The sequence below is a fragment of the Balaenoptera physalus genome, assembly GCF_965194825.1.
Source record: "Balaenoptera physalus genome assembly, chromosome: 15".
Classification (NCBI taxonomy): Eukaryota; Metazoa; Chordata; class Mammalia; order Artiodactyla; family Balaenopteridae; genus Balaenoptera; species Balaenoptera physalus.
In genome coordinates, this window is record NC_138894.1 from 95,160,870 (window position 1) to 95,232,958 (window position 72,089).

The window sequence follows — 72,089 nt, forward strand, 5'->3', positions numbered from 1 at the left end:
GTGCTCAGCATGGGCATATAAAGTGATACATGTTTATACGATTTTTATTATGATTTGATTTATTATTGCTATTTTTATTTTGCTTCACATGTCAGATGAAAAATTTATTTTTATTCTTTACTCCCTTTGCATTGGAATGCAGACTTAAGGAGCCCACCTCGATCTCACGTAATTTGTTTTTGCCTTGAGGAGTTGACAAAGAAAGAGCTTTGTTGTGAAGGTGACTCCATTTTGGAACAAGGGGCCAGAGAGTTATTAAAGATAATAATAGGATTGTCTTATACTTAATATTTAAGTTATTTATTATTATTAAATGTATTATTCATTCAATATTAAATATTTAGATAAATGTTAACACTTGTCAAATTCTCATGAGACTTCAGTTTGTCCTCATGCCAATTCATGTGAAGTGAAACTCGCAAGAAGGAAGCAGAGAAAGAATTTTGAAGTTCACTCGGTCGTCAGTTCACTAAAGTCAGAGAGAATGAGAATCAGGCTGAAGACAAAGAGATTTCTAACGGTGGGCCTGGGACTCCAGCCCAGATTTCTTGGGTTCTTCCGCACCTGGCACCATCTCGATGAAACGTGTCACATTTCCTGATCCTTTGTACTTCAGACTTGACCTTCTCCAAGATGTATTATTTGGGCACATGAGTCCTAACCACAAAAAACATACACCTAAGGAGATTTCTCTTCCACAATCATCATCTTCGCTGAAGTGGAAGGCTGCTGAGCAAGGGGATAGGATGACCAAATACATAATAGAAAAAACATACACACACAGGCAAATACATTTGAATTTTCTATATGACGGGAAAGGGCTCCAAATGAGAATTTCAGATGATTAGTAAGGTAACATTTTTGTGACTTAGGGAAGGCAATGACATCCCTCACTCTAATGCCAGCATGTGGCAATTTACTCTTTATTCTGGTGAAGTACTTTAACAACTGCACTTATTAAATTTTCCAAAATATTGCAGGCTACATCTTAATCGCCTATAGTTTTACCAGATTTGTCTCATAATCACATGTTGCTACTACAGATATCGTCAAAATATTGAGATAAACTATAATAAAGACTTTTTTTTTTAAATTATGACCAGTTTCTGAAGGGGACTGCATATTAAGAAAAAGAGAAAAGTTGAAGAAATTCCTGTAGCAGTAAATAGCAGAGTGTTAATATGTAGCACAAAGTACATTTATATATGCCCATGATAAAATCATACATTAATATACTTGTTAGTAGTAAAATATTTTGAAAACACATAAGTGAAATGTAGGTAAAAATCACCAGTATTCTCTCCACCTGAAAAATTATTCTAGCTCTTACAATATATATTTATAACTACATTATATAAATGTGTTCATAGTGCATAACATGTTTTATAAGCTATTTTTATTCCACTCAATATCTTCATATGTGACTACATTTATGAATATAATATAATCCTAAATGGCTGCTTCATGTCCTATTTTAAGTATTCACCACCATTTACTTCACCAAATCTCTACTATAAAATGAGTATTTTGTTTTCAATTTCTCATTATTTATAAACAGAGTTGCAGTGAATATCCTTGCAGGTAAATCAATATGTAAATTCTTGTTTATATTTAGGATAAAATCCCAATAACAGAAGACCTTGCCATGCACTGTTATGATTAATGTTTCCAATAAGCATGTCAAATGAGCTTCCATAGAGACATTTACCTTCCTATCAGCAGTGTGTGGGTTGCTTCTGCTCTCCTGCCAACGTTAGATCACTTCAAAAACCCCGCCTCCTTAACCATTTAATGGGTTAAAAAAGTGCTGTCATATTTTGATGACAATCTCTATTGGAACTATACTTATGTGTGTATCTGTGTGTGTATGTGTATATGCATGTGTGTGCATGCAGGTGTAACACATATACTTGTTTGCATATGTGTACATACATAAATGCATGAATATGTGTGTATATGTGTGCACATGTGTACACTGATATATCTCTGTGTGTGTGTATATGCATGTGTATGCATGCAGGTGTAACACATGTACGTAGACTTGTTTGCATATGTGTATGCATAAATGCATGAATATATGTGTATATATGTGCACATGTGTACACTGATATATCTGTGTGTGTGTATATGCATGTGTATGCATGCAGGTGTAACACATGTACGTAGACTTGTTTGCATATGTGTATGCATAAATGCGTGAATATATGTGTATATATGTGCACATGTGTACACTGATATATCTGTGTGTGTGTATATGCATGTGTATGCATGCAGGTGTAACACATGTACATAGACTTGTTTGCATATGTGTACATAAATGCATGAATATATGTGTATATGTGTGCACATGTGTACACTCATATATCTGTGTGTGTGTGTGTACCTTAGCATTCAAGGTCATGTACTTTAAAGTTCAGCTTTATCATGGACCTCCATATCATGAGGATGCTTTGTCAACTTAGAGTAAATATCGTTTTAAGGCACCAGCTGAATGGGAAAGAGGAAAATTTAAGTGTGAAAATAGGAGGGTGGCACAGCACTCCCGTCCAGGGGGTAAAATCCAGATATTTCTACTCGGCGACATTAAGTAGGTGAAAGACAGGGAACTTCAATTACAGCTGCCGAATTTGGTGTTGCTGTCTCCCGAGTTTATGAGAATTTTTCATTTTTCTTTTAAGAGGATACGCTTCTTCACTTTTATTTATTATTATTATTTTAGGAATGTAACTCCATGTGTGCCTCTTCCCCGGGTTCTCACCTTACAGGGGTGCTTTTCCCCAGCACACACGGACGTCCACATCTGGTGCTGCCCTAACACAAACGTGTGATTTGTTTAAGATCTGGGCGAAGAAAGAGAAGAAGAACTTATATTTGAAATAATTGCTGAAATTATAAAATCCTTGGAACCGATCTCTTCTTTTACAAATGACCTTCTCAAGGCTGCAGCCACCTCTTGTCTCTTGCCCCCCAAATCCTCACACAGGACCGGGGCGTCCCTCTCCCTCTCCCATGCCCCCCTATAATCCTTCCCTGATGGAGAGCAAGGCAACTGTGTCGGTTTCCCCTGTGTTCATCCTCCTGCCCTTCCCCATTATTGGCAAAATTAAAGCTTACCTAGGTCATTAGAAAGTTGAAAGGCTGTTATAAAATTCAAACTTCGGCATTCACAAACATATATTTTAAAAGGCATGTTACATTTGTTCAATTAAATCATTACCTCTTTTTATCTGACACCTTTTCCATGAATAAGCATTCTCATTTTTTCCTTCTTGTTTTAAATTTTCTTGCCAGTAGGGCTAGAATGACCAGGAGAAGGGATGGCTGAACTGTTGCTTCCCCAGGACCAGCTTCATAGACGTTCTCCTGTAAATGTTTGCCCTGCTGGCCTTTTATAATGCACGGGCCCAAGGGCAAGTTCCAAGGCTCTGGCTTTTTGTTAGTTAGGATGTCGTTGACCTTAGGGCTTTGGTGCACACATGTGTAGGGTGCGTGTGTGTGCCTGTCTGTGTGTGCATCTGCACGTGTGTGCCAGAACCCACGTCTGTGCCTCAAACACGACCAGAGCAGACTCTGGGAGCCCAGAACAAGCATCTCCCCACCAGGTGGGTGGGCTTCCTGATTTGCTGCTCTTCCTGAAGTGTTTGCTTGGGTTGCATTCATATTCACGGGGGGACAGTAATTTAGCTCCAGGACCTTCCCATCGGAGGCTGGTGGCCTGCAGATTGGATTCTACTGAATTCCTGAAGTTCCTCCTTCCCCAGTCACAGGAAATGTAGGAATGTTTCCATGCCGTTTCAGGGAGTTCATGTACATTCAGGAGAGCCAGGTGATGGACACATTCTGTACTTCACTTTTATAATTATCCAAATGCAGGACAGCAGGTCTTTAGGTATATTATTTTCCCCACAAAGACATTTACAAGCATCTATTTGTATTCACTTCTCACTTTTTTTGATCTTTTCTTCCTTTTGTGAATTCCAAGGGCTTCCTTCCCTACCACTTTGTACAATCACAGAGGTCTGTAGACATGAGTGTTTTGTGTACAGCGAACACTGCTGCGTTTACATGAGACAGGACTCCGTGTGTCTCACGTGGATCCTGACTTCCAGGCATACGGTCGCCGTCCACAAGGACAGGTCACACGGGAGCTGAGTCCAGCCCCGTTAACTGGGTCAGTTGCCACTTCTGATTGTGCTGTAAGCACATCTTTACAGAAAATTCTTATTCCGTTACGAAGGAGCATGGATGAAGTGATTGAGTTTCCTGAAGCATCAATCTGACCACGTCCCTTCCCATCTCAGATACCTCAGCGGCGTTCTAAGGCCAGACGCCTGACTGGAGAGCAAAGTCCAGAGTGAGGAAAACACACGTTTCTGTGCACTTTCTCCCCTTCCAGGCTCTTCACTTCTCTTCATTGTAACGAGACTCGCCCCTCATGTAATCATTTGCCTTTGTGTCTTCACCCAGTTGTGGTGTTTTTCTCCCTGGAAGGCCCTTCTCCTTCTCCACGCTCACGTTTAGATTCTGTGCTTTCTAAGAACATCCCGAGTGCCTGTCCCGTCAGAGAACCTCTGTGAATATCACCAGTAGGACTCGGCCTCCTCACCAGTTAGAACCAGCGTCTTGCTCCCCTTTAATCCACAAATGCTCGGAAGTACTTCATAAGCACATTTTTGCTCAGTTGGTTGACTGTGAGTGAAACGGGGTGGAGAGAGGCTTTGGGGTTATATTTGACTCATAGCCCTGCTACATTGGGGCTTTATAAGGAATTTGCTCTACATAAATCTTCCCTAAATTTGGTCCTTTCTGTGAAAAATGAGATCATAACTGCTGTGGCAGGTACTGCTGGTTGGTTGATCCAAACCTGTGCAGGAGTGTAGAGGCTGGAGAGCTAAAAACTGTGCTTTTCAGACTAATAGAGGCAAAGATACTAGATGTACTGTCACTTCTGTCCATCAGAGTTACTTGGAATGTGGGAATGGATCCTAGGGGGTAGAGGGGGTTTGTGGGACACCCATTCTGTGATGTGCTCTGGGAGCCAATGGCTGCTTCGTGGGTTCATGAATTAAGTGTCATGTCCTGATTCCACAGGCCAACGGCTCCCTTGATGGTGTAAGTCTAGTCTGTGTGTTATCAAGGCAATCAACCCTGAAACCTCAGCCTAGATTAGCTTATCTTCAGTCCTTCTGACAATCGGTAGCCTATAATAAATCCCTTTGTGTTTAAATAAGCTAGAACTGATTTCAGTCTGTGTGATTGAAACCAGAGTCATACAACAACTTTCCAGGATGTTTGTGGCAATTAAATGAAATAATACCTATACCTACCTACAGTAATCATTTACATGTAGAGAATGCATTACCTTTTTTCCAATTAAAAATAACCTTACTTTGTTAATCCCATATTTCTTAGGTGTGGGATAGCCTGAAGCAAGCTCACTGAGGATGAGACCCAGCGTTGATTCATCTGTCCATTGCTCTAAATACCCAGCACAGTGTATTTCTACATGGCTGATACCCACTAATACGTTTTGAATTAAGAGAGGTAAAGACTAACAAGGAATAGTTTTCATGCAACTAATACATTTTTAAACTAATAAACTGTCATGAGCCATTGTAAATTTTGACGTTTTTAAGGAAGAAACAGAGAAAACTTCACTGCTTATTCTTGATTTTCTTTTAATCTCAATGACCAAACAAAAAGCTAAAAATGTGACCTACTGAGCTTGGTTTTAATTTACTCACTGGATGCCGTTTCCACTGATGGTACATTTCAATGACAAAGGGAAATAAATACAACCGTTGTTTAGGTTTGTTTTTAGGAGAAGTGCTCTGAAGTCCTCTTGTAAGATGCTTCATGTGAAATGCCAGAGAATATTTCTATATAGAAAGTGTGTGCTTAATTTAAATATGCTAAAGAGAGGACAGGACATCTATCAGTGGTCCTGCCAGTGATAGGGGCAAACGGTCCTAATGCAATTCTACCAAAGGTACCACAAATCGCATTTGATAATTTTCCTCACCTCCTCAAGGGCATAGTTGACCCGCGTATGTATAGTTTCTGTAAAGGCTGGTGGAAAACAAGCCCAATTCCTATTTGTTTCTGACGCTTTGAAAAGAATTATTTATTGCTTTTATGGGAATGTGCTTCTCTCCCCTCATACTGAACCTTAGCATTGTGCTTCTGGAATGATAATAATCTATTTCTTTCCTCACACTATTGGGCCCACAGTGACCCCGTCTGACCCAATTGAAATTGATTTTGTTGTTGAACTCCTAGCTGGTGCAAATTAATCTTAGATCCATACGAGATCAGGGAAGCAAGACAGAGAGTACAAAGACCTCAAGTACTGAGGGAAAAATTAGTTCTGGAGAAGGTATTTTAAGTTTGGCAAGATAAATGGCCACAATGACTTGCTTTGATAGAACATCTGTAGGAAGGGGGAAGAGAACGACAGAGCCTCTCGGAGAAAGGCTGTAATTTAATAGCCTAATTTCCTGCCCAGCCCTGCAAAAATATCTGCCTGCTCCTGACAGCTGATGAAAATCACCAAGGGTTTGATTTGGTCCCTAGTGTGGAATAAGCTGAGACCCATCTTCCTCTCAGACTCTTGAGGCAACATTACTTAGCAGGCCAGGTTTCTGACACCTCATTATACAGTAAACATTTGAAGGTTTTGCTAAGTTTATCCCCAACCCCCAAGAGGGATTGGCGATGGCCTGTCTGCCATGTGACACCTATGTTCATCTTCCATTTAGTGGAGGAAAGTGATTTTGTTCGGGGAGAGCTTTTATAACTTACTATTTCCCCTAATAAACAAATACAGCTGTGTTTCCTCACAGTTGAAACACGCATCTCTGTCTTTAAAGGGGTCCCCGTGTCCACATCGAAGCTCTGCTTACTTTTTACATCCTCCCCACATCTACTGAAATAGCTCTAGTACACATTTTCTGACTCTTATAAAGGGACCGTTCTAATTAGTTCTCTAACACACTGACCTAATTTCCACTCTTTGCATGGTTCCCCTCTGAACAGTACACACTCTTTGACTGGCCTTGGGGAAATCCGATACTCGGGGTCCTGCTGCCTGTATTGGATTACGGACGCTCCCTGATTCCTGACTCACCGCGCTGAACACAAGGACCAGTGGAACAGACACGTGTGTGCCCGTGGTACCTGCAGGCTTCTTAGCCCTGAAATGTCAAGAGCAGAGTAATGAATTCTGAAGTCACTGTTTTATCAAAACGAAAACCAGGGCTCCACTGCTCCCGTAATCACCCTTAATTTCATCTTCACACAGATGCCATCGTCCTTTTAATTTCTATCTAACAATTTTTACACAAATAAATTTTCAAAAACCTTTGAGTTGGGGCTTCCCTGGTGGCGCAGTGGTTGAGAATCTGCCTGCTAATGCAGGGGACACGGGTTCGCGCCCTGGTCTGGGAAGATCCCACATGCAGCGGAGCAACTAGGCCCTGAGCCACAATTACTGAGCCTGCGCGTCTGGAGCCTGTGCTCCGCAAAAAGACAGGCCGCGATGGTGAGAGGCCTGCGCACCGCGATGAAGAGTGGCCCCCACTCGCCGCAACCAGAGAAAGCCCTCGCACAGAAACGAAGACCCAACACAGCCAAAAATAAATAAATAAATAAAAATTGAAAAAAAAAAAAAACCTTTGAGTGACACTAATGCCATGTTATAATTAAAATGTGATGACACTGGGGTTTTCTTAGGGTTTTTAAACTTATTTGTTTTATAATAATGTTTAGCTGTCAAATACCAGTATTTTAAAACTTATCTCTTTATAATTAACACATTTATTTTAGCTGAAAACAAAATAAGATATTATTTTTTAAAATGTTTAATGTAATCAATTTAACATAATTGAAATCATAGTGGCAAAGCTGCTCTTTTCTTGGAACAATATGTTACAATTTCTATTCTTCTATATGGATTCTATAATAATAATGTTAATGTATTGTAATGCTCCATATTTTGTTATTATTTATAGTATTGGAGGGATATATCCATTGTATATATTTATGTTTTTATTAAATGATTAGTTTTTGAATAAATTCTTGGAGTTCAATTTACGGAATGTAAAAGTATACAAATATAGATGATTCTTGCTATTTTTTGACTTTTTTTTTTTTACAAAAGAGTTACATCTATTCTCAGAGCCACCAGTAAAGGCTACCTGTTTATGCATGCATGTGTGTATGCATGCACACATGACCAGATTGCATCCATTTATATTGATCTTAAAAAATAAGGATTTGCAGTACCTTCCAGACTTCTTATACATAAAGGCTCCACAGAGTATTTCAGAGGATTATTGCTCTATTCAATCTTCCACCAGTGAAAAAATAATTTAAATGGAAAAGCTCATTGTAGTTGGAGAAGATCTGGCATAAAACCTACAATTTGTGGCTGGGCAATTCTATGATGTTCTTATTCAAAGAAATGATGTCTTTGCCTGTAAAACCAAACATGACCTCTGACCCTAATTCACTTGGGTGTATTTATTTATGCTTTTAAATAGGTTGCATATTAAGTTTATCATAAGAGTATTTTAAAAGGATGAAGTGAAAACATGTGAACTTAAAAGACACATTAGAACTCCTAGGAAATGGATCGAGTGTGAAAATGAAGCTATGATAGAACTATTTGAAGAAGAAAAGTATATGGCAGGCTCTTGGATTTCTGCATAAAGTACTCTGAATTATGAAAAGTTCTTTCTGCCTGAGAGGTAGTCCATCACTGGATTAAATGCCAAATGGACCTGCTTGATTTGAGAGGATTCCGTTCACTTGAAACTGAAAGACATTTAAAGACAGCTAAAGAATTAAGGATCCTTCTTTAATTTAAGAACAATACAGTAAGTTCCCTACATACAAACGACTTCTGTTCCGAGAGTGCATATGTCAGTCTAATTTGTTCGTGAGTCCAATTTGTTAGCAAGTTAGCCTAGGTATCCAACTAACACAATCGGCTCTATAGTACTGTACTGTAATAGGTTTATAATACTTTTCACACAAATAATACAGAAAAAATAAGCGCAAAAAATAAAGAAAACTTTTTAATATTACGGTACAGTACCTTGAAAAGTACAGCAGTACAGTACAACGGCTGGCATCCAGGGGCTGGCATCGAGGAACAGCAGGAAGAGTTACTGACTGGAGGAGGGAGAGGAGGTGGGAGATGGTAGAGCTGAAGTAGCGTCAGCAATAGGAGACGGAGGGCAAGCTGCAATTCCACTCGCACCTGACGTTGATGGAACGCATATTCAAGTCTTTGAAAGTTTGCAACTTGAAGGTTCCTATGTAGGGGACTTACTGTAACACAAATTAAACAACCCACCCACCCCAGTGGATGAACATTTATGAGCACTCCATTGGCTGAAGATGTCAAGTCCAGGTGGGTGGCAATGCTTAGCCTTGAGGTTCCTCCACTATTTTTCTAAGAAAAATCTGAAACTCAAGCCTACATTTTCTTCTAGTGAGGGTGTGTATAAACAATGCTTATGACTTGGGTTTTCCTCAAGAAAATTCTAGGGCGAAATACTAAGCAAATTATTGGAATTGCCCCTAAAGGTCTAAGGTCCTTGATGAGATTCGGGGTATAAATGCTGAGACCAGCTCATTTATATGTCTTTGGCTTTTGTTTCTTAGCAGACAAAAATGCCAAAATGTCGATCTCAACAATCTGTTATTCCAAGGAAGCATTTCACGTGCATCGGGAAAGATGAGTTCCACATGTGCATGAAGCAATTCTCACAAATCCCAAATATCTAATGATAAGCTCATGATACATGAGCAGTTACTCTCTGGTTACTAATTGGTACAAAATGTTAGGAATCAGTGACATGAGGTGTTTACTGATTTAACCAGGCAAAGCAGGTTATGTTCACTTAGTCATGGACTAATCCTTCAGATAATCAATACTGTAATTACAGTATATAAAGAAACAACAAGGAAAAGGAAATTGTAATAACTTATTGTAAACGATGTCTTTCTGGTGTCTCTGGAACATTTCCCAAAACTATTACAGCTCGTTTTTTTACATTGTGATTCACTCTGCAGATATAACGTATAAATCAGATGATTATCTAATTGGATTTGGATTCTTTCAAAAATTGTTAAATTTGTAATTTCTTCTTCTCACAGTGTGTTTGGGAGTCATAATACATGAAAAAAATGGTTGGGAGCATAATTAGGGCTCAAGAATAGAGCATATGTTACGTTTAACCTTGGGAATATAGAGGTTGAAATGCAGAGTTTGTTTAACCTTGATTTTAAGATCAAATGAATAAAGTGCCTGCTAACAAGGAAAAAAAAAAAGTCATCGTAATCATATAAAAGACCCACAGAATTAAATTCACATACAGTTAAAAATTATCTCTATTATTTTACAATATTGTCAACTAATATAATATATTGTCAAATATACTCTTTAAAAGCTTTTACATTAGAGTTGACTAGAAAATAAAGAGTTTTATTTGATCAATAGTATACTCTGGGAAGGTCTGTTTCTCTGCCACTGATTTTCTGGTTTACTTTGAAGAAATCTCACTCTGGCTATCTCTTTATTTGTTAATTCAGTTCTACAGTGAATCAATGAATCACATAACATAAGTAGACAAAGCACTTTCGGGACTGTTTGGGGCATTAAAGCATTTCTGTCCAGTAATCTGTATAGGACACACAGCCATTTAGAACACGTTCTCATACAAGTTTAGTTCAATATTGCTCATCTGGGAATAGGGGAAAAATACTATCACGGACCTTTTCCCAGGCTGTGATTCCATTATTTAAGAAAGACAAGTAAATGCAAGGGAAGACAGTCAAATAATTAATTTCGAAAGGCATCACTTACCCTGACACAGAGGGCACAGAGGGGGCTGGGGGGGCTGGGAGCAGCGGCCACTCGTCTTCCGCTCCTTTCGCGCAATCCGCGCGATCCGCTCCTGATGCTATTAAGTTCCCTGGCGATCCACCACGGGACACAGCCCTTCATCTCTTTCCACTCAGACCTTTCCCGTGAAAGCGCAAGCCTTGTCTCAGCATCCTTACCCCTAACGAGTGGTCAATAATGTGATCTCAAAGGATGACTGAAAATGCAGTGAAAGTCTTCACGTAAAGTGTTGAGTTTGGTACTCAGCACAGCGCGAGAACTCAGTGCGCGCCAACTACTATTATTATCACTATTATTATCACTATTATCAATATTATCACTATTATTGGCTGTCATCAACATAAAATTAAGTTATAGAGAATTCCAAGCATAAACCGCGCATTCAAACTTCCAGAGTTCCAAAATGAGGACATATGGATCATTAAATCCTGTCTCCTGAAAACATTCATATCACACAGTATTCTCCTGCCTTACTCCTGGATCTGATTTATTGATTGATTGAGCGATTGATTGACTGATTTGAAGTATAGCTGGTGTACAGTAATATTATGTAAATTACAGGTGTACAATATGGTGATTCACAATTTTTAAAGATTATACTCCATTTCTAGTTATTATAAAATATTGGCTATATTCCCTATTTGTACAATATATCCTTGCACCTTATTATTTTTTTTTAGTACATTAAATTTAATGCATCATATACTTATTGCTTGCACCTTATTTTATACCAAAGAGTTTTTACCTTTTAATCCCCTACCCCTTTATTGCCCCTCCCCCTTCCCTCTTCCCACTCGTCACCACTCGTTTGTTCTCTATATCTGTGAGTCTGTCTCTTTTTTGTTCTATTCACTTGTTTGTTGTGTTTGTTTAGATTCCACATATAAGTGATATCATGCAGTATTTGTCTTTTTCTGTCTGACTTATTTTACTTAGCATAATGCCCTCCAAGTCCATCCATGTTGCCTCAAATAGAAAATTTCATTCTTTTTTATGGCTGAGTAGTCTTCCATTGTATATACATAAATGAAGAGGCTATAGACATTGTTGGTGTCCCCCAAATCCATTTGTTGAAACCCTAATCCACAAGGTAATGGTATTAGGAGGCAGGGACTATGGGAGGTCCTCAGTTTATGAGAGCAGAGCCCTCATGATGGGATTAGTGCCCTTATAAGAAGAGATGTGAGAGAGAAAGAGAGAGAGAGAGAGGCAGACAGACAGGCAGAGACAGGGAGAGGAACAGAGACAGAGAGAGACAGAGAGAAAATCTCTCTCTGCCATGAGAGGACATAGCGAGAAGGTAGCCATTTGCAAAACTAAATAAGAGTGCCACCCTCTGACCGTGCTGGTATCCGGATCCAGACTTCCAGTCTCCAAAACCATGAGAAATAAACTTGTGCAGTTTATAAGCTGCTCAGACTATGATACCCAGATATGAGGAGCATGTCAGGCCCGAAGGGGAGAGGTCGAGGGAGATGGCAGAAGAAGTGAGCTCCAGGAGGTGGAAGGGTGAACACCTGATGGAGAAAGTGAGATGCAGGCGGAGGTTGGTTCCCACGTTTTCTCTCCTTCTTTCTGAGTCCTCAGCCTCCTGGTCATGTTGGTTTTTCTTTTTTTTTTTTTTTTCAGTTGAGCTCATTCTTTAGTCACTTCACAGTACTTTTTGAACACCTGCCATGTACCAGATGGTATCCTGGGTGTTCTAGTTGAACAAGACAGAGAAGTCTCCCAACCTCAAGGAGCTTATGGGAGCTCCATGCCCCAGGTATCCACAGGGGAGAGGGAAAGTGAGGGGGCAGAAAAGGAAAATCACAGAAAGAAGAGAGATGGGGGCTTGGGGTGGGAGACAGAAGACATAAGCAGAGGCGATATTTCTCTTCTTCAAATCAGGAACATATAGGTCTGGGTGAATTCAGTGTCACATCTCTGGGTCTGTGGGTGATCTCTCTTTCTCTCTCTCTCTATTTCTATGGACATAGAGAAAGGGACAAATTCTACTTTGTTGCCACCCAAATTCCACCTCCACTCCTGGGGAGTGATAGATGGGTCCACACTGGCCTTCCCTCCTCACAGTGGAATAGAGGATCACTCCCTTTGCAGGGCTGCCATATAGCTTCTCATACTGGAATTTGCCTTCTACTCTCTTACCATTTCTTCTCTCGATCTGAGATCCTCAGGACACACTTCCCCCTATGGGAACTTTTCTTCCAAATGAAGTCCTCCTTGGAATCACAATATGTAAGACACGTAGTTGATCTGCTGAGTGCTGAGGGCAAAGTGTCTCTCTGAACAGCTTCCCTGTGGTCGAAACATTAGTGGCATCCATTGACATAATAGGTGACCACGTGTTGCGTCCTGCCCGGGACTTTTCTGGTTTATGCTTACCGTCCTTCCGTTACTGTGAGTACTGCCCTCTCTCATTCTGATAGCATCTGGTACAGACAATCAATAAAGTTCATGGTCAGTCTAGTGCTAATCAATTGGCATCCAGAGACCTGTTTAAAGTCATACAACTAGCTAACAACAGTCAATAATGAACCCAGATTTCTTGGGTGTCCCCTCTTAATATTCAGGATTTTCCCTCTATGAATAGAAAAATTTCTAACCAATGTCTCAGGTGATAGCAGTTAGGCTGGTCAGCTTCTGGAGGCTGAGGAAGAGCAGTGGGTCTGCTTCCATATTAAAACATAATAAAAATAAACCATCTTGCTGTATGTTAAGAGTTGGCTAGAAATGTGAGGTATACATCGTGCTGAGCTCAGAGGGCACACAGTTTCAAAACTAATCCCCATACCTAAATAGGAATACATCTCAAAACAATTGAACCAGTCAAGTTGTATGAGGCCCTAGGTGTTTGAAACAAAAAAATGATTCAACTCTTTCTGTCAAATTACTCACTGGCAGTTGCAGTTTCCAAAGGCTGCTATCTGGGAACCCAGCCAGGTCAGCTCAACCAGGAAAGAGGTTTTCCAGATACAACCATCACATTGAACGCTATGCAATTTGTTAAAAGCTCACGGCCACCTGATCTTGAACCACGCTGCTGTCCCTTTATTTCACCCCCGTCCACTACCCCCTGGACAGTGCAGGCACGCCGGACTGCATGTGAGCTGGGGGGACAGGCCCTGGATTTGCCCATCAGTCACAGGGGAGCTCCTGCAATCCTACCCAGAGGGCTTGAAACGAATACTGAGGCCACCTCATTCATACACAGGATTAAACCTGGGGAAATGAAGCTCTTGACTACCATTAACATTTTTGGTTGCTTGTTTCACATTTAATTCTAAATTGGCACCTTTACAAGCCTGGGGACAAGGGGAGATGGATGCCTGGGGGAACACAGTCAGATAGGGTTATGTAGGAACTCACTTCTCACACATGCAGAGCAGTCCCTCAGATGCCTTCCTGCTCGTGGCCAGACAGCTCTTCACATGGGCAGGAAATCTCTGTCCTTGTAGAACAATAACACACGGCCGCCTCCTGCCCTACCGTCCTGACCCCTGGTCCTCACCTGACCTCCGCTCTCCCTTTACAGCAGAGATGAAGCTTGCCTCGGACTAAGGCTCTCAGAATGAGTTCATTGCCATTTCTCCACCCAGGCCTCATCGACTCTCACGAACAGCCAGACCAAGGACCGCTGCTGCCTCGGATTCCACAACCCTAGAATTTCTCCACCGGTAATTCTGATGTCCGGGTTGTACAGTGGGTTAAATACATAATTTTTTAATGGTGGGGCATCTTTAAGGTTCTGTGAAACTACTGAATTGTCCGTGGTGTGGTCACCTCCCTTTAGTGATGTGCCAGAACCTTTACTTTCCTGTATGTGCCCTGGGTTTTCAAGGTAAAAAGGAGGGAACCTGCATCAGCAGTCGGCTTTCCCAGTGACCCTGGGAGCAAACAGATCTCCTGTTTGTTTTCTTGTTGTGCTGTGCCCTGAGGATCTACACAGGTTTGCAGGGACACGTGGAGGAATGTGAGTGTGTCTGGGGTACAGAAGAGCAGCATAACACCCCCCCCCCTCCGCCACGCTTTCCTTATCCTCATTCCTCACTCTAATGAGATCCTCGGGGGCAAAGGCAGTTGAAAATGAAAATAAATAAATAAGCCAACCTCTGGTGGCCACACAGGAGGCAAACCTGAGGCCCGTCCTCACTATAAATCGGGTCTATTAAGTACATCTCTGTACAAATATAGGGCAAAGCACTAGAAACCCTGTTTTTCAAGGAGATATAAAAAATCTTGTTTACTACATCTGTGAACACTTCTAAAAAACCACTGAGTTTTCTAAGTATGTAAGGAAGCTGGGCTTGTGCCTGCTTCCCCATCCATTTCTACAATAAAAAGAAAGCCAAGTGTCATGCAGGGAAACACGCCTGTCACTAGTCACTCTGCCACTGAAAGAGTGGTCATATATTGCTGGGTGCCCAGCAAACTGACGGTTGTGTTTGTGGTTTCTAGCTTTGTCATTCATTGTTTATAGTTAATTTCTTGGTTTTCTCTCTTCTTTTCTTTTTCCTTTTGGAGGAGTGCACTTCAGAACACAATTTGCAATGGAACCACTTACACCTAAACTTTCATCTCTAGAGTATTTGACAACCTGTAATGCACAGAAAGGCTGCCACCCACAGGTTTTGGTTTTGTAACCTGAGGAACTTTGGCTGGCCTAAAGCAAATTAAAATCTGTAGAGATCAGTGAGTCTTGCTTTTTCAAGCAAAATTATACTTTGATTTTTTTTCTAGTTTTATTGAGATAGGACATTGTATAAGTTTAAGGTGTACAGCATGATGATTTGATGCGTGTACATCCTGGGGAATGATTTGATGCATGTATATCCTGGGGAATGATTTGATGTGTGTATATCCTGGGGAATGATTTGATGCGTGTATATCCTGGGGAATGTTACCGTGATAAGGTCACTTAATATCCGTCACCTCACATAGTTACAAATTTTATACTTTAATTTAAAAAATTAGTGAGAAAGGGAAATTAGAGCACATTAGGATGAAGATGATTGATGTACTTTCCCACTCCCTTTTCCAGGATAAATGCAATGCCAAGGGACACAAAATGTCACTCACACAACTTTTGGGCTGAGCCTGAGGGCGGGAGTGGGGTTGGTGAGCTTTCTGAAAGGCCCTGGAGCTGGGATTTCCATGGCTCTCTGGAAAAGAGTGATGACCGCACAGCACCTGTCAGGTACCCAAACTGGTCAGGTGCACCAGAGAGCCATGCCAGCAGCACGGTGGGAAAGATCATTTCCCTTTCTTTCCTTTGCCCACTTCACCCAGAGAAGTGATTGTGGGCTATGCTGGCATCCAGGTGCATTCTTCTCAACCTTATTTGGAGCAGGAAGTGGCAAGCTACTGCCAACTTTTTATCGACAAAATAATTTTTATGCAAAGGACTTTGGATTGGAGACTTGTATCATGTTCTCTTTTGCTGCATTCCTGCACCTGTCTTTGGGAAATACTCACACATTTCTGCCTTAATATCTTGCATCAAAACAATAGAATACAGTCTTAATATTAGTGGCATTTGATCCCCAGAAAAGGTATTTTTTAAATGTCTCCCACTTTGGGTATTTGGTTAAGGAGAGGGCATATGAGAACTCGGAAACCCTTGTGGGGTTGCATGCCTAGACCCATGTGAGGAGTACTAGAGTTATAACTCACACGCACCACTACATTTTTCTTAGAACATTGCGAGACAATGTAAATAATGCCCTTTGAATATGGGCAATTGGCTCTTTCTTATACTTATAGCAGTGAAAATTAAATTTTCCATTAGCCAGTTTGGATTGTTTCTTATTTTCCAAATACATCTCTCTAGGAGATAAGCAACTCCCTTACTGAAGAGACATTTTTGTCTTAATCAGATGGAAATTAGGTATCAATTTGTTGATGAGGGGCATGAAGGGAAAATTTTGAGCTTCACATCCATTGATCATTAAAAAGATGTCTGGTGCTGGCACATAGGTCCAGAGCAATTAAAATGGCAATGATGTTTCCACGAGGGATAGTGAGTATGGGGGAGAGAACTGGTCTTCAGGGCATCCAGCCTTGCTCTGTCACAGTAGAGATGTCCTTGGCCCCAGTGAAGTTTCTCCACTTTCCACTCAAAGTAACATTTTAAGAGCAAAACATGGTATAGGATTTGTTTTCCCTAAAAGAGAAACTACCATTTAAGAGTTTTCATTCTAGGAAGTTAGATGTGACAAAAAATTTCCACACAGTGTAAGGATTTCTTTTTGAAAATAACTCTTAAAAAGATCACAATTTCCTCTACATCTGAAGATAATCCATTGTGATGTTGTTTGGTTTACCTGAGCATGAAAACCTAAAGGCAACTAAAATATTAGATAAATCATCAAAAAATGCAGCTCACGCAATGTCACCAAGCCTTTCAAATTAGATACAGCGGTTGAATTTCATTCTTACGGCGGCTGTAACAAATATCTTGTGGGTGTCAGCCATTTATTGAAAGTCATTATTGTTCTAAAATCAGCAAGTTTTCAGTGTCTTTCACATTACTGCCAAGTTTTCATTAATTTGAGCACAGAAACAACAAGAATTGTTTTCGACTGGCATTTTGCTTTTTAGGGGAAAGCAAATCCACGGCTTTACCTGGTCTTCCATCACAAGGAAGTACATTTTAAGATGCTCACACTCAAATTCTGCTTCATGTGTCAGCATGCAGTTAGCTTTCAAAGCCTTAGACACTTACCTCTACAAAACTGTGTGGTCCTAATTGAGCATTTTGCAGACCCAAAGGATCTGTAATAGTACCATTTTTCACGGAAAGACTCCATTACCTTCTCAGACTTTAATTACCACTCAGGGGGTTCAGGTTTACACTCTGGGCTCAATTCTGGCCCTTTGAGAAACAGAGACCTGAACTGTTGAATCATTCTGGATGTCACTGCAGTTATCAGAAGCTGGGATATTAATCACGGCCATCATCCTGTGTACCGCGTGGTATTGTTGCCTGATTTCTCTCAGTAGAAAATCAGAGCTGAAGACCAGTGGGCACTGTGCTGTGTGTGTTTCCTGCATCCCATTATTCCGTCCTCCCAACTATTCCAAGACGTAAGCATCGTTCTCACCCACACTGTATAAGCGAGGCAACGGAGGCTTCAGGAAGTGATGTCTAGCTACCACGCTCAAAACCACAAGGATTAGAAATGACGGATCAAGAGGTACCTTGTGTCCCGTGTGACCCCAAAGTCTGAGCTATGCTGCTCTGAAAGTGCATTCATACCTGGCCAACTCCATGGCCTGGGGTCTGTATCCCCAGGGCAAGTTTAAGAACGGAATACTAGTCAGACGAACAGCTGCAAGGACCAAAGTGGAAGACGTGTTTTGAGCGACCTTCCTGGAGAATATTCTGCTCTATCCATTTGTGTTTACTGTTTCCCAAATGTCACCCACCAGATGGAACCTAGTAACTTGTTTTTCTTCTTGTGGTTACTGCTGAAGGTGGGAAGAGTAGAGACCTTGATCTAATTTTTGTTTTTTGCAGTCATAAATACTTAACAAACTGTTTTCCGGTGTCCTCTTTAAGCACTTCTGAAAGGCATTCTTTTTATAAGGAAATGACCTTAAATTCCTGGCCACACTTAAATGATCCAGTAATGAACATTTGATCTAAACTGGGTCAAGGAAAGCCCCAACTCCCAGAAATGCGGGGACAATAGAATGGAGAGGAGCAGGTGTGGAACGAAAAAGAAATGACATTAGACCATGGAGGTATCTGAACGCTGCGCTGAATGCTGGACTAAGCAGTTTAGACTTTATAAAGCTCCCAGAGAATGGCGAAAACACAAAGGTTCCCTTAGCTCTGTCTTTTAAGAGATCTGGCCTTCCACACATACACACATTCAGTAATTCCCAGGTTGACATTTTCTTTTCTCTGATTCTCCTAGAGTTTTCTGACCTTTGCATAACTGCTGGAAAGGAGGCTGCTTGTCTGCAATAGTGTGTGTCTCTTAGAGTGAGGGGGGACGGGCAGGGTGTCAGGAAGTGGGATTTGAGGAGCTTCGTCTGCATTAAATGCTTCTAATTTTGGAGCAGAGCATGAGTGGAGAGAGAGCCATGGGGGCCAATTAAGAGGAGACAGTGGACTCCAGGGACATTTGGTTGAAGCCCTGTGGCACCACAGCCATGTCATTTCCAGGCTGGCCTGTGATTGTGCATCTCGCTTCCCAGGGAGAGGTGCAACGAGAGAAGATGAAGGAGGGAAGGAAATATCCCACAGGGAGAAAAGAAAGAGAGCAGCCTCAAAGTGACACTGCTTCAGACAGGCTGTGTGCTCAGGCTGCTAGGCAAAGATGAGGTCTGCTCTTCAATACCTAAGGGTTTTGCTGTCAAAACAATGGTGAGAGCCTACGTCTTCATAATGCATGGTGTGTGCAGGGACTTTTCTGTGTCATCTGAGAGTACAGCACAGCCCCCTCACATCCAGTCAGCTATTCGATGGAACCTTCTCTCAGGTGAAGCTTAAAATTATGCAAAAACAGAAGAACAATATGGACACGCTCAGTTTCTACCATCTTCCAAAGGAGTCAACTTCCTAGGATGTTATAAGAAATTCCCCTAGCCATGTTTTCTAAATTATACTGTTCTCAATGGTCCCAGGACAGTTTATGTATCCATTATGTTTTTGTTTTTGTTTTTTTGTTTGTTTGTTTTTTGCATGCCCACCTCTCTGTTAAGAGGCAAGTTAGGCAAAGAGGGGCTTACAAATTCATAGGGGCAATAAAGCATGCTGGGCTGATGATGATTTTGGAGATGGGTAATTCAATGCCTTGCACAGGTCCTTTTGTGGTGGAGGTACATTTGCTCCTTTCCAGAAGCAGTTCCTTGATAACAGGAAGGTGTGTCTTGTAGCTCTGGTCAGGTGCCCCTTGCTGGATGAGTTTCACAGCATGAACTGTTTATTTTGGTTGAACCTGCTACTGCTGGAGCAAGCTCATTTGTTTTGCTTAGAATTATTTTTTTGTGAATTGCAAATAAGCTCAAAAGGGCTCCTGGTGAACAAGGAAGAAAGATTGTTTTATGAGTTGATGGGCTCCTCCTTTGGGACATGTAGAGATCAAAGCCAATGAGTAGTACACAAAATACATCACAAAACAGGGTTCTAATCACTGTACACTTATCACCAGATGCTGTCATTAATGGGATTGAACTAACTTATTCTCCACCTAATAAAATGGTTGAGAGATATACATTCAGGACATTAGTCACACATACACACACACACACACACACACACACAGTGTGTGTGTGTGCATGCAGCCTCTTAGACAGTGTTTTCCCATTACACATGTTTGTGTGAACCAGGAAGGAACTTACGCTAATTAATTTCAAGTTTAAAACCTTTAGGAATGAAGTGATTGTGTCAAAATGAGGCGCTCTGGTCCATGTTTACCGGGTCTTGGTCACTGGTGTGTCCCAGTGAAACTGGGATGGGACACTGTAACCATATACCATAGTTAACTTCTCAGTCTTCAGAAAGAAAAAATAATGCCACCACTGTCACCACCATCACCTCCAAAACCAAAAACCTAGCATATCCTAGAAATCTAATTGATTCTCATAATCATCACCAACACCACTATCATGCATGTATTAATAGCTGTGAGACATTCATTTTGCTGATGGTTTGCATATATAATTTGCTGTTAACAACTTTATAAAGCTAATTATTAGTAGTATTTCAATTGTTACTAATATCCCAGTTTTTAAAGTGAGAAAATCAACATTCAGACAGGATTACCTGTCTGAGGTTATACAGCTATTTAATGACACAGCCAGAATTTGAACCAAAAATGTAAACTTATTCCTGCTTTTCTCCTTAATTTTTAACACACTTATTGAGCATCTCTTACATGACCATCACCATCTTAGAAACAAGGGATTCGTTAACAAACAAAACAGGACAAAGCCAATGCCCTTGTGGAAATTACATTACAGTTGATAAAAGAGATAAATGAGCAAATATGATCTGTGGCGTGGTGAGGGGCTCTAAGGAGAAAAGAGGGGCAGAGGAAAGCGCTGGGGTTACAGAAGGCCACAGCACTTTGTGTGTAGAGCATGTATTCCATCAGACATCACGGTAGTTGTTTCTATCACAAGGATAGATGTTACACTCCTTGAAGACATTATTTATATCTTCTACCTCTTTCCTGTGACAAGCTTCTGCACACACACTCATAGGAGCAAACCAAATATATCATATAATTGGGTTAAATATATTTAGTTTGATGACTTGTCCCAAAATAGCTTTCAGACCATCTCATACGTTCACAGGCAGTAAAGACTATTAAAGATGGCCTGGGCTATAGGGCAGGGCTAATGGGCACCTGGGCCGTTGTCGGTATAGCTTGTATGGTCTTGGACGTGGAGGTTACCTCTTTGAGCCTCAGCTTTTAATTAGTAATAGAGGTATTATTATTCAGATTATTAGCTTGATACTTGCTCTGCTACTTATTGTCTCCGTAAAACTCTCCTGGCTCTGTTTCCTTGGATGTAATATTTGGTTAACAGGAAAGCCTCACTATTTGAGAAGGGGCTCACTTTATATAATATATGAGAAAGCTTGTATTAAACAGCAGATGCTGTCTAAACATCAGTGGGTTTTTCCTTTTTAAACTTCCTCAAGTGCTAGAGAATGCTTTTATCTTCTGGAAGCGTGTTATTATTTCTGGTGAATATTGCATCTGTATGCAGCCCTTTCCAATGGTAAATAAAAGTATTAACATAGGAGCAGGCAAGATGGGAAATCACACAGGAATTGTGAGAAACAGCTGATCGTGTTTAGAATTAAATGAAACTTGCCTGCTACATTATTATTTCTTTTAGAACAGTTTTTTGTAATTAATTTTCCCCATTGTAATGACTGGTAGATTATCAATATAGTTGATTATCAGATGAAGACAGCATGATTTCTTTGAAAACTGTGAAGAGGAGGGAAGTGAGAAGGAAGATGGGAATTACGAAATTCAAAATCAGGACATCTGTGACATTGTGAAGCAATCGTCTGAGAATATTATGCATTCGAAAATTGGACCATTTGTTGGTTAATGGTAGTTGTAAACTCTGTGATGAGAAGTGTTTCCTAGTAAATAGCAAATTACAGAAATAGGCCAAGAGTCACAAAACCAGTTTCAACAGCAATCTTTTATATTACTGTGAATAGTTCCTATGCAACCTCCTGGGCAAATGTGTATCACTTTTAATACAGCACTCTGCTTGTTTAACAAAATATTTTTTATGTAATAAGTTGCACATTTTGAAAAATAAACTTCTTTAAAATTTTTCAGGAAAAGCTTGATAATTCCATAAAGCGAAAGGAAATATACAGATATCAGCAATAAACTTAAGGTATTTTAAATACTGTCATTTATAAAGCACAGATGTACTCTGTATGATTTTTTGAAACTGGGATTTCCTTTTTCACTCCGCCATGTATTGTGGCTGTTTTCCATGCCAATTATAAATATTTATTATGCTGTTTGCTGCCCAGTGTTGAATTCAGCTCATCCTCTGCCCAGGTCCAACTACAGAGCATTTGAGAGGTCTTATCTGAGTTTTGCTATTCATATTCCCCGAATAAATTGTCTACATATTCTTACATTTCCCTTTCATGAATTTTTAACGTAGAATGGATATAGAACGGATGTACCGAAGAATGTGCATGTCTTTAATGGATTAGGATTCAAATCTCAGTGAATCGGCCCTTCTTTGCTGGTTCCCTAATGAGGCTCTCAACAGTTTGTGACACTCTTGGAACAGATATAAGCCTCCCAGAGTTGAGATGTCCTAGTCTTGTAATCGCCAGCATTGACAGCCCCATTCCAATAGCACTGGCACTGATAAGAATCTAATCATGATGATCCAGGGTTCATTTTGCTTTTAACATTCCAGGATTATTATACATTGTTTTAATATAATCTTTTCTTGTTATAAGCTTTTTATAGCAACACAGCTTTTACTGCATAAGAATACCTGCTAAAGACCATTTTGAAATGATGCACTGTCAGTTAATATTACTTAAAAATAAACTCACAGTTGACATCAAAGTAAATTTTGTATTTTCTATTCATTTTAATATCCAAAACAACCTATTTCATACTAGATGCCAGAGATGAAAGATTTTCCACAATTTTGTTTTTTATATGTTCCTGAAACCATAACTAAAATATATAGACATCATGTTTCTATGATTTCAGATAGTATATTGAAGCAGGTAACTTTCCAAACATATTTCAAGCCTACCATCTTCATATTAAGAATTATGAAATGAAAAGATCTCAACGATTAAGTAGTCTATTCTGAGTTACATACTTCTCATGTATAACATGAAATAAATACCAATCCCTGAATTTATATACAAGTTCAAACAGAATGGCTCTTTGTGTAGCATAATCCTTGATTTTAACTTTGAAGTTAAGTTCATATAGAAAAATTACACATACTAAGTTAATGAAATATTATGAATATAACATTCTGATTTTAAAATTAGAAAAAAGAGGGAAAAGTTTCAGAATGTCTCATCCTGAGATAACTCTTATTTGCTGGTGCTTTTCCATGAGGAATGTTAAGTGCCTGGGTGCAGCTGTTGCTTATAATTCAGTGGGACACACATGGTGCCCCCTGATGAAATCTTTCTCCCTTTGGGAACTAGAACCTACAACCCTGCAAAGACTAGAGTTTCAGGAACGGAAACCACAAGTTCCCCAAAGTAGGTCTCTGGAAGTGACTTTAAGCAGAGCCATTCCTATTTCCACCCGTTGTTTCCCAGACCCACGTACCCTAATTCCTGGGGACTCAGCACCATACAATGGTCATGATTTTAGGTGGAACTCCTAAAGATGGCACACCGTAAGTGTCAACTGGTGCAATCTTTCCAGCAGTACCACTATGCTCCACCGTACCAAAGGAGACGTCTTCCATCACCATGGTGTCGTCTCAGATACAGAGTCTCTGTTGTGCCTTTGAGAGGCTGGCAACAAGCTTCAGTGTGGAGGGGCAAGGGAAAGAAACCAGGGATGTTATTGCCAGGTGCCTCTTGCCTTGCTGTAAAGTGGACCCCTTGGTCTTCTCTTAGCAGGCTCTGCCTTTCCCCAGTTATTGGTCTGCTGCTCAGAAGCAGACATTGGGCTAGATCCTGATGGGGACACATTTTGTCTGGTAGACCAATGTCTCCACTTTCACTTCAAGAAAAGGAGACCACTAGCCTCTATCAGGAGGAGTAGGGTTCTGCTGGGGTCCTGTGGGTTCAGGGGAGTCTGGAATGCAACTTTTCAAGTGTATCAGTGCATGTGTCCCCACCTCATCTGCCTGGGACCTACTTTTTCCCAGTCTGACCTGGAAGGTCTGCCTGGGTGAAGAGTTTGACCTGTTTTGGAGCTGTGCCTCTCCTAGGACTTAGCTCTTTGCCAGGTGACACATGCTTGTGCCATCTGGGTTCAGGAGGTGACAGTCATGTCTACGAAATGCACCTCTGACTTTTACACCTAGCCTTCAATTGCTGATTACAGGTTCTCATCTTTCATTATGTTTTTCCAAGTAATAATTTTCCCTACAATCCAATTAATTCCATTGTCCTTATAAGAGCTATTTGTCCCATGTTTCTCAAACATCTGATGTATTCAATCTTTTAGTCCATTTCCTTCTACTGGTATGTTAACCCAGTTCATCCTCGTGAAAATTCTAACCATTGTGCTTCAACTTGTGCTTAGGACTATATGTGTTCTGCATACTGCCTGTGGTGGGTTCCTCATTGCTGACCCTCCAAGCGGTAGTTCAACTCCAGAATCCAATTTTAATGTCTGCTTTCTTGGACCACGGTTGGTGAAACAGTTGAATGATGGTGTATTAGCTTCCTATGGCTGCCATAACGAAGTGCACCAAACTGGGTGGCTTAAAATAACAAAAAAATTAGTCTTTCACAGTTCTGAAGGCTATGAGTCAAAAATCAGGGTACCATTAAGGCCATGTTCCCTCTGAGAATCTGGCAAGGATCCTTTCTTGTCTCTTTCAGATTCTGGTGGCAGCTGTAGATCTTGGCATTCCTTGACCTGCAGCTACTTCAGCCCAAACTCTGCGTCTGTCATCATAAGGTGTCTTCCTCTGTGTCTCTGTCTTCACATGACATTTCCCTTCTTATAAGGTCACCAGTTATATTGCAGTAGGGCTCAACATAATGATCTCACCTTAACTGAATTACATCTGCTAAGACCCTATTTGCAAATAAGGTCACATTTACAGCTACCTGGGGTTAAGACTTCAACATATCCTTTGGGAAAATACAATATTACCCATAAGATGGGTCCTCCAGGAGTTAGATTCTAAGATAAGACTTTTTTAGGAGGGTCAGTGGGATTAACACATATTCTAGGAAGGGGAGAATTCAGGGTTGCAGAGGAAGATTTTAAGTGGTGAGAAAGTCACAATAAAAACCTCAGCCAACTTGAGAGAAAACTCTAAATCTGGTATGAGCCCATAGAATTTTTCCGTATTAGGACAAAAGGGCTGGAAAATTGTATCACCTACATGGACCAGTCACTGGTTTCAAGCTACCCCAGAAAGTGGCCTTAACCTTTGAATAAGCGGACCACTTAGCTGAGGGCTGTCAGCTGGCTGAATCTCCCATCCTCAGTCTTGAAGTGTCGAGGTGGGGAGAAGGGGTGTTGGCTTTCAGTGACACCTGCAGCCTTTCACAAGGTGTCCATATTCTTCACATTTATCTCCCTTTTGAGTTGCTGAATTACCTCTAAATACACTATAGACAAGTTAGAATAGTGATTGCCAAGCAATGCCCAGAAGTCATGAGAGTGCATACTTCAGTTGTTAACAAAATTTTATTTCACGCAGATTGCTGATTCATTGGTCTTTGAAAAAAAAAAACAAACAGATACACCAATTAACTAAGTAAATATTGCACATGAACTATTTCAAAGACAAAATGTGTGAAGGGAAAGTAAAAGGTTTTTTGTGGTAGTAAGAATTTTGCAGACCACTGCTCTAGGTGTCTTTAAACATACCCACTCACGTTTCTTCCTTCCCTTGATGGAAGACCAGCCTCTGCACAAGGGCCGAGGATACCACGCCCCTCTTTCTTTGTCAGCCCCTCCAGTTTCTGCATTTTTGCCTCTCCCTCTCACCTGGCTCATCCTCATGGGCACACATGTCTATGCACGAGCATCCCCCCAGCAAATGTCACTTGACCTGCCACCACCACCCACTACAACTCAAGTTCTCTGTTCCCCTTCTTCCAGATTTTGCCCTTCCTATTTTTGATTCTTAGCCTCTTTGTTGCTACACTTCTCAGAGAGGTTTTCTACTCAATTCTTTCTATTTTCTTATTCCCTCTGTCTGTCAGTTCCACCCAGACAGTTAACTGAAATGGCTTTTGCTAAAGCCAATAGATATTCACATGTTGTCAAATTCAATAAATGGCAGTCTGCACCATTACATTTCTTCTTATTTACCCAGTCTCAGGAATGTTGGACACAGTTTACCATCCTTCCTTCTTTAATCACTCTTCAAGGATTTCATGATTTCACTTACTCCTGCTTTTGCTTCCTATTGCTTCTCTCTGCCCTGGTTTATTTTTTTTTTCTTACTATTTTCCTGGTGACTTTTGAAACCAGTAGACTTTAGGAACCTCTTCCTCCTCACCCTCAGTCCTGACTTTCTTTCTCTTTCTGCATTGTATCTGATGGCTCTAACCACCACCCCAGGCACTGACAATTCCAAAATGTACATCTCATACCCAGACAAAATCCAACTCTGTTTTTCATATCTAGCTGCCCAGTAAATGTCTAAGACACAGCTTTGATTTTTAAAATTGACGTGTCTAAATTGAATGCTAATATTTACTCTCCTAAACACATCCATGTCGTTAGCTCCTAAAAAATCCTTTTCCCTCGGCATCCCTTGTCTCTGCCAATAGCACCAATCTCGAATCATTTGCTATAAACTTACTTCAATATTTGGAGTAATTTCTGAACAACTGCTCTTCTTCCCTTCAAAGAGTCCTGTGAATCATATATTCACAAGCCTCAGATCCATCAATTTCTCTCCAGTTTCACAGCCACCAACCTACCTCGGAAATTTTTCAAAACATTGTTTCCAGTGCATTTCCACACAGAAACTTCTTACATGCCCAAGGACGCACCGTGTGAGCTGGACCTAGAATCACTTACTTACCATTCTGTTTCCTCAGAAATGAGACTCCCTTTCTGCCTCAGGACCCTCACACGGGCTGCACCTTCAGTCTGGATGACCCCCTCTTTGTTCTTCTCCTGGTGGCTTCTTTTATACCTTCACGTCTCATTGTAAACATCTCCATAACAGTGATGTCTTTTCACCACTCACCACCTGAATCCTACCCTGCTTTCTTCCCCAGAGTCCTGATTACGCATATTTGTTGTTTTCCTTTTTATTATAGATTTCCACAGCTAAACTCTTCTCAGAAAGCAGGAATTATATCTCCTCTGAATTCTTATACATTGAACAAGGGACTGGTAAATGGCAATTACTTGATATGTATTTGTTCAGTGAATACATAAAAGGATTCCTCTATTTCCACTTTCCGGAGTCACTTGGGATATTCTGGGTCACATCTCGACCCTTTTGTCATTTCACTTGACATGGAAGAAGCTGGAAAGCCCAGTCACAAGGTCTACTCGCTGTCTACCATCCATAATCTCACCTCCATGTGTCGCTGCATCTCATGAGGGACCAGGTTTGAGCAGGCAGATGAAGAGTTACGAGTCACAAAGAGAACAAAAGATTTCAGCTGTCCAATGCAGTTCAGGTGCTGGGGTCCTCAAGGAACAGGTGGCCTGGCCCAGGCTTTTGGGGGAGCCTCCAAGAAGGCCATGATTAGTGAATGGCTCACATAATGTGTTAATCATTTACATCTGAATGCCTCCAGTTTTTGTACATATATTATTGCTCTTAATCAGCCTTAGCTTGAAGTATAAGTAAGGTTGGTATTATATATATTTTATAAATAAAAGAAATACCTAAGAGTCAAAAAGATTCTTGCTTACGGTACCTCTATGCCCTCGGTTTCTCATTTAATCCTCTTATGCATCAAACACATTGGAGAAGGTTGATGTCTACCGAGAGTTCTGCAAACACTCCATTCACACTGACCCTTGGAGAACTTGTGCTGTTTAATATCAAGAATTGGACTGAGATTAAGGATACTTCCTTTGTCCTTAGTTCTTCCTTTAATATATTGTGAGGCCAGAGATTGGGCCTCTAAAATATCCTCCATAAAAATAACGTAATGCACTGAGACCTGCCCTCTGAAGAGACTGCGTCTGCTCCACTCCACAACATCCTTGACAAACTGCTCAAGGTGATGAGAGGCACGTGGTCTCAAAGGCAGGCTGCTGCGAGCTCTCGGTCAGCCATAGATTCGGTGCCCAAGTGTTCAAAACATCACGGAGACAGCCAGTCTTTGCTGCAAATCTGAAAAAAAAAAAAAATAGTTGCATGAACAGTATCATTCATGCACTCCTAAACCGAGGTAGGCATATAGAAAATCAGAAAAAAAGAAGAAATGAGAAAATGTTGCAATGGTATATCATTGTAAGAAAAAAAAAAAGCATGCATTTATCCCAATTGTCTTAATTATTGCAAATTATGCAACTAAAGGAAAGGAGCTTGTCAGATCCTTTCTAATTAAATTCATACATTTGTTCCTCTTCAAAAATGGCCACACGCTCCATCTGCTAGTGCAGAATGCTTGGGTTTTGCAGCCAAGATTCTCATGTTAAGCTGTTCTACTGAGTCAAGGGGCACAGGTCCCTGGACTCTTAAAGCAGCTCCCTGAAAAGTATTAAAAGAATTTCTGTGTGCACTTGAGTTATTTACCTACACTTTCATGGTAAGAAAAGGGAACACTGCAGGAAAGGTAAATCATCAGAGGGTTCAAGTTGCAGACACAGCAGTGACAGGCTGATGAGCATTTTTAGTGGTATGATAATTTGTTTGAAATGCAGTGATTCTTTTCAACAGCTCATATTAAATCAGAGGGGTCGTTAACTAGAGCCACCCCGAAAGTCTCAGACATTTCCAGTGCATTTTCGCTGGCACGCAGGTGTAATCCACACTCTGGATTCCTGTGTTCCACGCTGCTGCACAAACCCGCAACGATCGCTTCTACTCCCTGAAGGATGGGAAGCTCAGCTTCTGTTATGTCACCTTCATTATGACCCACTCCAATGGCCCGTGTAAACCCTCATGCAGCCTTATTCCAGCTTCAGCTCAAGTGAAACCTCCTCTGTGAATCGCACAACAAACCCCCCCTACAAGAATCATGTCATTCACTTCCCCTTTTGTGCTCACCACTCTCGGACTCCTTCAGTTTGCAAATATTGGGTTGACTTTTGTTCTCTCAAGGCAATCCTTTTGCAAGAGCTTAACTCTCCTATTCCTCTGGATTCCAGGTACTTACTGCATCCATCATCCTTGCTTCCTTCAACAATGTACCTTTAACGTGATTTTATTATTTGTTGCCATATAAAATTTGTATTGAGGTCTGATTTTTAAAATAAATATATAGTATACGATATTCCATTAGGTAAACTTTAACCATTTATTTATTATTATTATATTGTAAATAATAAAGTCCATAGTAAGTGCTCAATAATTTGGCTGGAAGATTATTTTTGTTCTTAGAAGATACCATTGGTCAGTTTCAGGCAATTTTCTCCGTGAGTTATGTGTCATACTAATCAATTCCACCTACTAACAGGCAATACAGCATCTCCTTGGTGTGCCTAAGTGGCACAGCCCACTTGAGTGAATTACACTGTCCTTCCCCACCCCCCTTAAAAGTTCAGTATCACATACATATTTAGAAAAGAAAAGCTTCTTCCCTTGCATAAGTGCATTGCAATTTTATTTCATAATATTTGGAGGAAGTGAAAAGTTGTCTCTGATTTACACCAGAAAGGTAATGGATAACTATATGATAGCAGCTGAACCTTCATCTGAAGCGTGAGAGACACCTGAGCCTCTGGTCCTCCCCACATTCCATTCTCTGTCTGAGCTCCGAGCAGACTCACATGGGCAGGCATTTCTGGGCTCTTTTTCTTATTATTTGACAACAACCGTGTCTGTAACTCAGTGTCAAAGAAAGAAGACTTCTCCGGAAGCCGTCTCTCTGGGTTCCACTTGCTGTCCCCTCTTCTGCCACCAAACGGTGTATTTCTTAGGGTGGCCCCTCAGCTCTGCCCAGACCCCGTTAGAGACGCTCCTCACACCTGGGGAGTAGCGGGTAAAGGGGTGAACCGGGTTTACCCGACTTAGAAGTACAGGCTCTCCTCACAAACAGGTTCTGAGCTGCCTCTTTGAGGTCACATGTTCTCTTTCTCAACCAGAAGTCCTCTCAATGTGCATTCTGTTCAATGAGGATGAAAAACACGACTTCAGATCTAAGTGGAAAATGTTGTCTCTGGGAGGGTTCTCAGGCCGACTACGTATTGTACATTGATTCACACTCATTTACACCATTGCTCTGCAGATCAGAATTATCATCGCACTTCCCAGAAGAAGGCACTCTTGAGGCACGGTTGCCTCCTGTAGACATCTGACATCCCACCCACTCTGGGGAATTTCAAAGGACCTTACTCTCTTCTCTCCATTCAGCCCACTGCGTGGCAGAACCCACAAACCTGAAGATTAGTGATACACGCAGACGCGAGGCTCCTGGGGCCCCATTGCCCTAATCCAGGTGGGGACTGTTTCCTTCTGATCGGCCATTACCTGTTGGGACCAACCAAAAGCTAGGAGCTTGTTTTCCTCTGGTCTTGGGAGCCTGGAATAGGCAGTGAGCTGTTTACCCAAACTACGTAAAGAAACAAAGGGACAAAGCTTTGTGGTATCTGAGTCCATGTTTTATTTTTCAAAAGAAGGGAGATGTAAAAACAGCAACACGTTTTACTCTGAGGGGAAATAGAGCCAAAAATGTCAAGGCCACCTGTCGTATACAAACTCACTGCCAATCAAGCAGCTGTGAGAGTGGCTTAGGATGGAATTTGCTAGAAAGACTTAGATTTTTGGTCAAAATCCTTTACAGGTTGAAGCAAGCCTTTAGTTCTCAATGGCAAAATCATTGCGACTATGTTGGTACCTAACCAAACATCCTCTTGAAGTCACACTTTCTGTTAAAAATTTTAATACATAATTACTATGAGAGAACTCTCGATAGGGTTTCTGGTCATTCGTTTGGAGGAACAGGATAGAGAGAGAAACTAATAACTGTTGAATGTCTATCATAATCTAAGTAATCTGCTGGGTATTTATTTTATTGAATAAATTTAACATGTAACATTGTGTAAGTTTAAGGCGTATGGCATGATACCTTTGTGTATTGTAATATGATTGATGCAGCAATGTTTATAATATTATGTATTTATAGTGCAATATTACTGTCTCTATTCATATAGACATATATTCACTGTGTGTTTGATCTCTATGGGTTATTTACTACCCATTACAATATGTAATCTTGGAAGAATATCCTCCTTTCTCATGGCTGGATAATATTCATTGTGTACTATGTACCACATCTTTTTTATCCATTCACCCAGTGATGAGAATTTGGGGTGTTCCCATATTTTTGCTATTGCGAATAATGCTAGGTATTTATATACATCTATTATTGTAATGTTCAAAGTGACCCCAATGTTTCAGTATTATTCTTATTTGAAGCTGAGAAATTTTAGTAACTTGCCGTGTTCACAGAGTTGAACACGCACCAGGATTCAACCTCAGGTCTGTCTGACTATAATATCGTTTCTCCCAAACCACAGATCATTCCAGAAGAAACCTGCATGCCATTTCTTTAAGCAGCAGACCTTCTCTTCTAAAAATTCAACTCGTTGCTTTGTAAATTTTTGAGATGTATTTTCCTATTATCACTGAGCCCTTTTTTATAGTTTGTCTTACATAAAACACTAACTATTCTGTTTCAAACAATGTAGCATGTTTATTTATCCCCCTTAGTTGCCACTCAGTCTCCTGTCCCAATTGCCTGAAACGTATCAGTTGGGCTAGTTTAGATGGCCCTGCACTAACAAATGACCCCGCCACCTCAGCCGCCCAAATTGCAACAGTTTAGCATAGAAATTTACTAGCACAGAAATTTACTTCTCCTCCACATGCCTGGCTCATATTATCTGGCAGGATGTCTGCCCCTCCCAGGCACCCAGGAACCCAGTCTGAGAAAGGAACCACTAGCTTGTAGCTGTGGGTGAGACTGTGGTCTCCTTCCTTGCTTCTGTGGCAAAGAAGTGCTGCGGCCCTAACTGCACACATTTCCCCTCCCAGCCTAGCGGTCGGAACCAGTCAAGGACTCCGGCTCAGTGCAAGCAGGCAGTGCTGTGTGCTCCTCGCATGTGCCTGGAGAGAGTAGAGAACAGACGCTCGGGAATCCTAGGAATCCCCACCACAGTGCCCCTTCCTAGCCTTCCCAGCACTGGCCCTCTCCCGGCATGCTTTAATCCCAGTCGTGGGCTATTCTTAGAGTGTCAGGATCTCTGCGCTGACAGTATGAACAGCCTGTTCTCCATCTGATGTCCCCAGTACTCTGTAAAGCATTCCCCCCTCAACAGTGCACGTTCTCAGACCATACGAAACATATATCGTCCCTACCTCCTAAAGATGACATTTTTTTTTTTTTTTTACCCAATATACCTGATACAGTGAAACGGAATTCAAATCTTTTAAATACAACTTTTAATATTAGGATGAACACGGAGAAATTTAAGAAAGAGCGAGGGCAGCAATTTTCCAGGTCCTGCGTGTAGTAATACCTACCACCTAAGGGGAGGTTACCATGTTGCATGAGGGATGCCATTTTTGCTAATCCTTACAAAATCCTTGCAGGGTAGATGGTATTATTTCCTGTTTTTTTTTTTGTTGTTGTTGTTGTTTTGCTTTTTTAATTAATTTTATTTTTGGCTGTGTTGGGTCTTCGTTTCTGTGCGAGGGCTTTCTCTAGTTGCGGCGAGCAGGGGCCACTCTTCATCGCGGTGCACGGGCCTCTCACTATCGCGGCCTCTCTTGTTGCGGAGCACAGGCTCCAGACGCGCAGGCTCAGTAGTTGTGGCTCACGGGCCCAGTTGCTCCGCGGCATGAGGGATCTTCCCAGACCAGGGCTCGAACCCGTGTCCCCTGCATTGGCAGGCAGATTCTCAACCACTGCGCCACCAGGGAAGCCCCTTTCCTGTTTTTAATTGGGGAAACTAAGACCCAAGGAGGTAAGTTATGTGTCCAGTTAGTAATAAGAGTCAGTATTAGGGCTCAGTTCTACCTGATTCCAAAATGCATGATCCTATCGTTATACCATTTGGCCTGTCTGGGGAAAAAAGCAGGGATTTCACTCACAAAAATTTGGGTCATTTTATTAACAAATGGAGTTCAGACAAGGATACTAAGCAGTTATTAACCTTGCCTTTGCCATATAGGCATCCGGATGTCAATGGTTTAAACATAGTGACATCTTAGGTCATGTACTGTCACTGAAATAGTGTCCAGTGATCTAAAGACTCACCTTTCCTGAGAGATCTGGACGGTGGTTGAAAAGGCCTCCTCAGACCCTGGGCTTGGCATCAGAAATGGCATCAGCACACTCAGCGTATTGTCAAGATAGAAAGTTTTCTAAAAATTTATATCAGAATATAGTTGCTTTACAATGTTGTGTTAGTTTCAGGTGTACAGCAAAGTGAGTCAGTTATACATATACATGCACCCACTCTTATTTAGATTCTTTCCCCACATAGGCCATTACAGAGTATTGAGAAGCGTTCCCTGTGCTACACAGCAGGTCCTTATGAGTTATCTGTTTTATAAAAATATAAACGTTTGCGGACATTTCTTTACCTGAAAAGTCAACCTTTCAGGCTACACTAAATTTACAAGAGAGCTCCCTTGACGACATATTCCACATGAGAAATGAGATGAAGGCAGGAGAGCACCAAGTCAAGCCCTAGCTGAGTCTATTGTATTTGAGCCCAAAGTGGTTTGGGCATCACCTGGCAAAGCCCCTGGTTTTTGACCAGTTTGCTGCCTTTATGGTTTTTGTGACGGGAGATGCATCAGTGTAGAATTCCCTAAGGAAGCAGAGATATCACCAAGAGGGATCTTCTACTGCAAGCAAGGCTCAGGTTTGCTTGGTTTTCTCAAGAGGTGTGAAAAAATTCTAAAGCAATACTAAAAAAACAACAAAACATTATTTCTTGTAGGTAAAATAAAATACATGTTTCCTTTCTGTCTGTCTGACCCACATTATGTCCTGTGTCCTTGTGTATCTCTCTTCTGTTCTGGTTAAAGTAGATAAACTTAGTTTATTATGAGATGCCATGGAGATTAAGAGAAATAGATATTTGTGTCACTTTAAGGAGAGGACATGTGTTTTGCAAAATCATTACCAGCTTCACACATATGTGTATTATTATTTTTTGCATTAATTTCTGGATTAAATGAAGGCAGGTGGATTAACTGAAGGCAGGTGGATTCTCCTATCTGCTTCCCCATTAAATGTGTTTTTATATGTTGTTTTGTTTTAAACATATATAGAAAATCTAGCCCCACACAAATATGGAGAGGAAAAAAGAAGAGTATTTTAATAGTCTTTTCAGATAATTGAGGATAATCTTCTTTAATATTATTCCAAAACTCAACAAGTGATACTTTAATAAGGTTGATTACAAGGCAGAATCTGAAATAATACCAATGAGCCTTTTTGCACAATCCGTTGGCCTCTCTTGCATTTTGAATGTGTCTTTACATTATTTTGGATTATTCTGGCTACAAATTATCCAAATGTCTAATGTTTTAATGGAAGTTCCAAGTTCATCATAGGCAACACATACTCTCAGTTCTTTTCCTTGAAGTGGCAGCCTTACTTTATTCATTTTCAAGACCCCTTTGTCCAACATTCACTCTCAATAATTACCGTTTGTCTCTCAGTCATTCTTTCCAATTAAAATTGTGTTCCATGAAAAAAAAAAAAAAATGACCAGATCAACTTGAAACTCAGTCACAAGAATGATTTTCCTAAGACAGCCATTGTATTTCAGCATGTAACAGAAAAGCTTAATGCATATTTCCTGTTTCATCAGATAGACTATTAAAAAGACATACCCTCAATGTTGAGATTTAATAAAGTAATAATAATGCTGCATCAAGGGGATTCATAAGTGAAACTGGCTTTATTTTTTTTCTGTCCAGTGTGTGGAGGTGAAGAATATAATGACTAGGGGTACAGTTTGGTGTCACTGCCTTGATTCTAGTTAAGGCACCTGCAGTTTTACCCATTACTGTCTTTACAACATTAGGGGAAATGCCAACACAGTTAAAAAGGCAAACTACATCTTAGTATTTTTGTGAAACTATCAATAGTTTCTGCCTCACAGGGCCCCTGAAAGTTTCTCAGGGACCTGCCCTCCCCTGGGGGTTCGGGTACAGACACCACTTTCGGAATCACTGCTATAATCACAATTTTTACTTTAGGTATAGACAAGGAAATTAGATTATTCTTTAAATGACGTCGTCTTTCTTCCCCCTAGGTTAAATTAGTAAGGTTTATTGCCATGGTAAGAGACAAAGTTGGCGAATTCTGAAAAATTAATTCCCCCAACATTTCTTTCTCAGCCTCAACTGGGTCTGCTGTTGATAATTATAAAATCACTTAAAATAGTTTGGGATCAGAGAAGAGTGATATAAAATCATAGGGCCTATTTTTTTTTTTTCCTCGTGGAGGTGCTATTGTAAAAAGATGAACTTTTTAACTAAAAAAACCCTGTGAATTAAACCATTATACAGTGTTCTAATTCCTTTGACATAGCTCATTAAAACTGATTGATAAAGAGGAACACTGACTAAAAGAGAACACTTTCAAAAGCTGTAAAAATGGAAAAGTAGGAGTAAAAATGGAAAAGTAGGAGAAAAAAATGACTTTTATCAGTATATATTTGTTCTGGTAAATTATTATTTTTCAAATAAACAAGGGCAGCAATGCGTCCTTTAAACACAAACACACACAAATTTCTTGTAGGTTTCTATCATGTACAAGTTGTGTGATGATAGACAACTGAGTCTCAAATACTTTTATGTCAAGTGCCAAAAAGTACAGATGCAAATAAAGAAGTTGGGAAGATCAAATTCAATAATATATGCAAAAACCATTTTGATACTGTTATACTGACTTCACGTATTACTGCAGTCACCATAGATATGCCTGTGACTCAAGGCCTATTAAGTTAATAATTGCACAACCTGTGTCTTAAGTGGTTTTCCCAATCTCATTGGTAGTTCCCCCGATCCCGCCATGCCCTTGTCAAATTTTATTATAAGTAATGACTCACGTTGTGAAGATCACTCGTAGGGACCATGGAGCAGATCAAAACCAAGGCCTTGGCAATCTTTGCACCAAAATGACCTAACAAGACAGCAAGGGAGTAATATTCCTCCAAATTCAAACAGCAACAGTGCATTAATTAGGGGATGGTGGCAATTAAAATGTTGATATGAATTATTGAATATTTAAAAGAGCATTTAATAATGGATTAATGTTCTACCAAATTCTAAGCATCCATCTCCTTACATCTGTAGCATGTTAGAAATATTAGAGCATCAGAAAAAACTTCAGTTGACTGATCCTGCTTGAAGAAATTGCATTAACTTCAGCAGTTTCTAAAATCATCTTGTTTTCCATAAACTGCGTCTTGTGTCTATGGGAGACAGGCAGAACTACTATTATCTAACTTAGCACAAACACAGGCAGAGGTAAGTATTGGGATATCACCAGTCTTTCTAGGAACAATGCAAATAAAGGACATTCTAGAGAGAGAAGAGTTTGTATCTGTCAAATTGGTCACTGAGCCAAAGTAGCTTGGAAAGGAATATGCAATGTATTTTATTATAGAATTATAAAACATTCACATATTTGCTGGATCTCCATCAGCAAGACTGGTGTGACATTTCAAGAATTTTTCCTAGTTTTTTAAGGAACCTCCATACTGTTCTCCATAGTGGCTGTATCAATTTATATTCCCACCAACAGTGCAGGAGTGTTCCCTTTCTCCTTAAAAAACTAAAAATAGAACTACCATACGACACAGCAATCCCACTACTGGGCATATACCCTGAGAAAACCATAATTCAAAAAGAGTTATGTACCAAAATGTTCATTGCAGCTCTATTTACAATAGCCAGGACATGGAAGCAACCTAAGTGTCCATTATCGGATGAATGGATAAAGAAGATGTGGCACATATATACAATGGAATATTACTCAACCATAAAAAGAAACAAAATGGAGTTATTTGTAGTGAGGTGGATGGAGTTAGAGTCTGTCATACAGAGTGAAGTAAGTCAGAAAGAGAAAAACAAATACAGCATGCTAACACATATATATGGAATCTAAGGGAAAAAAAAAAAAAGGTCATGAAGAACCTAGTGGTAAGACGGGAATAAAGACACAGACCTACTACAGAATGGACTTGAGGATATGGGGAGGGGGAATGGTAAGCTGTGACAAAGTGAGAGAGTGGCATGGACATATATACACTACCAAACGTAAAATAGATAGCTAGTGGGAAGCAGCCGCATAGCACAGGGAGATCAGCTCGGTGCTTTGTGTCCACCTAGAGGGGTGGGATAGGGAGGGTGGGAGGGAGGGAGATGCAAGAGGGAAGAGATATGGGAACATATGTATATGTATAACTGATTCACTTTGTTATAAAGCAGAAACTAACACACCATTGTAAAGCAATTATACTCCAATAAAGATGTTAAAAAAAAATTTTTTCCTTGCCCGATGTTTTAACAAGTGTGGTCAGAATCACCTGGGTCTCACCTGCAGCACCTCTAACTCAGTAGGGTTGGGCTGTAACTCAGAAAGAAAAAAGCATGTCTGCTGATCCTGATGCCAAATATACACACACTCAATACACAGCGTCTCTGTGCTTCTTTGGAGGATGATTCTTTGAGAGTTCCTTGGTGACCAGAGCTAAATGATTTGCCTTTAAGTGGAGAGAGGATACATTAAATCCCAATTCATTATGACTGTCATATCACAAATTCTTTGTGCACTGCCCATTAAATGTTTGTTGTGAAGCACATACCTTTGTGTTACCTCTAGGATGCTGGTAAATATAGTGAAGTTCTAACTCGAAGGTTAACCTCATCCACTAGGGACGGAGTATTGCATAGCAGTTAGAGTCACAGGTTCCAGAATCAAAATCTTGGATTAAAATCTTACCTTCCCTCCTTTCTAGGTGGGCAAATTACTAAACTTGGTTGAGTTTTGGTTTTCTACTTCTGTCAATTGGGGATAGTAATATCACCTTCCTCGGTGGGTTTTGACTGGCATTCAATGAGATATTTACATACTGTGCCTGGCACATAGGAAGTGGTCCACACATTTAAACCATTATTATTACTGTTTATAGCTATAAAATTTTGTGAATCTTCACCCTAGAATTCATTCAAAACATTTTTTACATTGCCTTTAGCAAATGCCAGACACTCTCTAGTTTCTGGGGATACGGCAGCTAATAGGAAATAAATGTACTTTCAGTGAGTTACACATGTGCAAGTGGGGAAAACAGATAACAGAAAATAAGCAAATACATATATACTAAAATGTTAGAAGTAATAAATGCAATGAAGTGAAACAAAGCATAGTGAGGCAGGTAAAGAGAGGCCAGGGGTTCTATTCAAGAAAGTTGTTCATGGCAATCGTCCCTGGGGAAGAAATACTTGAGCAGCAGATGAACTGACTATATTGGAATTCTTGAACTTTAGATAACTCCTTGGAAATGCCATGTGCCCAAGTGCTAGATTGCACCTCAGTCTCATTCACCAAATCAGCACATTCTAGGCAGCAAGATATCTCTTACACATGTGAGTAAATGGTAATGAGCACCTATGCACACGATTTGTCTCAGCAAGTTAAAAATATCTATACGCCCCACATTGTTAAAATTCACATTAAATGGAAAGTTTTCTTGATGTGGAAGAATGCGTATGGGAATGCGTAAGATGCGTAAGAATGCATATAGTATGGGAGAGTACACATACACAGACCTAACCCTGTAGAAAACTTCATATCAAAAGGCACTGTGTGTGGATTTATTTAAATGCTCATAAGGCTTGTTAGCAAAAAATTGAAAATGAGAGTTTTGAAAATTCAGTTGGACAATAGTAAATGCAACATTTTAATTATTTTATTTATTTTCCTGAGACAATATGCACATCTTATTCTTTGAATCTTTCCAAATCTTTGGCAGCAAATACCCTGCAACATCGAAAGCAGATGGCCCACTAAAGTCCCATGTTAACCAAAAATATTGGAATATGGTAAAAGTTGAATTAATAAAATGATATGCAAACCTCCAACAAAAACTAGTACTTATGCCAAGTTCAATAAATACTCAGTTGGAACTCTCCACTTGTAGATCCTGCCCAAGCCACAGTAAATCTAGTCTTTAAGACTTCCGCAGGCCTCAGCAGGGAAGCCAGATGGAAGTTTTTATTTCATCTGTCCCTATGAAGTGTAGCATATTTCTATCCCTGTTATCATGTGACCACACTCTAGGCTTGAACTCTAGTGGGGCAGGTCTACAGTATTAACGCTATGTACTAATTTACCTGTGATGTGGTACGTAGAGCACTGTTTTGAACTGGCTCATTCTTTATTGCGGGGAGCTGTCCTGTGCATTATGGGAGTTTAGTAGCATCCTTGGGTTCTACCCACGAGATACAAGTATCACCCCCTTTACCTCTAGTGGAGGCAATCAAAAATGTCTCCAGATATGGCCTGATATCTCTTAGGAGGCAAATGCTTCTGACGGAGAACTGCTTTAATAGAGCTTGTTTGCAGGAGCCTGAAGATTACGACATCCGTGGGGACTGGACCCATCCGACACTGTATTTACCATATGCCAATACCTTTAAAGGGCATTTAACTCAAATTAGGAAGGAACATTTAAGAAAACATCTATGTGGCCTCCATTAACTACTTTATATATGGAAATTGAAATCAGAATTCCTATAAATGTTTGAAAGAAAAACTGATGAATCCCAATATTTCCCCCATTTATTTCTACATTAAGGTTGATATATATATATACGCATATATATGTATATATTTATATATGTGGAATAAATAAATAATTAAAGGACTGAACCAAAAGAATACATTTTCTGCTTTTTCTCTGCCTAGTACTTCTTGAGCCGAGCTTGTGTTCAACATCTTGCAAGTTGTATCTGGTCTCGTTGGCCCTAGAAGAAATGGACACGTTCCAGTTAGGTGAATAGTGAGGTGAATTTGCTGTTCACACAGCAAACTGACCCCTAAACCCATGAATGTACAAGAAAGAAGATACAATCCTGTCCCTGACACTGGTGATGGAACTCTTTAATCAGTCATACCACACAAATCTTCTAGAAATAACAACTTTTTAATATATACCCAACTAGAAGACTCAACTCTATTAGTAGAAATAAATTATTGCTGCAGGTTCTATATTTTCTTTTTTTTTAAACATCTTTATTGGAGTATAATTGCTTTACAATGGTGTGTTAGTTTCTGCTTTATAACAAAGTGAATCAGTTATACATATACATACGTTCCCATATCTCTTCCCTCTTGCATCTCCTTCCCTCCCACCCTCCCTATCCCACCCCTCTAGGTGGACACAAAGCACCGAGTGGATCTCCCTGTACTATGTGGCTGCTTCCCACTAGCTATCTATTTTACATTTGGTAGTGTATATATGTCCATGACACTCTCTCACCCTGTCACATCTCACCCCTCCCCCTCCCCATATCCTCAAGTCCGTTCTGTAGTAGGTCTGTGTCTTTATTCCCGTCTTCCCACTAGGTTCTTCATGGCCTTTTTTTTTTTTCCCTTAGATTCCATATATATGTGTTAGCATACAGTATTTGTTTTTCTCTTTCTGACTTACTTCACTCTGTATGACAGACTCTAACTCCATCCACCTCACTACAAATACCTCCATTTCATTTCTTTTTATGGCTGAGTAATATTCCATTGTATGTATGTGCCACATCTTCTTTATCCATTCATCTGATGATGGACACATAGATTGCTTCCATGTCCTGGCTATTGTAAATAGAGCTGCAATGAACATTTTGGTACATGACTCTTTTTGAATTATGGTTTTCTCAGGGTATATACCCAGTAGTGGGATTGCTGGGTCATATGGTAGTTCTATTTTTAGTTTTTTAAGGAACCTCCATACTGTTCTCCATAGTGGCTGTATCAACTTACATTCCCACCAACAGTGCAAGAGTGTTCCCTTTTCTCCACACCCTCTCCAGCATTTATTGTTTCTAGATTTTTTGATGATGGCCATTCTGACCAGTGTGAGGTGATACCTCATTGTAGTTTTGATTTGCATTTCTCTAATGATTAATGATGTTGAGCATTCTTTCATGTGTCTGTTGGCCATCTGTATATCTTCTTTGGAGAAATGTCTATTTAGGTCTTCGGCCCATTTTTGGATTGGGTTGTTTGTTTTTTTGTTATTGAGCTGCATGAGCTGCTTGTAAATTTTGGAGATTAATCCTTTGTCAGTTGCTTCATTTGCAAATATTTTCTCCCATTCTGAGGGTTGTCCTTTGGTCTTGTTTATGGTTTCCTTTGCTGTGCAAAAGCTTTTAAGTTTCATTAGGTCCCATTTGTTTATTTGTGTTTTTATTTCCATTTCTCTAGGGGCTGGGTCAAAAAGGATCTTGCTGTGATTTATGTCATAGAGTGTTCTGCCTATGTTTTCCTCTAAGAGTTTGATAGTGTCTGGCCTTACATTTAGATCTTTAATCCATTTTGAGTTTATTTTTGTGTATGGTGTCAGGGAGTGTTCTAATTTCATACTTTTACATGTACCTGTCCAATTTTCCCAGCACCATTTATTGAAGAGTCTGTCTTTTCTCCACTGTATATGCTTGCCTCCTTTATCGAAGATAAGGTGACAATATGTGCTTGGGTTTATCTCTGGGCTTTCTATCATGTTCCATTGATCTATATTTCTGTTTTTGTGCCAGTACCAAACTGTCTTGATTACTGTAGCTTTGTAATACAGTCTGAAGTCAGGGAGCCTGATTCCTCCAGCTCCATTTTTCGTTCTCAAGATGGCTTTGGCTATTCGGGGTCTTTTGTGTCTCCATACAAATTGTGAAATTTTTTGTTCTAGTTCTGTGAAAAATGCCAGTGGTAGTTTGATAGGGATTGCATTGAATCTGTAGATTGCTTTGGGTAGTAGAGTCATTTTCACAATGTTGATTCTTCCAATCCAGGAACATGGTATATCTCTCCATCTATTTGTATCATCTTTAATTTCTTTCATCAGTGTCTTATAATTTTCTGCATACAGGTCTTTTGTCTCCTTAGGTAGGTTTATTCCTAGATATTTTATTCTTTTTGTTGCAGTGGTAATCGGGAGTGTTTTCTTAATTTCTCTTTCAGATTTTTCATCATTAGTATATAGGAATGCAAGAGATTTCTGTGCATTAATTTTGTATCCTGCTACTTTGCCAAATTCATTGATTAGCTCTAGGAGTTTTCTGGTAGCATCTTTAGGATTCTCTATGTATAGTATCATGTCATCTGCAAACAGTGACAGCTTTACTTCTTCTTTTCTGATTTGGATTCCTTTTATTTCTTTTTCTTCTCTGATTGCTGTGGCTAACACTTCCAAAACTATGTTGAATAATAGTGGTGAGAGTGGACAAGCTTGTCTTTTTCCTGATCTTAGTGGAAATGGTTTCAGTTTTTCACCATTGAGGACAATGTTGGCTGTGGGTTTGTCATATATGGCCTTTATTATGTTGAGGAAAGTTCCCTCTATGCCTACTTTCTGCAGGGCTTTTATCATAAATGGGTGTTGAATTTTGTCGAAAGCTTTCTCTGCATCTATTGAGATGATCATATGGTTTTTCTCCTTCAATTTGTTAATATGATGTATCACGTTGATTGATTTCCGTATATTGAAGAATCCTTGCATTCCTGGAATAAACCGCACTTGATCATGGTGTATAATCCTTTTAATGTGCTGTTGGATTCTGTTTGCTAGTATTTTGTTGAGGAGTTTTGCATCTATGTTCATCAGTGATATTGGCCTGTAGTTTTCTTTCTTTGTGACATCTTTGTCTGGTTTTGGTATCAGGGTGATGGTGGCCTCGTAGAATGAGTTGGGGAGTGTTCCTCCGTCTGCAATATTTTGGAAGAGTTTGAGAAGGATAGATGTTAGCTCTTCTCTAAATGTTTGATAGAATTCACCTGTGAAGCCATCTGGTCCTGGGCTTTTGTTTGTTGGAAGATTTTTAATCACAGTTTCAATTTCAGTGCTTGTGATTGGTCTGTTCATATTTTCTATTTCTTCCTGGATCAGTCCCGGCAGGTTGTGCATTTCTAAGAATCTGTCCATTTCTTCCAGGTTGTCCATTTTATTGGCATAGTGTTGCTTGTAGTAGTCTCTCATGATCATTTGTATTTCTGCAGTGTCAGTGGTTATTTCTCCTTTTTCATTTCTAATTCTATTGATTTGAGTCTTCTCCCTTTTTCTCTTGATGAGTCTGGCTAATGGTTTATCAATTTTGTTTATCTTCTCGAAGAACCAGCTTTTAGTTTCATTGATATTTGCTATTGTTTCCTTCATTTCTTTTTCATTTATTTCTGATCTGATCATTATGATTTCTTTCCTTCTGCTAGCGTTGGGGTTTTTTTGCTCTTCTTTCTCTAATTGCTTTAGGTGCAAGGTTAGGTTGTTTATTCGAGATGTTTCCTGTTTCTTGAGGTAGGCTTGTATTGCTATAAACTTCCCGCTTAGAACTGCTTTTGCTGCATCCCATAGGTTTTGGGTCGTTGTGTCTCCATTGTCATTTGTTTCTAGGTATTTTTTGATTTCCCCTTTGATTTCTTCAGTGATCACTTCGTTATTAAGTAGTGTATTGTGTAGCCTCCATGTGTTTGTATTTTTTACAGATCTTTTCCTGTAATTGATATCTAGTCTCATAGCGTTGTGGTCGGAAAAGATACTTGATACGATTTCAATTTTCTTAAATTTACCAACGCTTGATTTGTGACCCAAGATATGATCTATCCTGGAGAATATTCCATGAGCACTTGAGAAAAATGTGTATTCTGTTGTTTTTGGGTGGAATGTCCTATAAATATCAATTAAGTCCATCTTGTTTAATGTATCATTTAAAGCTTGTGTTTCCTTATTTATTTTCATTTTGGATGATCTGTCCATTGGTGAAAGTGGGGTGTTAAAGTCCCCTACTATGATTGTGTTACTGTCGATTTCCCCTTTTATGGCTGTTAGTATTTACCTTATGTATTGAGGTGCTCCTATGTTGGGTGCATAAATATTTACAATTGTTATACCTTCCTCTTGGATCAATCCCTTGATCATTATATAGTGTCCTTCTTTGTCTCTTGTAATAGTCTTTATTTTAAAGTCTATTTTGTCTGATATGAGAATTGCTACTCCAGCTTTCTTTTGATTTCCATTTGCATGGAATATCTTTTTCCATCCCCCTCACTTTCAGTCTGTATGTGTCTCTAGGTCTGAAGTGGGTCTCTTGTAGACAGCATATATATGGGTCTTGTTTTTGTATCCATTCAGCCAGTCTGTGTCTTTTGGTGGGAGCATTTAATCCATTTACATTTAAGGTAATTATCGATATGTATGTTCCTATTCCCATTTTCTTAAATATTTTGGGTTTGTTATTGTAGGCATTTTCCTTCTCTTGTGTTTCTTGCCTAGAGAAGTTCCTTTAGCATTTGTTGTAAAGCTGGTTTGGTGGTGCTGAACTCTCTCAGGTTTTGCTTGTCTGTAAAGGTTTTAATTTCTCCATCAAATCTGAATGAGATCCTTGCTGGGTAGAGTAACCTTGGTTGTAGGTTTTTCTCCTTCATGACTTTAAGTATATCCTGCCACTCCCTTCTGGCTTGCAGAGTTTCTGCTGAAAGATCAGCTGTTAACCTTATGGGGATCCCCTTGTGTGTTATTTGTTGTTTTTCCCTTGCTGCTTTTAATATGTTTTCTTTATATTTAATTTTTGATAGTTTGATTAATATGTGTCTTGGCATGTTTCTCCTTGGATTTATCCTGTATGGGACTCTCTGTGCTTCCAGGACTTGATTAACTATTTCCTTTCCCATATTAGGGAAGTTTTCAACTATAATCTCTTCAAATATTTTCTCAGTCCCTTTCTTTTTCTCTTCTTCTTCTGGGACCCCTATAATTCGAATGTTGGTGCGTTTAATGTTGTCCCAGAGGTCTCTGAGACTGTCCTCAGTTCTTTTCATTCTTTTTTCTTTATTCTGCTCTGCAGTAGTTATTTCCACTATTTTATCTTCCAGGTCACTTATCCATTCTTCTGCCTCAGTTATTCTGCTATTGATCCCGTCTAGAGTATTTTTAATTTCATTTATTGTGTTTTTCATTGTTGCTTGGTTCCTCTTTAGTTCTTCTATGTCCTTGTTAAATGTTTCTTGCATTTTGTCTATTCTATGTCCAAGATTTTGGATCATCTTTACTATCATTATTCTGAATTCTTTTTCAGGTAGACTGCCTATTTCCTCTTCATTTGTTAGGTCTTGTGTGTTTTGACCCTGCTCCTTCACCTGCTGTGTGTTTTTTTGTCTTCTCATTTTGCTTATCTTACTGTGTTTGGAGTCTCCTTTTCACAGGCTGCAGGTTCGTAGTCCCTGTCGTTTTTGGTATCTATCCCCAGTGGCTAAGGTTGGTTCTGTGGGTTGTGTAGGCTTCCTGGTGGAGGGGACTAGTGCCTGTGTTCTGGTGGATGAGGTTGGATCTTGTCTTTCTGGTGGGCCCGTCCACGTCTGGTGGTGTGTTTTGGGGTGTCTGTGGCCTTATTATGATTTTAGGCAGCCTGTCTGCTAACGGATGGGGCTGTGTTCCTGTCTTGCTAGTTGTTTGGCATAGGGTGTCCAGCACTGTAGCTTGCTGGTCGTTGAGTGAAGCTGGGTCTTGATGTTGAGATGGAGATCTCTGAGAGATTTTCGCCATTTGGTATTACGTGGAGCTGGGAGGTCTCTTGTGGACCAGTGTCCTGAAGTTGGGTCTCCCACCTCAGAGGCACAGCCCTGATGCCTGGCTGGAGCACCAAGAGCCTTTCATACACACCACTCAGAATAAAAGGGAGAAAAAAATAGTAAGAAAGAAAGAAAGAGGATAAAATAAAATAAAATAAAGCTATTATAATAAAAAATAAGAAAAAAAAATTTAAGAATCAATTTATTAAGAAAAAAATTATTTTTAAAATAGATTTATTAATTTTTTATAATAATAAAAAATAAGAAAAAAATTTATTAGAAAAAATTTATTAAGAAAAAAATTTTTAATTTTTTAAAATAAAAAATATGAAAAAACTTATTTAAAAAATTGTTTTAATTCCTAGAAAAATAGAAAATAAGGAAATAATTATTAAGAAAACGTTTATTAGGAAAAAAAAAAATTTTTTAAGTAAAAAAAAAAAAAAAAACGGACGGACCTAACCCTAGGACTAATGGTGAAAGCAAAGCTATAGAGACAAAATCTCACCCAGAAGCATACACATATACACTCACAAAAAATGGAAAAGGGGAAAAGTTAATATATCCTGCTCCCAAAGTCCACCTCCTGAATTTGGGATGATTCGTTGTCTATTCAGGTATTCAACAGATGCAGGTACATCAAGTTGATGGTGGAGATTTAATCCACTGCTTCTGAGGTTGCTGCGAGGGATTTCCCTTTCTCTTTGTTCGCACAGCTCCCGGGGTTCAGCTTTGGATGTGGCCCCGCCTCTGCATTTAGGTCGCCTGAGGGCGTCTGTTCCCGCCCAGACAGGAGGGGGTTAATGGAGCCGATGCTTCGGGGGCTCTGGCTCACTCAGGTGGGGGGAGGGAGCGGTACGGAGGAGGCGGGGCGAGCCTGCGGCGTCAGAGGCGTCGTGACGTTGCAGCAGCCGGAGGCGCACGGTGCATTGTGCATTCTCCCGGGGAAGTTGTCCCTGGATAACGGGAACCTGGCAGTGGTGGGCTGCACAGGCTACCAGGAGGGGCGGTGTGGAGAGTGACCTGTGCTCACACACAGGCTTCTTGGTGGCGGCAGCAGCAGCCCCAGCGTCTCACGCCCGTCTCTGGGGTCTGCGCTGATAGCCGCGGCTCGCGTCCGTCTCTGGAGTTCGTTTAGGCGGCGCTCTGAATTCCCTCTCCTCACGCACCAGGAAACAAAGAGGTAAGAAAAAGTCTCTAGCCTCTTCAGCAGCTGCAGACTTTTCCCGGACTCACTCCCGGCTAGTCGTGGCACACTAACCCCTTCAGGCTGTGTTCACGCCGCCACCCCCAGTCCTCTCCCTGCGATCCGACCGCAGCCCGAGCCTCAGCTCCCAGCCCCCACCCACCCCGGCGGGGGAGCAGACAAGCCTCCCGGGCTGGTGAGCGCTGCTCGGCGCCGAGCCTCCGTGCGGGAATCTCTCCGTTTTTTCCTCTGCGCCCCTGTTGCTGTGGGATCCGTGCTGATAGCCGCGGCTCGCGCCCGTCTCTGGAGCTCGTTTAGGCGGCGCTCTGAATCCCCTCTCCTTGCGTGCTGCGAAACAAAGAGGCAAGAAAAAGTCTCTTGCCTCTTCGGCAGGGGCAGACTTTTTCCCGGACTCCCTCCTGGCTAGCACCGAAGCCTGAGCCTCAGCTCCCAGCCCCGCCCGCCCCGGCGGGGGAGCAGACAAGCCTCTCTGGCTGGTGAGTGCTGCTTGGCGCCGATCCTCTGTGCAGGAAACTCTCCGGTTTGCCCTCCGCACTCCTGTGGCTGCGCTCTCCTCCGTGGCTCCGAAGCTCCCCCCTCCGCCACCCGCAGTCTCCGCCCACGAAGGGGCTCCTAGTGTGTGGACACCTTTCCTCCTTCACGGCTCCCTCCCACTGGTGCAGGTCCCGTCCCGATTCTTTTGTCTCTGTTGTTTCTTTTTTCTTTTGCCCACCCAGGTACGTGGGGAGTTTCTTGCCTTTTGGGAGGCCTGACGTCTTCTGCCAGCATTCAGTGGGTGTTCTGTAGGAGCAGTTCCACGTGTAGATGTATTTCTACTGTATCTGTGGGAAGGAAGGTGATCTCCGTGTCTTACTCTTCCGCCATCTTGCCCAGACCCCCTCTATATTTTCAAATGAGAAATATGCTCACATAGTTAAATGTTTTTTAAAGGATTATGTTAATTAATATCAAAACCAGATTGAAAACACAATGCTCAGCAGTTAGAAAAAATTAAACTCTTAGGAGAGAGAGAGCTTCATCTATCTGGTAAACACAATTGCGCTAAAAAGAAAAGACCTCGTGCACGTATGTGGCTTTTCTGAACAATCCTTTAGCTACACTGTCATTTCCAGCAACTCGCAAATGCCGGGAGCTCTTTACATAATTAGTATATTAATAATGGGTGGTGATTCAACCCCTATGTCGGTTTATCTCTAGTGCTCTCAAAAATAAAGTTAGTGCGCTAGGGAATATTAAAACGTGCAATGGTGTGTTCTAAAGCTGGAAGCCTTGAGCATCGCGATGCTAAGCTTTAGAATCGCTGGGTGAGCATCATTAAAGATTTATCCATGTTTCTCCTCTTTCACCAAACTCTGACTTCAATTCAAATGTCCCAGGAATTTTTGTGTCGCATATGAATTGTTTTCTAAGTTATTTCACACCAAAAAGTCAAATTCATGACCCAGACTAAGACCCAAGTCTATACATAGTAGCAGAAAGGAACTATGGATTCTCCTTTCCAAGCCCTGCTCTATAAAACTTACATGAAGGCACCTGACAAGTGTAACGGGAATGGGATTTAGCGTGAGACAAACTAGACTTGAGTTCTGTCTGTCAGGAGATTTGGGTATGAATTATTTGACTTTTATGACTTGGAAAGGAATGTTTGCAATATTAAATATGACTTTATTAATAGCAACATTAATAACAGTAATATATTTAATATCACTAATGAGAAGTGACCTACCAGAACAAAAAATAATAATTCAGCATCTCTATGTCCTTCATAAGCAAGTGGTGTAGGCTTTAAAAGAATAGGGGTAGGTATGAAATGTTCTGAAGCTTCCTTTGGATCCTGTCTGGTAAAAACCACTGGTAATCCTGAGTTGGTTTTGTGTGTGCAAACTGATGACTGTTGTGATATGCCCTTGAAATGTGAATTTTATTTGAATTCAACTGTGGTAGCATCAAAGATTATGTCATATGAACAGACACACGCATCGCCCATGCCCCAAATCTCATTGCCAGGGACACTGACCACGCCTAGGTCTCTATTCATAAGCAGACCTCTCTCACACGCTGCTGATTCATATGTGCTGTTACCTGAACACCCAACAGGAAACTCTGACTCCACGTGTGCAAAAGTGGATTAATCTTCCCTCCCTCACCATCTTTCTTTTCCATCTCAGATGTAGGCACCAGCAATGGGCCAAGTTGGAAACCTGAGAGTCCCACAGATGTCTTTCTCTACCACCCTCCACATTCCACCTGGCAATACTCCCCATGACATATCTCTAATTTATTCTACATACTATGACCTAGATGGTTTCTTCACCGTCTCCCATGACTGCCTAATTGTTTTCCCAGACACAGTTTCACCAACCCTAGTCATTCTATACACCGAATGCCCAGGTCCTTTCTCAAACACAAATCTGATCACACCAGTCTCTTTTGCAAACCCCTCTATTGGTTTCTTACTGTCTCCACAAGAATTTTCATCCTCCTCGGTGTGGCAAACACGACCCTCACCGTCTGCTCCCTCCTAATGTTTCAGCTCCCCTTCTGCCACCCCACCATACGTGGAGGGCAGAGACCTGTACAATCTTGCCCTTCCATGGCGATGCCATTCTCTCTCCTCATCCCAGGGCTTTGCAGTCTGTAACCTCTGTTTAAATGCTCTTCCCTTCTGCCATGCTCTCTACATGTTATGATTATAACTAGTATTAACTCTGCTACACATTATCGTGCCATGCGTCTGCCATCGTCATTACCACACATTCAAATCATTTACTGCATGTACCCACTGGATAGGTGTATCATCATCTGTACTGAGCAGCTATGAATGGAAGGTTGAGAGAGATTTTCTTCCCAAGTGTCCAATGATTTAAACACAAGTTTCTGACTACAAAATCCTGGCTATTTCCGTTACACCAAGCTGCTTCTCTCAAAATCCAAATAAATATAATTTCATCCAGGAAGTCTATCATGATGACTGTTATGGACTGAATGTCTGTGTTCCCCCTGATTCATTTATTGAAATCCTAGCCCCCAAGGTGATGGTATCAGGAGGCAGGGCCTTTGGGGGGTGATTAGATCCATGAAGGCAAAGCCTTCATGAATGGAGTTAGTGTCCTTATAAAAGACCCCAGAGAGCTCCCTCGCCCTTTCCCCCACGTGAGGATCCAGCAGAAGTTGCCGTCTTTGAACCAGGGGCTAGACACTGAATGTGCTAAAGCCCTGATCTTAGACTTCCAGCCTTAGAACTGTGAGAAATGAATGTTTGCTGTTTAAGCCCCTCAGTGTATGAAACTCTGCTGTAGCTGCCCAAACCAATTAAGACAACAACCTCCCTCTTCTATGGTCACAGAGGATTCCAGCACACGTTGTGCGACAACTTGCTTTGATCATTTGCCTATGTGTCCACTTATCCTACTATGAGCTCCATGAGGGAAGGGTCTGTGCTGTAGTCATACGCCAACCCTCATTACGAGGAAGGAATGTTAATACTAGGAATTTGAAAACACTGAATGGTTTTGAATGAGTAAACACAGAGATAAAACAGAAAATAAAGCTGGAACAGAGAATGAGTGATGGCTTACAATTTGAACATTTTGATGGCAAAATAGTGCCCTTTCCTGACCTAAAGACATGCATATGCCTACATACTCACACCATAATCAGAACATGTTTTTTTGGTAAGGCAATGAACTCTTGGTGTTACAAAAAGAAGATGTACTGATTATGTAATTTAATGATATATTAGGGAGACATTTGGGAGGATACAGTTGTTGAAAAGTCAGACAGGGTCTGTATTAGCTCTCTGATTTCTAAAGTAGCTTTAATTAAACCCTGTACATGCTGCTCCTGTTCTTAATAAAAGCTGCTCTGATTCTCCTCTTTCTGTGTTTAGAATTTTGTCCCAGACTGTGGAAATATACCCCTAAATGAAACATCTAGCCTAGGTAGATTAATCAGTGAGTCAGACCAGGGCTTATTTTGTTGTTCATATGATTCCTCTTGCCAAACTTGCATCCTTTCAATGTGATTTCTGTCTTCATCATAACCATGCTCACACACTTACCCACAGACGGACATCTTTCTCCCAGTGCCTCACTGAATTATACAATCCATCACACCGCTTTAAACATCCCACCTGTACACATCTCTTAAAACTTTTCTTCTTGGTGACCAGAAACGTCAATTAAAGAGCTTCAGGAGTGCTTGGCTCAGGATTTATCTCCAGTAATTGTCCTTCTAAAATCAGAATTTGAAACGTTGAGTGTCAGATTTGCAAATGTCTCTGCCACCATGAGTTAGCTTATTACAATTAATACTTCAAATCAGAAATGTTAACACGCCACGTATCATACAAGGGCATCATTTACTCTGTAAGCCATCGCCTGATTTAATAAAATGTCAGTGTGAAGTAAGGAATGCTGCATCTGGGAGCTTTAGGTTCACATTTAAATGCCATTTCTGTCCACCTGTTATAACACTGATTTATATACTGAAGAAAACAAGGATGAATCTCTTTTGAAATGTTTTGAAGTCATATAACCTTTATATAAGTTTTAAAGACCTTTAATAATGTGGATTTTTCCACTCTTGACGCCATAATGCTTTTTTACAAGTATTTTGTTATTTGTGGAATTTCAAAATTATCCTTTGGAAGAGGAGGAGCTTCCTGTGCTTCTCCCTGTGACCTGTAGGTAATGATGTTTCAATGAGGCATCATGTTATAGCCAGAGTCAAAACTACTTTTCTTAAGGGAACCGTCTTACACTGTTGGTGGGAATGTAAGTTGGTGCAGCCACTGTGGAAAACAGTATGGAGGTTTCTCAGAAAACCAAAAATAGAGTTGCCATATGATCCCGCAATCCCACTCCTGGGCATGTATCTGGACAAAAAGATAGATGCACCCCTATGTTCATAGCAGCACTATTCACAATAGCCAAGACATGGAAACAACCTAAATGTCCATCGACAGATGAATGGATAAAGAAGATGTGGTACATATATACAATGGAATGTACTCAGCCATAAAAAAGAATGCAACCATGCCACTTACAGCAACATGGATGGACCTAAAGGTTGTCATACTGAGTGAAGTAAGTCAGAAAGAGAAAGACAAACACCATATGATATCACTTATGTGTGGAATCTAAAATATGACACAAATTAACCTGTCTATGAAACAGAAACAGAATCACAGACATAGAGAACAGAGTGGTGGTTGCCAAGGGGGAGGGGTTTGGGGGAGGAATGGATTTGGAGTTTGGGATTAGCAGATGTAAACTTTTATATATAGAATGGATAAACAACAAGGTCCTACTGTATAGCACAGAGAACTATATTCAATATCCTATGATAAAACCATAATGGAAAAGAATACAAAAAAAGAATGTGTACATACACATATAACTTTGCTGTACATCAGTAATTAACACAACATTGTAAATCAAATATACTTCTATAAAAAAATTTTTTTTAAAAACTACTTTTCTTTAAGTGGCCTACATCCCTCCCAAGGACTATCTTCCAGCTCCTTAATATATTACTATTAAAGGTAATCCAAATACCACTCCCATCTCCATTTCTTTAGAAAGTCTAGGCACTCCCAGCCAGGAATCTTTGTTGCTAATGCTAATTTTAGCCACCGGGCCTTTCTGAATGTAAAGGTACCCCTCAGAGGGCAAGGTTGGCAGCTCAACATAGACAGGGCTAGAAGAACAGAAGACCAGCAAATTTACATACGTGTGGGAATTATAAGGACCTCAGAAGTCCAATGAAAATGGGTGGAGGGACCAGGCAGGCCTGTGAATCCTGCTTGAATCCTCACACTGTGATGAGCAATTTCTCCTAAGCATTAGCTGGAATGACTCTGGCTGACCCATGGGTCCTGTGATTCACCTGGGTGACTTCAGATCCACTGGTCCAGGTGTTGGTGGAGGGCACATAGCACAGGTACACAGGAAGGAGGGGCAGGTTGCCATTTGTGTTTAACTACATGAGGAACCCAGACATGGGCATGTCTTTGGATCTTCTCTTTTTCTTCCTGGTTGTTTTTAAGGGTTTGTCTATATTGAATAATATTCCCCTAACTTATCCATGCTCTTTTGAAAAAGAGCCTTGGAAGAGAGGGAGTTCTTCCCTGACAGTAACGATATCTTAACAGTATCTTTGAAGTTAAGATAATGTCAGACTAGCCAGGGCCTTGGGCAAATCTCTGTTCCTCTCTGGGCTTTCATTTTCTCATCTGGAAGATAGTAGTTGAAATTGAACTGTGTGATACCTAAGGTTCTTTACAATTTTAATTTGCTTTGGGGTAAATTTTCATGATCTGGTTTCATAGTCCTAGGTTTATAGCACCTGTTTTGGGAATACATGAGTGAGTGAAGGTGGAGACAGATAGTTTAATATATGTAAACATTTACATGTAAAGGTTATTCTAATTACTTGTATGAACACTTTTATGTAAAAAAATGTTCTGACTGGTCGCCATCGGCAAAGCGCTTGTGAGGATAACGTAGGAGTACCGCCCTCAAAGAGCATGGAATCCAGTGGAGAATGAAATACAGTCACGTCAGTCACTGTGTTGCGAAGCAGCACCTGATATAAGGCATTTGAGTAGCGCATAGAATCAGGCAGGAGTAGCTGGGAAGGAAGGTTTTCTGTTTGAAAGTGCCAGTGAATTTTTCAGGCTGGAAGAAGCATGTGCGCTGGACCTTGAGAATGAGCAGGGGATACTTGTGGGAAATAGAATTACAACTTCACATGCTGAGTCATTTGTCTACGCCAAGTCAGGGAGGTAAAACAGACGGGAAATGTGTGGGAGAAGACAAAGATTTGTGTAGGAGCTGAGCATAGGTGTGGGAACAGAGGCAGTGGGAAAGCAGGGAGGATCCAACTGAGAAAGTCTCAGCTCCAGGATCTGATGGGAGGAGGGTAGTTAGAGGGTTGTTATTGAAAATATTACTGGTTTTTACAAATAGACAATCAGTTATTAGTATAATTTGATTAAATCAGAAGTAAAACGGGGGGCAAAAAAGTAGTTGAAAAAAGGCCTCCATGTTTCAGTCGGAAGGTATTGTTCTTGTTTAAGTTTTTCTGGCAATTATTTAGCAACCACGAGTTCACCCCCTTGATTAAAACACCTCAACCACTAATGACCCCTCCTTTTTCTCTAATAGTAAATATCTAAAGTTTATCTGGCTTTTAATCTGATTACGCAAAATCTCAGGATTCTGATATTTAAAAATGTGATATTTAAAAGTACATGTCTATTTTACTCAGGAAAAAATAAAAGCATAGAAGAATGAATATTCACCAGATCATCAAAGACCCTGCTGTTTGGGCCCTGATGTTCCTATGTCAGTTCTGCCCTTCATCCAGCAAGAAGCCAAGAAGCATCATTCTTTAGTATCTGTACACCCAACCATGAGCAATTTGATTTTTATGAGTGTGCAAGAGCTGAATTATGTGAATTATTCTAATTGCATTAATCTCGCTTCTTCAACATTGTTATTGATTAATAAACCACTCAGTTGCGCTTCTAACTAATCTCTCTGTGCAGTCAAAAAATCACCATCATGTTTTTTTTCTTTTAGGACTTAGAGACTAGTGATTGGTACTATAAAGACTTTGATCGAGTATTAGTTTTATAAATTTAAATCAAACGTAAAACTATCCTCATTTTTAAAATCCTGCAAGCCATTTTAAGGTCATCAATCTATCAAATTTAAGATCATCAGTAATACCATTTGCAGCAACATGGATGGACCTGGAGATGATCATACTAAGTGAAGTAAGTCAGACAGAGAAAGACAAATACCATATTGATATCACTTATATGTGGAATCTTACCAAAAGATACAAATGAACTTATTTACAAAACAGAAACAGTATCACAGACTTTGAAAACAAGCTTATGGTTACCAAAGGGGAAATGTGGTGGGGAGAGATAAATTGGGAGTTTGGGATTAACAAATACACACTACTATATATAAAATAGATAACTAATAAGGACCTACTGTATAGCACAGGGAACTCTACTCAATACTCTGTAATAACCTATATGGGAAAAGAATCTGAAAAAGAATGTATATATGTATATATATAGCTGAATCACTTTGCCGTACACCTGAAACAAACACAACACTGTAAGTCCACTACACTCCAATATAAAATAAAAATTAAATTAAAAAAAATTAATCGGAAAAAATATATCAAATCCTAATTAAACATTAGGTACACAAATATATTGGCAAAGCATTACACAAGTAAAACTAATATGTTGGATTTTATGTTTACACCCCTGGATACAAATACAGGTCTCAAAATGTGTTGGTAAAACCACAAAGTGCCTGTTTCCATGAATGCAGAATTCTTCACGCCATCGTAAGAGGAAGTTGCTTCGCCTCGTGTCCCCTTACATTCGTGAGGACTCTGGACAGGAAGTAATGAGGGGCCTTTGCGTCTAAAAACTCCCATGGTTTTCACCCCACGTCCCCTCAGATTGTGCTGGTGACAGTGGTCACTGAGAATTGCTAAGTCGGGCCAGAGAAATAAAGGACGTGTGTGATTATTAAGAGAGAAATTGGGCTTCCATGGTGGTGCAGTGGTTAAGAATCCGCCTGCCAATGCAGGGGACACGGGTTCGAGCCCTGGTCTGGGAGTATCCCACATGCCGCAGAGCAACTAAGCCCGCGTGCCACAACTACTAAGCCTGCGCTCTAGAACCCGCGAGCCACAACTACTGAGCCCTCGCGCCTGGAGCCCATGCTCTGCAACAAGAGAAGCCACTGCAATGAGAGGCCTGTGCACCACAACGAAGAGTGGCCCCTGCTCGCCACAACTAGGGAAAGCCCACGTGCAGCAACGAAGACCCAACGCAGCCAAAAAAAAAACAAAAGTCAGGAAAAATTAAAAAAGAGAAAGAAAGGAGGATGAGAGGATCAAAGTATGCTCTTGGAGGCCATAAGTGACCCATTCATAGGGAGTTTCTCTGAACTGATTCAAGCCATGAGCTCCTATCACTCTCCTTTCTCAAATCATTCCTCAGTAACCACTGTGACAGTTTGCATAGGAATCTAATTATAAAAGAAGCTCACTAGTTTAATGATAACTGTACGTTAAAGACTGAATGTTGAAAATAAAAATATCGAAAGTCCTGCCAAAATCCTGCTTTTGGTTTAGCAAAATACTGACTATATTCGATCATTGTAAACAGATCCAACCATCAATGCCCTATGTTGCTAAATCTTTCCCAAGCTTTCAAACTGGATTTTATCAGGATTTTGGTGTAATAATCAATAGAGTGATAGTCGCTGCACAACTCTCACCTTCTCTTTTATTATTAAATTCCAGCTGCTTTTAAAATGACATGTATTTTCATGCAATCACCAAAAACATACATATATTAGTAATAATTATCTTAACCATTTTAATCACTTGATGCCATGAACAGTTTTAATATGTAAACACAATAATATAGATGTCACTTGACAACTCAACACAATAGGCAATATGCTTTTTATTGCAAACAACTCCTTTGGGATAGTGAGAAACCATATTTTTTTCAGACAATAGTAACATTTAAACATAGCTTGCTTCAAATGAAAAAAAAATTCCTAAAAATGTTCTAAAAGGTTAAGAAACAAAAGGAGCTGGTCTTAAGTTGATATTGTATGGCAGATTTTCTGGCTGGGAGATTACTTAAGGCAATGAAAACAGTCAGAATATTAGAAAATAATTTTGTTTTATATTCTCGATAGAGATATTTTTTTCTGGTGTCCCTAAATCAGACAGCCTTTTTCTGCTTAAAAAATGGGGTTTCCAGAAGTAAAGGCATCAACCCTTCTCTTCAGATTTGGACAGGGATAGAACAGCATGGTTTCAGGAGACATGTCCCTGGGAAGTGGCAGAGCCCAGTAGGAGGTGGTGAGCTAGGCAGTGGACCTGTGGCACCACGACAAAGAGATCTACTCCTAGGCTTGGAGCAGATGTTGACTGAATAGACAAAGTAAATGCCTTGTACAATTTGGTGTGAGAAATGGAGTGCTTAGAACCTCTGAGAGAAAAAAGAAAAAGTGTACAAGGGTGGAAACACAGACAAGTAAAGAAGTGAAGGAGACCATTCCGAAAGCAACTTTACAGATTTGCAGCAAGAGAAGCAGAACTCTAGTACTAACCAGAGATTGTCAATACAAAGACAATCTGTGAGTTTCTGGCAAATGCCTTTTGTGTTTATTCTCCAGTAATATTCAAACCTTCATGGTTTCCTAACTAATAAGTCTATTTCACGTGTCCTGGCCATTGCACATTTTCTTCCTGTTGTGTGTGCATTCCTCCAGCCTCTGTGCACGGCCAGAGCATCCACTGGAAATTCTAGGTGGGAATTCCCAAATCCCAGGGGCTTATCTAAATGACCGGATCCTGAAAATCTGTGCTGGATTCAAAATTTGAAACGAAAAACAGTAAAATTATAATCAACCAATGTTATGTCTGCAACACATACATTATGCCAACTTTATTGTTTACTATAATTCCTAATTTCTAGAAAAAAATATTATGTTTATACGAGTTCAGATGTTATATTTTCTTATTTCCATACTTGCTTGGCTAAATTATCTATAATTGCCAAGAAAGCAGAGCCAACAATAATGAATATCTTCAAAGCAAAATTATAAAATACCTCTAAAAATTAAAACAAATCATTCTTTTCACGGATGTGAATTCGTGGAGTATATTTTATGAAATCAGTGTGCTGGGTGTGGGAAAGTGGTCCACACAGAGACCCTGGGGATTTGGAAACACCCCTCACCCCCTTGGGAACTAGTTCACAACTCACTCTTCAACAGACTGTTGAGGTGTCAACTCTTCTGAAAAGCTTTCCCTAATCCCCTCAGTCACTCACTATTTCACTCCTTTCCTCTCCTATCTGCCACATTCTGTTCTAATTATTGTTTACAAGTATGTCTCCTCTACCAGATTAAGATCTACATTTTATTCTTCTCTTTATCCCAAGAACCCTTTGGGGTTAGAATCTACATTTTATTCTTTTCATCCCAAGAACTTGTCAAAGTTTTGGAAATTTGATACAACTTAATAAATATTTGTCAAATGGAACTAAATCTATAGACAAAACCACCAAAACAAAAGCATACCAAAGACAAAAAAAACACGTTATAGAAAGAAGACGTAGAATTTCAAGACCTAAAAAAATGTAGCAACAAAATCAAAGCATAGATCTGATGTTTGATCTCCTGGCTAGAGAACGTTTGTCCTCACCACCACTAACACCCCATTAAGGAAGAATCAGGGAGCTCTTTTCACCCAAAATATGTGTATTGAGCACTTATTCTGTATTATGGACCGTATTGTTTGATGAGGACAGAGAAGCAAGTGTATATCCTTTGCAGGTTCATAGCTAGCAGTAAAAATATAAATGAAAACATAACCCTTAGTATGTGACAAATAGTACAGTAATGAAACATACACAGTAGTTTGGGAGAATCAAGAAATTATTTTTCTTGAAGGAGGTTCACGGAAACTTCACAGGGAAAGTAGGTTTAGTGCTATGTGTGAAGAGTACATAGGACTCCACTAGCTTAGAAGAGAGCCCTGGTCTCTGTTGGGCAAGGTGGACAAAATATAAGCAAAGTTTAGGTGGGGTGGGAGATCTCAAATATTCCGGCATGGCTGAAATTAAGGATAATTAGCAACCACAGGAGGTAAAAGTGGACATGTGGGTGGTCCCAGTAGGTCAAGTCTTAAATGCTAAGCTTGTACTTAATCCTATAGCAAACCATTAAATGTTCCATTTTTCATATGGCTGTGTGTGTGTGTGTGTGTGTGTGTGTGCGCACGCACATGTATGTGAATTTATACATGTGTCTCTCGTACAGGTACACAAATAGAACTACATGATAACATACATGATGCACATATAAAACTGGAAATTAGAGTTTGTATGAAAAGGGCTCTTTCTGAAACAATATGGTTTTAATTCAGATCCTGGCTCTGCCCCTTATTGATTGGATTACCTTAGATGTGCTCCTTAAACATTTTATGCCTTTACTCATCTGAAATGGAGGGAATGGTAGTAAAGACCTCCTCAATTATGGGTCCTGATGAGACAGCTGGGCAGGAGTAGGTGGTCAGCTCTGTCCGGGGTCTTTCCAAAGACAGTGTGAGCCCTGCGGGCAGAAATGCTTTCTTATATTCACCTTTATGTCTTTCAAAGACCAAGGCGATCACAGGAATTCATCTGTGATCACAGTTAACATCTGTTCATTGAGTAGGTGTTAGATGTAAGAAAATACTAAGAATGTTTAGATTAATTTCAACCTTTCTGTCTGATCTGCCCTATTTCCACCTCTTCCACCTCCTTTATCACCTGGTCAAGCTGTTTGGCACTTCCTAGGGTCATGTTTTCTCTCGTGCCTCTGAATTTGGTCACTTTCTCTTCCCTGTTTGTGATGCTTGAGGCGATGTGCTATTTCTCTGAGGTCTCTTCTGCTAACTTCCGCCCCTCACCCCAGTGTGCTGCCTTCATCCATGAACATCTTCCCTCCCCATCCTTAGGCTATAAGAATTGAGGGTGAAGAATATGTCCTCTGTGCTGGCTCCCCAAAACCTAGCACAGGATCTTGCACCAGTGTGCGTGTAATTGTTTGTCCTAACAGGGCTGTACTGAGATGCTATACGTCACCCAATTTCACCACTGCTGCACTTCGCTCTGTTCTTTCTAAGTTGATGATTATCGTGCTCCATGCTTAAAGTATTTAGTCTTTCTTGGCTGGTTTAACATCTCGTGGAGAGTGGACTCCTGTTGCCGTCACTTCCCTTTCTTGGACAGTTCCCACCTCTGGGCAACTTGTTTTTGATGTTTTTGATCTTTCCTCCCTGCCCATCCCTGCTCACGTCCTTGACTCTCTCATGATTTTCTCTCTCAAACCAAAGGAACTCATAAGAGTTCTTCTTCACAAGAACCAGTTCGCAGCGTTTCAGGGAAAACCCTAGAAGGAACTGTACAACCAGGGAAGCTATTTTTGTCATGAAGGAAGACAAAATGAGTCAGAGCAGACCTAAATTAGTTTTTTCTCTCTAGTACATCAGAAAGCAGGTGGCTAGGTGTTCATGAATTTCTTTCTTAGAGCAAATCAAAAGAACAGATGACACTGTTTGAAAGACTTAAAAGACTTAGAACCATATCAGTATCTGTGGAAAATATTGTGATAAGAGGCGTTTCCAAAGCCAACTCTGTTTTTTGTTTTTTTTTTTTTGAGGAAATTATCTTGAAGAACAACTGTGAGGAGTTTAGGTAAATATTTTTAGAGAGAATTCCCCAATAAACCATAAAAGTCTCTTTCTGCTTTTTTTTTAAATCAAATTTGCTTGTTTTGACCTTCTTCAGAGAGGCAGTTAGTGTTTAGAGGCAAATCCTTCCAGGTTCAACCATTGTGTGGGTGACTCAGGTTGAGCTTAATTTAATGACCGGCATTTTTTTTTCTTTTGATATTTCTAAATCTGTTTATTAAATTAGTTATGGGATTCCCCTCACAATTGGGGAAACAAGTACTGTGAAATAATGCCTAAGCAGTAAGAAAAATAAAAATAATTTCTGAATAGTAACTTGGAAGTTTGGGGGTATAATTATTTAATTTTTTTAGTTAGCCTTGTAAAATTTCAATCTGTTTTCTACCACTTTAAAGTTATTCAAGGAATTAGGGGGGAAAAACGTTAAGGAAAAAAGCCACAGCAACAACAATTGCCGTGTAGCGCCATCTAAGCACCTGTAACTAGAGGTGCTGTGTTCTTTGGAAGACATTTAAGTCATTGATGGTGGGCATTTTCTGTTAGCATCAGACAAGAAAATGGGCATTAAACAAACACCTATTAGGACTTAAAAATATGTAGGGAGACATTTATGCCCAAGAGATTTACATGTAACAACACATTGGATTGAGATGGTCCTCGGGAGAAAGGGTAAGACAGCCTGCACTTGAGAACATGTCAGTCAAGAGAAACTTCTACTTTGACCTCTGAAAGTCAGATGACCTCCCAGCTAGGGCTGTGCCTTACAATATAATGACCGCAAAGAACATGGGCATTGAGGTCAGACATAGTTATGACTTTAGTGTTATCACTTACTGAGCAGTTGTCATTTTCAGCAAATTACCGTCCATGCCTCTCTTACTTCACCAGCAAAATGAGAATACTGACTTTTCATTCTTGAGCCTCACACCATATCGGATACAAGGCAGGTTCCATTACTGGACTCTCGCATTACTATTACTAAATTTCCAATTACTTATCACTTCATTTAGGTGCTGAGATATCCTAGTTTTCTTCTGTTCTCTCTATTTTTTCCAAGACGACAGGTACTTGAGAGCAAAGACCCGGTCTACCTGCCCTTGCATTCCCTGCAGCCCTTAGCAGAAAGAATTGATGCATAATTAAGCATCCGGATTTGTTTTACAGAACCAAGTACTATAAAGATAATCCAGAGCAAGTCAGAGAATCTATTCAATTTCAGGAGATTTAAAACCACCTACTTTGGGAGTAAATCTCCTTCACAGCTTCCAGATTCCAGACACTTCTGTACTGGTTACTCCCATTTAGATATCCCATGTGACAGTGGGATGCTTGGGGCCATTGGTATCTCCCCAAAGACTCTTTCAAATCACACAACATTGCTGGTCCAAATATGGGTTCTCTTCTCCCTCAAACTTCATTTTGACCCAGAGTTTCCTGTGCTGAACAACAAGCACATATTCATCCATTAATTTAAAATGGGATAAACTCACTGCCATATTTCTGTCTTTGGTTCCTTACCTCTGAGCTCCTGGTTGTTCCTTTAATAAGACACTTATTTTTAATAACATAGGTTAAACTAAAAATCAAATGGGATCAGGTTTTATTTGTCCCTTTTGACAGATTTGGTTCAATATTATTCTTGATATTATGCCTCAAGTGTAAAAAAACAATTTGAATAATTTTACAAGCTTGGAGTCCAAGTTGTTTTCATGGTGGCTTGATGACTTAGATCATGTACTTCGTCATAATCCAGTGGTTCTGCCGTTGCCACTGAAGCTTGCTCATCCCAGCTGGAGCAGACTAGGAGCCACGGTCCTGCTCTGGGACCCTGCATGCTTCCTTCCAAGAAAACCTCTGACGTGGGCCCAAACCCCTTTGGATCATCAGTAGCCAAAACCTGCAGCTGTACCAAACCTGAATCCGTGCAGGCCACCCACACTGTGTTCTGAAATCCTCTACAGAAGGAAACAATCATTGAGGATCTACCTTGGTGAGAATATGAGAAAAGAAAAGACCAGAAGATGCAGTGTCCAAGGTCTAGGTCTGATTTCTGGCTCTGTCATCAGTTAGCTGGGTAACCCAAGGCAATTTGCCTAACTTCGATGAGTTTGTTTTTTACCCTGAAAATTAAGAGTACAGTTCGTTTCCTGATTAGCTTATTATGGAAAAAAACGAACAAAAATGTCCAGAACGTTGCTTTTCATATGACAGTTACTAAATAATTTTTTCTTCTGCTGCTAAAAGCAAACTCAGTACCATCTTTTCATCTCTGGACAACTTAGATTTTTAAATAACTATGTTTTAAACTGAAGTGAAAAATTTCCTAAGAGTTTCTTTTGGTCTTGGCTTAATCCTTCAGGCCAGATAGTATATAAGTCTTATTCTTTTTTTTGCTTGAGTGTCCTTGACATATGAAGTTATATTTTATGTTCTCCCAAGCCTGTTTTCCATCAAGCTAAGGGGTTGGAATTTCTTTAAATAATTCTTAAAATATATGGTTTAAAACCTCTCAATCTTGCAGTCACTCACATCTGCACAACTTCTAGCTTTCTGAGATCCCTCTTACATGTGTGGACCTGGATTCATGAAGATATTTTGGCTAGAGGCAAAAGGCACTAATGCACGGGACCCAGCCTTCCCACACCCCATGCAAGGTTTTTGGTACTCTGTGGGCTGATGAATGATGGATAAGCCACCAGAAAGGAGAAAAACAACGAATATACTGTGGCAAGTGTCATCAGTGTAATTGGTATCATCAGCTAGATGAGTCCAAATCATCAGAATGTCTCTATTTATTCAGACCAGGGGTTACCATAGGGAAAATCAGAAGTTTGAAAGAGACACAGGAGGTGTTGTCAACTGGATCTGCCCATTTCAAATTCTAGTGAGTTTTGAGCAAAATGAAAACTGTCCATGAAATGTCGGATATATTTAAAAACTTTGTGATAGTTAAATACCTGAATATTTTTAAGCAATAAACACATGCATGTTGGTACAGTGTAACAGTTTTTAGGTTAGGCTGTACACATGCAATGGATGAAGTACTGTGTGTGTGAATAGATGTGAGCCTTGCTGTAGGCTCCATGAGCACATAGGGCCCCACCTCCATCTGTGGGCACACCTTGGGAGCCAGCCTTCGGGAGGTGATCTGCCCTTCAGTGTTTCTCTAACTTGGCCTTCTTTCTTTTCACAAATGATAACATTTTATTATAGAAAAAGCATCCCAAATATAGGACTTCGTAAACACTGGTAGGTGAACAAGAGCAACTTTAAAAGTGGGAGAATGAAAGACAGCTCCTTGGAATAAGCACAACCTTGAATTTATATTCAGCTTGTTTCCAATCACATGTGTAACTTTGACAAGTTTCTAAAATATGTGAGCTTCATTGTGCATGTATGTGAAACGGGGATGATAATACTTTTCTCAAGAATCTTCAGGCGTGTGTACATAACACCTCTTCCATGTAGCCTCCTCAGTTCTTGTGAACAAATCTAGGTGACGTCACCCATAGCCAGTCTTTAAGTGACAAGAGAACATATCATGTGAAGGTAGCAGACACTAAAAATGTGTCTTATTTTTGCTGCTCAAGAAAAATGTCAGGTTTGTACATTCTTTGGAAACAAACAAAAAACAAATCAGTGTATTTTAGTTTACAATAATCCTTCCAAGCACTACTATGCAAGGCACTGTTCTTAGTGTGGAGAATCCCAGAACAAAGAAGACAAAAACAGAGCTTACCTTCTAATCAGTGCAAACTGATCATACAGAAGCAAACACACAAGGAGAGTGGTTTGATATTGACAAATTTCATGCATAAATGCAACCTGGAGGTGGTACTTTAGATGAGGAGGCCAGAAGAGAGGAGGTGACACTTGAGATGAGATCTATGTGGCAATGAACATATAGTCATGGTAAATACTGGAGATAGAATCATGATGATGATGGGACTCCCAGTTTATTGGACAAAACATCCAGGTTAAAAAAATGATAAAAATGATTGTAATATATCATCACTGTGAATGAATTTGACTCTTGCTTATGGCGGGCCCAATGGATCATTCATATCAAAGAGTAAGTATTCATGGTGGGCAGCAAGGACCAGCCACAACTAATGTAGCATATTTCAATGCTGTGAGTAAAATGAAGAAGTACAGCTGACTGTACCTGGGAAAAAAGACCACTTCATGGTAGCTGATAGCACAGACAGTGAGCCGGTGAAAAGGAATGGAAGCTGATTTGCTGCGTGACTGCTATGGACATGTTGTTTTTCTGCCTGACTGTCTTTTCTCATTTTTAACATAGAGATGTCATTTTGTTGCAAAGATTTACTAAGACTATATTCATAAAATACTTCACAATTTAAAATTTGTACATCATGATATGTATACATGTACACATAGACATACATTCATATATTTACATATATAGACACACTTTATGTAAAATATCATATTTTTCATTGAGATGATGTAAACATCAAGTGAAATAAACACATATTCACATAGCAGGCCTGTGAATGGGATGGTTTTCATTGAAAGCAAAGGTGAGAAGCCCAATTGCCTAAATCCAATTGGAACACTTCATCTTCGGCGTTTTGCTGGTTTATCTACTACTCCAAAGAAGATAATCCTTGCTGCCTCAAGACTTATGGTGATGAAGTTTTGCTCTTATATGACGTTGATAAAAAGCACAAAATTCTTTCTGATACTTTGTGATGATCATATTTTTATGATAATCCAGGGCTGTCATCATACATGTCCTTTTTCTTTGTTTTTTAAATAGTGAAGATCTCTGAAGTTAAAGAAAAACATGGAATGTCTATGAAAAGTGATCATGCTTTCAAATTATATAAAAATTTCAAAAGCCTTTTATATTTCCCAGATGATTTTAGCCAAGCAAATTCAACATCAAGTCCACACTACGATATATTTGTGTTTTGATTGCAAGCATACATATGTTAAGGATAACCACATTTGGAGGCAAGTATAAAAGAAGAGAACACAAGAGTAAATTTTCGGTCAGGCCCCTAAAGGGTTTAGAAGGTGGCAATTTCTCTGTAACAAACCATGCTCATGTGATCTTGAAACTGCACAATGAGATTTTAGTGTGTATATTTGGCTTCAGATTGGCTTCAGATCAATACTGGGTAAATATTGTACATGAGGATGAGGTTTTCTTAGACCTTAATCTTCAACCCTTCAGATCATTCTAACCTGAAAATAAGCCTCTTTAAACTGTAAAGGATTCTACAAAAGGATTTCAGACCAAAGCCGGTGGCATGATAACATGATTAAATCACTGATCTAGCTGAATGACTGCAGACCATTGAGAAAGAAACTGCTATTGAATGGAATCAGCAAAACCCTTTAATTACTGATTAAAGATATAGGCAAGTGACAGGGGCTACAGTTTTAGTCCCGGGCCTCATCATTGCATTTTCTTGTAATTGGTAGAGTTCTACCACAGATCTATATTTCAAATGGATTTTTAGTTAAAAAAATAAAAAGAAGAAAGAAAAGCTTTTCAATTTTATAACCATGCTATACATACAAACACATTATTATATCTATTTATCTATCTATTGACAGAGAAAAAATGAGCATGTCTATAAAATACATAAATCCGAGAGAGCTTTGAATGGAATATAATAAAATAAAAACAGCCATTTTCTTTAGAAAGTGAAATTATAAGTGATTTTTTCATCTTTGTATTTTTTATGTTTTTCCTTTCATTGTAAGATATATTGCTTTTATTATTTGAAGAAAAGTAAATCCTATTACCATTTTTTGCTACTAACTGCTTCAGACTTTTCTTATGTGCAGAAATTCTTCTGTGCCAAACATTTTAGAAACAATGTAACTGATACAACCCTTTTCTCGCTATTGACAAGTGTCATATCATATTTGCCGTTAAAACTGTATCATTGCATGTAATTCAGTGTCGATATGAGATATTTTCTAAGAATTAATAATTTTGTATCTTTCCTGAATTTCTAATAAATGTCCAGTACTGCCCCACCCCAACCCTCCCTGACACCTCAGTTTATTTAAACAAAAGTAGAGTGTTGGAATCTAATAGGTGGGGAGTACTTGCACCATGAGTTGTGTGAAGCGGATAAAGATAAAACTTTTTTTCTTTTACTTTTGGGGCTTCTGAAATATCTTTAGAAACAAACATCTGCCTCTTACGTATAGGGAAATTGGTCTGGATGGTATAAGTCTAGAACTAGGGACACCAGTTAGTAAACATTTGATTTTGTTCTACTCAGTGACACACCTGTTTCTCTCTCGAGCTGGTATTTAACCCGTGTGCCACTAGCTATTTTTCTCTTTGTGACCTGTGTCCCTGAGTCTGTAACGAGCTCCTTGGGAGAAAGGAGTATATTTCCTGCTCCTGGGTCTTCTGCCCCCAACACAGAGCACAGTGATTCTCTCTGTCTCCTAGCAGAAGCCCAGAAAGTGTTCCTACAGGCACTGTTCAGTCTAGTGTAATCCATTTTACACCCCCAAATGTTGATTGTATGTATTTTCCCCTTCTTTAATCAGATAATACAGCAGAGACTATTTACAGATTTCCTAATTGTAAATCACAAGTGTAGTCCTGGGTAAACCTAGGGTTTGGGGATATGTATTGCACTATTTGGATTGCTATGCTTTCTTTAAGATTTAACATGTAATTGAGATTCATTATGAGTTTGGCCAGTCATTACCTCCTTTTTACTACTATCGTATTACTCCCCAAGTTTGGTTTTGGCAAGAAGGTTACACCATTGTCATAAATCACAAGAAGGCATGCTGTCTCATTCTCTGTTCTCTGGAGGAGTTTCCACAAGATGGAATTATCTGTTTATTGTGAGATTTTTTTTTTTTTTCAATGAAATCTCCTCTATGGAAATCTAGCTTCTTGTTTTCTTTGTAGGCAAGTATTTAAGTTACGAATTCAATTTCTTCAATGTTATATAATTATTCCTCTATTTCATCTCATCCATTTTAAGTTAACCGTTTTCTAGGAATTTGCCCATTTCCTCTAAACATTCAAACTGATTGACCTAAAGGTTTTGATGGCATTTTCTTACTGTTTTAAGGACAGCTGGATATGTAGCTGAGTTCCCTTTTTCATCATCAATGTTATTTGTGTCTTATCTCTTTATTTCTTGAATGAATCACTCCAGAGGTTTGTTGATTATTTAAACAAACTTTAAAAAAATATTTGAATAGTTTAAATACTTTTAGATTTGTAGAAAAGTTGCAAATATAGTACAGAGAATTCCCATATCCCAGGTTCATTTATTTGTCACAAATAAAAATCTAACATGGATACAGTATTATTAACTCAATTCCTTACAGTATTCAGATTTTACTTTTATTTGTTAATAGTGCCTTTGTTATGTCCCAGGATTCTATCCAAGGCACCACACTGTATTTAATCAACATGTCTTTTTAGCCTCTTATGGTCTGTAATAGTTTCTCAGACATTGCCTATTTTTCAAGATCTTGACAGTTTCAAGGCCAAGTATTTTGTAGAATAATCCTCCATTTGTATTGACTTGAGATTTTTCTCATGGTCAGCCTGGGGTTATGGGTTTTGGGGAAGAATCCCAGAGAGGAGAAGTGCCCTTCATACCACGAAGCATCAAAAGTCCTGTTATCAACATGACATCCTGTAGGTGTTCCCCTTGACGACCTGGGTGATGGAGTGTTTGCCAAATTTTTTCACTATAAAGTTTCTTTGTGTATCCTTCTTTCATACTCTCTTCTTTGAAGCAAGTTACTAAGTATAGAACACACGGGGGTGAAGAATGAGCAGTGAGGAAGGGAATTAACTCACCTTATCCACATATGTTATTTGGAATTCTCCTGTAAAGAAGATTTGTCTCTTCTCCCATAATAATTTATTTATAAAGTCATTTATTTATACCACTATGGACTCACGACATGTGTTTTATACCCTTGGTTTTAATCCAATATTACATTTTTTATCTTGTTTCTCTAATTGTTCTTCTTTTGGCCTTGGGGTGCCCCTTGGGTCCTTTTAATAAACCCCACTCTTTGTTTTCATTTTCTGAGCCCTCCCTTCCTTTGGGGGAATAGGAGATGATTCAGGTACATTATTATTTTTATGACCCAGATCTAGGATCAGCTATTTCTCCAAGGAGCCTGTGGGGCTTTTATTAGTTCTGATTTTCTATGTGTAATTAACTTTTAACTTAATTGCTTTGCTTTCAGAGAATGTACTCTGTACTACACTGTTTGGTTTTTATTTTTGAAATTTGTTAAGTCTTTCTTTATGGCCTAGCATCTGGCAACATTTTGTAAATGTTTTACATGTGCTCTGGAACAGCAGTAGATAATTGCTGGGTACAATATTTTATAAATATCTAATAAATCAAGTTTATTGATGTTTATTTTCCATTTGTATATAACATTTTAACTTTTGGATGCCCTTAACCTGTTAATTCAGAGAGAGAGAGAGAGAGATGTATTGAAATCTTCCAATATAATGCTGGGCATGGTATCTGTGTTGCAATTCTATCATATTTTCATTTTTGCTCATTTAAGGCCACTTAACCAGTGCATCTAAAAAGGGTCTGTCACATACTATGCAAGGCCCAATGCGAAGGAAAAGTGTAGGACCCTGGTCATGGGCAGAGTGGTTAATATCTTCTTCCCACAGGCCTGCCGCCCTGACCCAAGAATAATGCCCAGTACACTGCAAACTCACACTGGTACAGGTCAGGTACTTGGATTGGGGGCGAGCAAGAGACCCCATCAAGTCACCTGCCAAATGCACCACGGTGCTGTCCTGCCACTCTGCTCTAAGACATCGTGGGACCCATGCCCATCTTTCCCATGTGCATATACAGTCCACTTCTCAGGGCAGAGGGAAATGGCAGAAAGTGGGCACCCCCGATTAATGTGACCAAGGAAGCAGGGAAGGAGGAGGCCGGGTGGAGACCAGGGCTCCTGGGGGCAGGTGTGAGGAGGATCAGAAACTTGTCCCTGGGAGGTGGAGAGGCGGTACAAGGCATGACCACGTGTGAGCTGAAGCTCCAAGCCACTGGCACGTGTTCCATGTTTCACTGAATTTCAGTTATAAAAATAATTTCAAGGTGAATAGTATTAAAAATTTAAAGATGGCTAATGCAAATCATGAAAACCAAGATGCAGGGTCCTCTTTAGTGCAGGACTCTGTATGACCACGTTGGGGCACACCCAGGAAGCTGGCCCTGCGTGCGTGTTCTTTCTGTATTTCTTGTTGAATTTTTTAAAATTAATTTTGTAATGAATTTGTTTATCCATAAAATACTTTTTGTCTTAACATTTACGAAGCCTTTTTTCATTATTATTTGCTCAATATATCTTTGTCATTTTATTACCAATGTTTTGTTTGTTTAAATTGTGCCCCTTGCAAATAGTACATAACTTCATTTAGTAATATTTTTATTTATTAAATCTATGTTTCTCATATTAGTGTTTTCCCCATTTACATTTATTTATTTATTATTTTTGCATCCTTTTTTTTTTTTTTTTTGATTGGGGTATAGTTGCTTTACAATGTTGTGTTAGTTTCTGTTGTACAACAAAGTGAATCAGCTATATGTATACATATATCCCCTCCCTCTTGGACCTCCTTCCTAACCCCCATCCCACCCATCTAGATCATCACAGAGATTTACATTTATTTTGAGTTGAATATTTCATTTCACCCCTTTAACTTTGTACTGTCTACTGTCTTGATTTTTCAATACATTATTTTCATTTTCCCCTTTGTTTTAAAAAAATAATTTACAATTCCAGTACTCCTTTAACTGATAAAATGCAAAACATCTATTTCTATGCATTTTGTTACTGTCAGTTTTAACATGCATAATTATTCAGTTCTGAAGTTTATGTCTTAAGTCCCATCCTAAAGAACAAAATAGCTTTAGAATCTGTTATGCTGATTCTTTTTTCCACTGACCCTGAATTTCTGCACACATGCTATTATCATCGATTAAGTGTTTTGATAGTAATTCCTCAATTTATTTATATTAAAATACCTTTATTTTGCTTTTATCCACAAGATCATTTTTGGCATACATAATTGAAAATTGGCATTTATTTTTATCTCATCTTTTTGAAGACATATTGTCCACCGTCTTCCAACTTCCATTATTAGGTTGAAGGGTGTAATGTAAATGTAATTTTTTTCCTTTGTAAGAAAGCTGTCTTTTTCCTATTTAAAATTTCTCCTTCACTTGAGTTCTCTGGTTTCACTACAGTTGGTCTAAACGTGGTTTTCTTTGTTTTAATTCTGTTTGTCACATGTTGTTCTTCTTGTGGATTTTGTGGCTCTAACTGTAGACTCATACATTTCATTAGTCTTAAAGAAGTCCCTTTTATTAGCTCTTCAAGTATTGCCCTTCCCCTACCCTCTGTAGTCTCGCCTTGTGGAGTACCCATTAGATGTTGGATAGACTTTCTCATACTACCCCTTTATCTCTTGAATTTTTCTTCAAATTTTCTGACTCTGGTGACTTTAGGCTGCATTCTGGGTGATTTTTGTGGATTTATCTGAGAATATGCATTTTCTCTTTATTTAATCAACTGTTAAATAATTAAGTGGGTTATTATGTCTCATATCTCATATATCACACACACACATTTATATACTTACGGATAGGTACCTCTATACCTATCTATATCTACCCATCTAAATAGATATATCTCTACCTATACCTATATCTGTATATCTAGACTATATATAAATGTTTTATTTGTTATTTTTCAAAGCTGTGCTGTCATTTAGGAGAGTTTCTTGTTGCCTTCTCAGTTCACCAATTTAAAAATATACATATCTGATATGCATAACACTAAATAATATTTATCTTATAATCCCAATACCAGGAAGTGTAAATATGCTGCTTGCATTTCTAACTGAATCTCATGTACATGGTGGCTCTTTTGTATGTTTGCTGATCTTTGATTGCAGTCTCTCATATTTGGTTTATTGTAACACGTGGAAAGCCAGAATCCTGAACCTGAGGATCTTTTTCAGGGGGGACTTATGTTGGGTTCTATTTAGATCTTCGGTTACCATTGACACGGGACCATTTTGTTCTGAAACACTGGAGAATGATGGAGCCATTGGACACAGTGAACAAGTTTGATCAGGTAGGAATACAGACTTTCCTTTGATAGTGGGAAGCGACCTACAAGTAGTTTGAAAAGTGTAATGTGAGTACTGGTGAAGTTCAGAACTTCAGAAAGAAAGACTGAAGAATGGTTTTTGTAGAAATAAAAAAGCTGAAGCCCTAAGTGTGTATGAGATCACGAAAGGACTGAAAAAAATTGTAATTTTAAAGCTTTTCTATACAGTAAGTTTTCAAATTAGGATATATTTAATGGAAGGAAGTTGAAAGAAGTAAAGATTATTTACTATATATATATAAATCTTTTGCTCATAATGTGTATATAAACACACACACACACACACACATACAATGGAATACTACTCACCATTAAAAAGAATGAAAATTTGCCATTTGCAGCAATATGGATGGACT

The 72,089-nt window shown here is 39.7% G+C and overlaps 1 long non-coding RNA gene across 1 annotated transcript; it reads right to left on the bottom strand.

Moving 5' to 3' along the window:
• Nucleotides 1-1,988: 1,988 nt before the first annotated feature.
• Nucleotides 1,989-38,970, bottom strand: LOC309643916. Its single transcript, XR_014254154.1, has 3 exons — nucleotides 11,632-38,970; nucleotides 7,672-11,574; nucleotides 1,989-7,359 (listed from the first exon to the last, which is right to left on the bottom strand). It is a non-coding gene; the product is annotated as an uncharacterized lncRNA (long non-coding RNA).
• Between the last annotated feature and the right edge of the window lie 33,119 nt (nucleotides 38,971-72,089).